Source organism: Schistocerca piceifrons, chromosome 8 (assembly GCF_021461385.2).
Source record: "Schistocerca piceifrons isolate TAMUIC-IGC-003096 chromosome 8, iqSchPice1.1, whole genome shotgun sequence".
In the NCBI taxonomy this organism is placed as follows: Eukaryota; Metazoa; Arthropoda; class Insecta; order Orthoptera; family Acrididae; genus Schistocerca; species Schistocerca piceifrons.
The window spans coordinates 217322052-217394140 of record NC_060145.1 but is presented as its reverse complement, the minus strand read 5'-3'; the positions used below and the strand labels follow the sequence as shown (position 1 = coordinate 217394140).

At 42.3% G+C, this 72089-nt stretch overlaps 1 pseudogene; it reads right to left on the bottom strand.

Annotated features, from left to right (window-relative positions):
* Window positions 1-32211: 32211 nt before the first annotated feature.
* LOC124712838 lies at window positions 32212-32329 on the bottom strand (annotated as a pseudogene).
* Window positions 32330-72089: the final 39760 nt, after the last annotated feature.

Genomic DNA, 72089 nt, shown 5'->3' with positions numbered 1-72089 from the left:
AAATGTCATATTAAAGCAACTTAATTTCACGATTGATTGCTGCTCTATCTAACCCAATATAACCACAGTCGTTGCGTGCGCCCACCCCATGGAGGGCAACCTGATAATATAATGTTGATAACAACAATATTTGTAATATTGTGATTGCATACTACCAAATGTAAAATGCATCAAAATGTAGAATTCATTAATACAAACAAATCTTTAGTTTGTAATTTATAAACTGACGTATTCAGAAGAATAATCTGTATGATGTCCTGAAACTGTATTATTTATAGGGATTGTATTTGATTATTCGATGTTGAATAAATATTATTATTATTATTATGTCGCAAAATAATGGAAGGCAGGGGGAGAAAGAGATGCGAATTGAGTCCTGCAGATGAATGTAAAAACTGAAACGATTCTGCTAATAAAACTAAAAGAAAATCGAATACGCCAATTTAAGTGGAAAGGAGACATTTATTATCACTGTGACAGGTTTTTTATTTCTTTTCTTTTTTTTTTAGTTGCTCACATATAGGAGGTGTGTTGACGTTAAATAAAGTTCTCCATTGCCGAATGGATAGCATGCGGGGCTATGCAGGCTCCGTGTGTGGTCGCCCAAGGTAACTGTAGGCCTGTTGCGGGGGGGAGGGGGGGGCTCCATTTTAAACAAACAAGTTGCACTCAGGGAGGTTGTCATTTATCTCACTTTGTTAGGACGGCGTTATGGCCTTTTGTGCATATGCCTGCATTTTTAGTGCATAGCCAGCACATGGACCGTACTATTGCCATCACCCTAAGTCGACTGTGGCAACTGGCTGGGTGCACACAGATAGCACAAACTCGTCTGCTGGTGGGAGGCTGGTAACCACAAACCAGGGCATGTCACATGTAAGCAGTAGCAACCGGCCATTTGTAGAAACCTGTATCTCCACCTATGGTGGGGAAAGTGAGGGAGAGGAAGGGATGAGAGGAGATAACAGTGGCTCTAATTCAGCAGTTCGTGACTGTACATTGACGAGAACATACATGCTGTTGCCAACCCTCTCTCTGGTGCAATCTTTTGTGATGACGATTTTCCCTAGTCCCCAGTACATGGGGTGCATTATGACCCATTGATTATGAGTGCTGGATTTTTGTCGTGATATTTTAGATGTGTAATTAGAACAGTGAAGCATCTTCCATCAGTTGTTGTAGCATGTATTGGCTTCCCTGAATTTCGATTGCCTGGGCTGCAGTATGATTGTCGAACAATGCAGGGAGAGGCATCTGTAGCAAACCCTGACGTCAAACAAAGATAGACACAATCCTTGGCTGTATGCATATAGGTAATACACTTAACAAATTCCTCGCTGTCCAGCGTGAGCATCTCATCAGTTGAACATATTTCTTGCCAAAAAATAAAAATAGTACCTTCAATTCTAGTCTTTTTCCCATCAGCTTGTAATTGAAGGGTAGAGTGTGGGTACATCTGCCATTAATTTCGAGTGCCACTGTGTAATTTTTTCCCAGCAGGGTAACGCCAGTTGTATGGCAACGTCAATTTTTGAGCCATATTGATATTTTATCGTTATCAGGAGAAAGAAAACTGGCGTTCTACGGATCAGAGCTTGGAATGTCAGATCCCTTAATCGGGCAGGTATGTTAGAAAATTTAAAAAGGGAAATGGATAGGTTCAAGTTAAATATAGTGGGGAATTAGTGAAGTTCGGTGGCAGGAGGAACAAAACTTTTGGTCAGGTGAATACAGGGTAATAAATAAAAAATCAAATAGGGGTAATGCAGGAGTAGGTTTAATAATGAATAAAAAAATAGGAGTGCGGGTAAGCTACTACAAACAGCATAGTGGACGCATTATTGTGGCCAAGATAGACACAAAGCCCACGCCTACTACAGTAGTACAAGTTTATATGCCATCTAGCTCTGCAGATGAAGAAGAAATTAATGCAATATATGAGGAGATAAAAGGAATTATTCAGGTAGTGAAGGGAGGCGAAAATTTAATAGTCATGGGTGACTGGAATTCGATAGTAGGAAAAGTAAGAGAAGGGAACATAGAAGGTGAATATGGATTGGGGTTAAGAAATGAAAGAGGAAGCAGCATGGAAGAATTTTGCACAGAGCACAACTTAACCATAGCTAACACTTGGTTCAAAAATCTTGAAAGAAGGTTGTATACATGGAAGAACCCTTGAGATACTAGAAGGTATCAGATAGATTACATAATGGTAAGACAGAGATTTAGGAACCAGGTTTTAAATTGTAAGACATTTCCAGGGGCAGATGTGGATTCTGACCACAATCTATTGGTTATGAACTGCAGATTGAAACTGAAGAAACTGCAAAAAGGTGGGAATTTAAGGAGATGGGACCTGGATAAACGGACTAAAACAGAGGTTGTACAGAGTTTCAGGAAGAGCATTATGGAACAATTGACAGGAATGGGGGAAAGAAACACAGTAGAAGAAGAATGGGTAGTTTTGAGGGATGAAGTACTGAGGGCAGCAGAGGATAAAGTAGGCAAAAAGACGAAGGCTAGTAGAAATCCTTGGGTAACAGAAGAAATATTAAACTTAAAATGATGAAAGGAGAACATACAAAAATGCAGTAAATGAAGCAGGCAAAAAGGAATACAAACGTCTCAAATATGAGATCGACAGGAAGTGCAAAATGGGTAAGCAGGGATGGCTAGAGGACAAATGTAGGGATGTAGAGGCTTTTCTCACTAGGGGTAAGATCGATACTGCCTACAGGAAAATTAAAGAGACCTTTGGAGAAAAGAGAACCACTTGTATGAATATCAAGAGCTCAGATGCAAACCCAGTTCTAAGCAAAGAAGAGAAAGCAGAAAGGTGGAAGGAGTATATAGAGGGTTTATACAAGGACGATGTACTTGAGGACAATATTATGGAAATGGAACAGGATGTAGATGAAGATGAAATGGGAGATACGATACTGCGTGAAGAGTTTGACAGAGCACTGAAAGACCTGAGTCGAAAGAAGGCCCCGGGAGTAGACAACATTCCATTAGAACTACTGACAGCCTTGGAAGAGCCAGTCGTGACAAAACTCTACCATCTGGTGAGCAACATGTATGAGACAGGCGAAATACCCTCAGACTTCAAGAAGAATATAATAATTCCAATCCCAAAGAATGCAGGTGTTTACAGATGTGAAAATTACCGAACTATCAGTTTAATAAGTCTCACCTTAAAAGTACTAACGCGAATTCTTTACCAACGAATGGAAAAACTGGTAGAAGCCGACCTCGGGGAAGATCAGTTTGGATTCAGAAGAAATATTGGAACACGTGAGGCAATACTGACCCTACGACTTATCTTAGAAGGTAGATTAAGGAAAGGCAAACCTACGTTTCTAGCATTTGTAGACTTAGAGAAAGCTTTTGAAAGTGTTGAATGGAATAGTCTCTTTCAAATTCTAAAGGTGTCAGGGGTAAAATACAGGGAGCGAAAGGCTATTTACAATTTGTGCAGAAACCAGATGGCAGTTATAAGAGTCGAGGGGCATGAAAGAGAAGGGAGTGAGACAGGGTTGTAGCCTCTCTCCGATGTTATTCAATCTGTATATTGAACAAGCAGTAAAGGAAACAAAAGAAAAATTCGGAGTAGGAATGAAAATCCATGGAGAAGAAATAAAAACTTTGAGGTTCGCCGATGACATTGTAATTCTGTCAGAGACAGCAAAGGACTTGGAAGAGCAGTTGAACGGAATGGACAGTCCTTGGAAGGAGGATATAAGATGAACATCAACAAAAGCAAAACGAGGATAATGGAATGCAGTCGAATTAATTCGGGTGATGCTGAGGGAAATAGATTAGGAAATGAGACACTGAAAGTAGTAAAGGAGTTTTGCTATTTGGGGAGCAAAATAACTGATGAGGGGATATAAAATGTAGACTGGCAGTGGCAAGGATAGCGTTTCTGAAGAAGAGAAATTTGTTAACATCGAGTACAGATTTAAGTGTCAGCAAGTCGATTCTGAAGGTATTTGTATGGAGTGTAGCCATGTATGGAAGTGAAACATGGACGATAAATAGTTTGGACAAGAAGAGAATAGAAGCTTTCGAAATGTTGTGCTACAGAAGAATGCTGAAGATTAAATGGGTAGATCACGTAACTAATGAGGAGATATTGAATAGAATTGGGGAGAAGAGACGTTTGTGGCATAACTTGACTATAAGAAGGGATCGATTGGTAGGACATGTTCTGAGGCATCAAGGGATCACCAATTTAGTACTGGAGAGCAGCGTGGAGCGTAAAAATCTTAGAGGGAGACCAAGAGATGAATACACTAAGCAGATTCAGAAGGATGTAGGTTGCAGTAGGTACTGGGAGATGAAGCTTGCACAGGATAGAATTGCATGGAGAGCTGCATCAAACCATTCTCAGGACTGAAGCCCACAGCAACAACAACATTGATATTTTAGGCGCTTCTTGTGTAGCGGTGTGCATATAGTGTAATTAGAACTGACATTTAAGATTAATTACGTAATTAGGACCGATACTTACTTCAGTTTTCCAACCAAAACAAATAAAGCGCACTAACCTAACATTCCTCTCCTGCATCTGGACAGTTTCCATGTGTTAGGTGTTGCACTTGGGCTTTCCATCCAGAACGACTGGGGTTTGAGTCCCAGAAAGCGCACTGCCATTTTGAATTTTCGATCAGCTGCTGGGTGGTGGTGTAGTTGGACGTCAGTACAGCCCTGGGACACAGAAATTCCCGCCAAAATTCGAAACTGCCACCAAACTTCGAAATTCCTGTCAAATTCGGAATTCCAACCAGTAGGAAAGGTGTGGGTGGGGAAGGGGGAAGAGGAGGGGTGTGGAGGGGCGCGGACCCACGTGTGGCCTGTGGAAAACACACGAAATCTGAGGGTGGAGGTAATTAATTGACCAATTTAATTAATTTGCGTATCAATTGGATGTCAAAATTGCGCTCGGAACCGCATCTCTCTACTACTGACAGATGCACAAGTTCAAAGACAACTTACACCAAAGATACATATTTGGCCTTTTTCATCGAAAAAAGTATTCCTCGTGTTTTTCGATTCTGTCGACAAGTATTTATGCAGTAATTTGTTTGATTTGGTTAATTTTAATTTGCAAAATATGTCACTTCACCGAATGTTCTCAAAAACATTAAAAACAATAAAGAAATAGTAATAACGGATAAATGCATTAAATATCGAGCCTCCCCTCAAGAAAAAACGAACCGTACAAATACAAACAAAATTGTGCCGAACAGTTTGTAAATGGTGAGTTCGGCATCGATCGATTTAATTTGGAAAAGAGCCAATTAACCTTGGCTCTTTACTCAATTTCGTATTCACAATTGTCATTATCACAAGTGGTTGAATTACAACAGTTTACAGGATTTCACCCTTATAAGTCAATATTAGAAGCAGTATCTTCTTATAATAGCAAGATATGGAACAGTCACCTAATATCGATCTAGGAGACGTGACGCCGCTAGACACTTGAGTTAATGGAAGTGATCAATAAGGGCGTTAGTTGACGGTTCCACGAGCTACTTTTATGAAAAGATACCGGTTCTGATAATGACTCATAAGAGTGGAAACAGGTAAATGCTCAGAACAAGATTTTCGAAAGTTGCTCATGAGCATGCAGCATCTCGAAAATGTAGTGGTGTGTCAACCACTGTATTCGTCAAGTTTAGCACGCCGTCTACAGCACATGTGTAGAAAATAAAGTTGTTGAAAACGTAGAAACAACCAGTGGCGAATTTATAGATTGCCGACTTACGAGTGGGAGTTGTAACGACAACACATACTCTTAATCCTTATTTTCCATACAGCTGCAGCGCACTGTTTATTTTGATATTTACTTCGCGTGGAATAGATTGCAAAATAATCACAATACCAGGTTCATATCAAATATCAAAAATAGGTTACCACAAAAATTTGTCCAGAATAGTATGACGCAGTAACACAACCAGTCAGTTGTCGTAACAAATGTGTCATATGTTTTGCGCATAAGCAAAAGTCTATGTGATCAAAAGTATCCGGACACCTGGCTGAAAATTACTTACAAGTACGTGGCCCCTTCCATCGGTAATGTTGGAATTCAGTATGGTGTTGGCCCAAACTTAGCGTTGATGACAGCTTACTCTAGCAGGCATACGTTCAGTTAGGCACTGGGAGGTTTCTTGGCGAATGGCAGCCCATGATTCACCGAGTGCTACACTGAGGAGAGGTACCGATGTCGGTCGGTGAGGCCTGCCACGATGTCGGCGTTCCAAAACACCCCAGAGGTGTTCTGTACGATTCAGGTCAGTACTCTATGCAGGCCAGTCCATTAGAGGGATGCTACTATCGTGTAACCACTCCGCCATACGTGGGCATGAGTCCCAGAAAGTGAACAGGTGCTCGATTGTGTTGAAAGATACAATCAAAATTCCCGAATCGCTCTTCAACAGTGGGAAGCAAGAAGGTGCTTATAACAATGTAGGCCTGTGCTGTGATAGTGCCACGCAAAACAAGAATGGGTGCACGCCCCCTCCATGAAAAACGCGACCACACCATAACACCACCGCCTCCGAATTTTACTGTTGGCACTAGACACGCTGGCAGATGACGTTCACCGGGAATTCGCCATACCCACATCCTGCCATCGGATCGTCGCAATGTGTACCGTGATTCGTCACTCCACACAACGTTTTTTCACTGCTCAATCTTCCAATGTTTACGCTCCTTATACCAAGCGAGGCGTCGTTTGGCATTTACCGGCGTGATGTGCGGCTTATGAGCAGCCGCTCGATCATGATGTCCAAGTTTTTTAACTTCCCACCTAACTGCCATAGTACTTTCAGTGGATCCTGATGCAGTTTGGAATTTCTGTGTAATGGTCTGTATATTACGTATTACGACTGTCTTCACCTGTCGGCGCTCTCTGTCAGTCAACAGGCGAGATCGGTCTGTACGCTTTTCTACGGTACGTGTCCTTTCACGTTTCCACTTCACTATCACATCGGAAACAGTGGACCTAGTGATTTTTAGGAGTGTGGAAATCTCGCTTACAGACGTATGACACAAGTTACACCGAATTGGCTGACCACGTTCGAAGTCCGTCAGTTCCACGGAGCACCCCATTCTGCTCTCTCACGATGTGTAATGACTACTGAAGTCGCTGATATGGAGTACTTGGCAGTATGTGGCAGCACAATGCACCTAATATGAAAAACATGTTTTTGGAGGTGTCCGGATACTTTTGATCATATAGTGTCTTTTAGAGCTTGTCGCTACAAACCGGCCTGATCTTAATGACAGTGTCAGTGTAACAACTGGGACTACTGATCATAATGTCATCATAGCGGCAACGATTTGTAAAGTTAATAAATCCGTCAAGAAGGCCAGGAGAGTGTGCTAGAAAAAGTAGATAAGCAGTTGTTAGCAGCCCGCTTACACAATGAATGGACATCATTTAGCTCCAGTGTGACGGACGTCCAGGGATTATGGGCAGAATTTAAAATGATTGTAAATCGCGCTCTGGAGATGTATGTGCCAAGTAAGTGGATTAAGGGTGGAAAAGGCCCTCCGTTGATTAATCATGAAATTTGGAAATTGTGAAAAAAATGGTTCAAACGGCTCTGAGCACTATGGGACTTAACTTCTGAGGTCATCAGTCCTCCTAGAACTTAGAACTACTTAAACCTAACCAACCTAAGGACATCACACACATCCATGCCTGAGGCAGGATTCGAACCTGCGTCTGTAGCGGTCGCGTGGTTCCAGACTGTAGCGCCTAGAACCACTCGGCCACTCCGGCCGGCGAAATTATGAAGAAACAGAGATTGTTGCACTCTAGGTTCAAAAAGAGAGCGTAAATGTCGACAGGTAAAACGTCGTAGAATTTCGTGCAGCCATAAGAAGACCAATGCTCGAAGCATACAACAAGTCCTATTGTTATTGAAAGCTCTAGACAAGAGCCCGAGAAAATTGTGTACATACGTAAAATCAGTAAGTGGGTCGAAAGCCTTTATCCAGTCTCTCGTCGACCGGTCGGGGATGGCAGTAGAAGACAGCAAAAGAAAGGTGAAGTTTTAAATTTCACGTTTAGGAAATCATTTACGCAAGGGGATCGGACAGTCATACCATCGTTTGAATATAGTGCAGACTCCAGCATGGATGACATGTAAAGTGGCACCTCTGGCGTAGAGGAAGGAGTGAAAGATTTGGAAACAAATAATCCACGAGGTCTAGATGGAATACCAGTTCGGTTTTACAGGGAGAACTGTGAGGAAACGGCTCCTTCCTTAGCCTGCATAACCCGCGAATCCTTTGCCAAACGAAATGTCCCAAGCGAATCGAAAAAAGCGCAGGTGACTCCTGTATGTAAGATAGGTAAAAGAACTGAACCGCATAATTGCAGACCAATATCTTTAGCATCGATTTGCTGCAGAATCCTTGAACACCGTCTGAATCCTAATACTATAAATTTCATTGAGAGAGAGAAGATTTTGTACACAAATCAGCACAGATTTAGAAAGCATCGCTCGTACAAAACTCAGCTTGCCTTTTCTCAAATGATATCCTACAAACCATCGATGGAGGGCAACAGACAGATTCCATATTCCATATTCCTAGATTTCCTGAAAGCATTTGACACGGTGCAACACTGCAGACTATTGACAAAGGTCCGCGGATACTGTTTACATTCCCATATATATGAGTTTCGCGAACACTTTTCAAGCAATAGAACACAGTTAGTGGCCCTTGACGGCGATGTGTTCATCAAAGAAGAGGGTATCGCCAGGAGTGCCCTAAGGAAGTGTTTATTCTTTATGTAAATAAGTGACCTCACTATGAACTTTGGACCTTGCCGTTGGTGGGGAGGCTTGCGTGTCTCAGCGATGCAGATAGCCGTGGTGCAACCACAATGGTGAGGCCAGACAAACGTGTGGTTCCTGAAGAAGGGCGCCAGCGTTTTCAGTAGTTGCAGGGGCAATAAATAGTCTGGATGATTGACTGATCTGGCCTTGTATCATCAACCAAAACGACATACCTGTACAGGTACTGCGAACGGCTGAAACCAAGGGGAAACTACAGCCGTAATTTTTCCCAAGGGCATGCAGCTTTACTGTATGATTAAATGATGATGGGGTAGAGTAGCATAGAGAGCTGCATCAAACCAGTCTTTTGACTAAAGACCACAACTGCAACACAAATAAGTGATTTCGCGGACAGGGTGAGCAGCAAGTTATTGCCGTTTGCTGATGGCGCGCCGGCCGCGGTGGTCTAGCGGTTCTAGGCGCGCAGTCCGGAACCGCGCGACTGCTACGGTCGCAGGTTCGAATCCTGCCTCGGGCATGGATGTGTGTGCTGTCTTTAGATTAGTTAGGTTTAAGTAGTTCTAAGTTCTAGGGGACTGATGACCACAGATGTTAAGTCCCATAGTGCTCAGAACCATTTGAACCATTTTTTTGCTGATGGCGCTCTAGTGTACGGGAAGCTGTCGTCGTTGAGTGACTGAGGTAATATACAAGATACACAAAATTTCCAGTTCGTGGCATGAATCACTTCTTACTCTAAATCTGGAAAAACGTAAGTTAATGCGGATGAATAGGAAAAACAGTTAGAATACAGCATTACGTCTGCAGCTTAAGACAGTCACATAGATTAAATATCTAGGCGTATCGTTGCAAAGCGGTATGAAATGGAATGAGCACGTCAGGTTTGTTGTAGGGAAGGCGAATAATCGATTTCGTTTTATTGGGAGAATTTGAGGAACGTGTTGCTCATCCATAAAGGAGATGGCGTGTAGAATGCTAGTGCGACCCATTTCCCGTTCTTGAGTACTGTTCGAGTGTTTGGGATCCCCACCAGGTCGGATTAAAGGAAGACATCGAAGCATTTCAGAGGCATGTACGCAAGTATTTCGGAGATGTTTCATAACCTTAAATGGGTATCGCTGACAGAAAGACGATGCTCTTTCCGCAAGGCACGTTAGCGCACATTTAGAGGACCAGTATTTGAGACCGACTGCAGAACGATTCTACTGCCGCCAACGTACATTTCACATAATGACCATGAAGATAAGATGTGAGAAATTAGGTCTGGTAGGGAGGCTTTTAGACAGTCACATTTTCCTCGCTCTGTATGCGAGGGGAACAGAAAAGGAAGTGACCGGTAGTGATACAAGGTACCCTCTGGCATACATCGTGATGTCGTTTGCGGAGTAAAATGGTTCAAATGGTTCTGGGCACTATGGGACTTAACATCTGAGGTCATCAGTCCCCTAGAACTTAGAAATACTTAAACCTAACCTAAGGACATCACACATATCCATGCCCGAGGCAGGATTCGAACCTGTGACCGTAGCGGTCGAGCGGTTCCAGACTGAAGCGCCTAGAACCGCCCGGCCACACCGGCCGGAGTTTGCGGAGTATCTGTGTAGATGAAGATGCAGAGGGCCGTGAGTGACGGTCGATATCCGACAGCTGGGATGATTCCAGATCGCTGTCGGAATCGTTTGTAGCCTAATTGCATGGTGAATAATGTGCAAAGTTTGTACCTCCAGCACATTTGTATTACCTCATTCATTCTGAAGTCAGTGGAAGCTAGTAATCCCACATTCGCCACTATCTCGCATCCGGATCCTTTGAGGATCCATGTTTACTGGAACGTTGTTATCACGCAGCCTCCAGTTCAGCTGACCTCTGATCAGAGTACAACTTCACTTACTAAGATGATTTCAGATCTGAGTCATCAAGCAGCGAACTTAGAAACAAACTACAAGCAAAGCTTACAAGAAAAGATTTGACGAATTACCAGTGTCTCAAGAAAGTAGGCATTTGATATGTTGAACTAAAACGCCATAAATAAGAAGAAGACGGGAGTAGGTTTAAAAAAAAAGAAAAAGAAAAAGAAAAGGAAACTAGCCGCGCTGATTTTGATCATGTCTGGTATGGTGTACACCAAAATCCTTTTACAATGTGTTGGCGTTGTTATTATTCACGTATGTGTCTCGTATTGATCTTTTCTTTTCATCACTTGCGTCAAATCGTTATTAAACCACAAACAATGAAGCAGCAAACACTGTAATCGAAACTCGTGGTAGGGTGATGTAGCTCAGTAGTGCCTATTGGAAAGAACCGTTGGTGCTCCCATTTTGACTCTTGTTTCTTTTAGACATCTTTGCACTTTAGTTCAAAATCGGGTGTACTTCACCTGTTGACCTACATGTTCATCTACATGGATACTCTGCAAATCACATTTAAGGGCCTGGCAGAGGGTTCATTGAACCACCTTCACAATTCTCTAATATTCCAATCTCGTATAGCGCGCGGAAAGGATGAACTCCTATATCTTTCCGTACGAGCTCTGATTTCTCTTATTTTATCGTGGTGATCGTTCCTCCCTATGTAGGTCGGTGCCAACAATATATTTTCGCATTCGGAGGAGAAAGTTGGTAATTGGAATTTCGTGAGAAGATTCCGTCGCAACGAAAAACACCTTTCTTTTAATGATTTCCAACCCAAATCCTGTATCAATTCTGTGACACTCTCTACCATATTTCACGATAATACAAAACGTGCTGCCTTTCTTTGAACTTTTTCGATGTACTCCGGCAGTCCTATCTGGTAAGGATCCCACACCGCGCTGCAGTATTCTAAAAGAGGACGGACAAGAGTAGTGTAGGCAGTCTCCTTAGTAGATCTGTACATTTTCTAAGTGTCCCGCCAATAAAACGCAGTCTTTGGTTAGCCTTCCCCACAACATTTTCTGTGTGTTCCTTCCAATTTAAGTTGTTCTTAATTGTAATACCTAGGTATTTAGTTGACTTTACGGCTTTTAAATTAGACTAATTTATCGTGTAACTGAAGTTTAACGAGTTTCTTTTAGCACTCATGTGGATGACCTCACACTTTTCGTTATTTAGGGTCAACTGCCACTTTCGCACCATTCAGATATTTTTCCTAAATTGTTTTGCAGTTCGTTTTGATCTTCTGATGACTTTATTAGTCGGCAAACGACAGCGCCATCTGCAAACAGCCGAAGATTGTCTCCCAATTCGTTTATATAAATAAGGAGCAGCAAAGGGCCTATAACACTACCTTGGGGAACGCCAGAAATCACTTCTGTTTTACTCGATGACTTTCCGTCAGTTACCACCAACTGTGACCTCTCTGACAGGAAATCACAAATCCAGTCACATAACTGAGACGATACTCCATAAGCACGCAATTTCACTACGAGCCGCTTGTGTGGTACAGTGTCAAAAGCCTTCCGGAAATCCAGAAATACGGAATCGATTTGATATCCCTTGTCAATAGCACTCAACACTTCATGTGAATAAAGAGCTAGTTGTGTTTCCCAGGAACGATGTTTTCCAAACCCATTTTGACCGTGTGTCAATAGACAGTTTACTTTGAGATAATTCATAATGTTTGAACACAATATATGTTCCAACATCCTGCTGGGTATCGACGTTAACGATATGGGCCTGTAATTTAGTAGATTACTCCTACTACCTTTCTTGAATATTGGTGTGACCTGTGCAACTTTCGAGTCTTTGGGTACGGATATTTCGTCGAGTGAACGATTGTATATGGTTGTTAAGTATGGAGCAAATGCATCGGCATACTCCGAAAGGAACCCAATTGGTATACAGTCTGGACCAGAAGACTTGCATTTATTAAGTGATTTAAGCTGCTTCACTACTCTGAGGATATTTACTTCTAACTTACTCATGTTGGCAGCTGTTCTTGATTCGAATTCTGTAATATTTACTTCGTCTTCTTTTGTGGAGGCATTTCGGAAGGCTTTGTTTAGTAACTCTACTTTGGCAGCACTGTCTTCGATAGTATCTCCATTGCTATCGCGCAGAGAAGGCATTGATTGTTTCTTACGGCTAACATACTTCACATACGACCACAATCTCTTTGGATGTTCTGCCAGGTTTCGAGACAAAGTTTCGTTGTGAAAACTGTTGTAGGCATCTCGCATTGAAGTCCGCGCTAAATTTCGAGCTTCTGTAAAAGATCGCCGATCTTGGGGATTTTGCGTGTGTTTAAATGTGGCATGTTTGTTTTGGTGTTTCTGCAACAGTGTTCTAACCCGTTTTGTGTGCCAAGGAGGATCAATTCCGTCGTTTGTTAATTTATTTGGTATAAATCTCCCAATTTCTGCCAATCTATTTCTTTGAATTTAAGCCACATCTGGTCTACACTTATATTATTAATTTGGAATGAGTGGAGATTGTCTCTCAGGAAGGCGTCAAGTGAATTTTTATCTGCTTTTTTGAATAGGTATATTTTCGCTTACTTTTCGAGGATTTGGGGATTAGAACATTCAATCTCGCTACGACAACCCTGTGTTCACTACTCCCTGAATCGGTTTTGATGATCGTTATTAACTCAGGATAATTTGTTGCTAAGAGGTCAAGTGTGTTTTCACAACCGTTTACTACTCACGTGGGCTCATGAACTAACTGCTCGAAATAATTTTCAGAGAATGTGTTTAGCACAATTTCGGGTGATATTTTACGCGTACCTCCGGAATTAAACATGTATTTTCGCCAACATATCGAGGGTAAATTAAAGTCACCACCAACTATTATCGTATGAGTCAGTCCTTTGAACCTTCCAGCAATTGTAACATCTGAATTGGGAGGTCGCTGAAAGGATCCAATTATTATTTTATTCCGGTGGCGAACAATAACCTCTGCCCATACTGGCTCACAGGAAGTATCTACTTCAATTTCGCGACAAGTTAAACTACTTCTAACTGCAACAAACACGTCACCGCCAACCGTGTTTAGCCTATCCTTCTACATCTACATCTACATCCATACTCCGCAAGCCACCTGACGGTGTGTGGAGGAGGATAGCCTGAGTACCTCTATCGGTTCTCCCTTCTATTCCAGTCTCGTATTGTTCGTGGAAAGAAGGATTGTCAGTATGCTTCTGTGTGGGCTCTAATCTCTCTGATTTTATCCTCATGGTCTCTTCCCGCGATATACGTAGGAGGGAGCAATATACTGCTTGACTCTTCGGTGAAGGTATGTTCTCGAAACTTTAACAAAAGCCCGTACCGAGCTACTGAGCGTCTCTCCTGCAGAGTCTTCCACTGGAGTTTATCTGTCATCTACGTAACGCTTTCGCGATTACTAAATGATCCTGTAACGAAGCGCGCTGCTCTCCGTTGGATCTTCTCCATCTCTTCTATCAACCCTATCTGGTACGGATCCTACACTGCTGCGCAGTATTCAAGCAGTGGGCGAACAAGCGTACTGTAACCTACTTCCTTTGTTTTCGGATTGCATTTCCTTAGGATTCTTCCAATGAATCTCAGTCTGGCATCTGCTTTACCGACGATCAACTTTATATGATCATTCCAATTTAAATCACTCCTAACGCGTACTCCCAGATAACTTAAGGAATTAACTGCTTCCAGTTGCTGACGTGCTATTTTGTAGCTAAATGATAAGGGATCTATCTTTCTATGTATTCGCAGCACATTACACTTGTCTACATTGAGATTGAATTGCCAATCCCTGCACCATGCGTCAATTCGCTGCAGATCCTCCTGCATTTCAGTACAATTTTCCATTGTTACAACCTCTCGATACACCACAGCATCATCTGGAAAAAGCCTCAGTGAACTTCCGATGTCATCCACAAGGTCATTTATGTATATTGTGAATAGCAACGGTCCTATGACACTCCCCTGCGGCACACCTGAAATCACTCTTACTTCGGATGACTTCTCTCCATTGAGAATGACATGCTGCGTTCTGTTATCTAGGAACTCTTCAATCCAATCACACAATTGGCCTGACAGTCCATATGCTCTTACTTTATTCATTAAACGACTGTGGGGAACTGTATCGAACGCCTTGCGGAAGTCAAGAAACACGGCATCTACCTCTGAACCCGTGTCTATGGCTCTCTGAGTCTCGTGGACGAATAGCGCGAGCTGGGTTTCACACGACTGTCTTTTTCGAAACCCATGCCGATTCCTACAGAGTAAATTTCTAGTCTCCAGAAAAGTCATTGCATTCGAACATAATACGTGTTCAAAATTCCACAACTGATCGACGTTAAAGATATAGGTTTGTAGTTCTGCACATCTGTTCGACGTCCCTTCTTGAAAACGGGGATGACCTGTGCCCTTTTCCAATCCTTTGGTACGCTACGCTCTTCTAGAGACCTACGGTACACCGCTGCAAGAATGGGGGCAAGTTCCTTTCGGAACAACGTTAGGTTTTTCGCAAAAATTTCGGCTGAGCTTATCTCGGGCTTTAGCCAGCTATCAGTGCCTATAGCGATATAAGCATCAGTGCTTTCTATTAGAGCTTGGAGCTCTGTTACTTTCCCAACACAGCTATGACAATTGACAACTGTTATTCCGATGTTTCCTGTATCTAAGTTCTTCCTGCGTTCAGCTTGCACCCTTTGTGACTGAAGCCCTTCTTGTGTTTTCTCGAGACCCTCTAACCTAAAAAACCACCCAGTCCACGCCACACAGCCCCTGCTACTCGTGTAGCCGCCTCCTGCGTATAGTGGACTCCTGACCTATTCAGGGGAACCCGAAACCCAACAACCTTTTGGCGCAAGTCGAGGAATCTGCAGCCTACACGGTCGCAGAACCGTCTGAGCCTCTGATTCAGACCCTCCACTCGGCTCTGTACCAGAGGTCCTCAATCGGTCCTGTTGACTATGCTGCAAATGGTCAGCTCTGCTTTCATCTTGCAAGTAAGCCTTTACCACTTCTGTTAGCCGCTCGAAACCAGAGAGAATCTGTTCTGATCCAAAGTGACACACATCATTGGTACCGATGTGAGCAACCACCTGCAGTTGGCTCTTCATGGCATCCGGGAGGATCTTTCCACATCTGGAATGATTCCACCCGGTATGCACACGGAGTGCACATTGGTTTTCTTACCCTTCTTGTCAGCCAAGTCCCTAAGGGGCCCAATACCGCGCCTAACGTTGGAGCTTCCAACTACCAACAATCCCACCCTCTGCGACAGTGTCAGCAACAGACGGCACCTGGAACTTGTTTGTCAGCCAAACTGGAAAGGCCTTACGTGCGGCCGCCTGGGAAGTCTTTCGCCGTCTGCTTCGCTCCGGGGCGACCTTTCACTCGACCACAGATGAGGGGTCAGCCTCAGTGCGAGCAGTAACTGGGTTGGCCATCGGTGAGGACCGATCGGAGGACTCTGACGTGCTGGACGTCCGTTGGATCTCCACGGCTGGCCCACAACAGTGGTGCCCATCCAGTGCAGCCTCAGGCTGTGTAACCGAAGCCATCACAGCCTGAAGCTGAGAGCGAAGTGTCACCAACTCAGCTAGCATCCGCACACAACAATCGCAGTCCCCGTCCATACTAAAGACCGTGGAAAACTAAACTATGCAGATAAATGGACTATTGGCACGTGCTGCGCAACTCTACTGTAGACCCTGACGAAAACTCACGAACTGTGTCTAGTAATACGCAGATATTCAAAAACCTAACTACCGAAGCACTCAGGTGAAACTAAATAATTTGCCCCTGATTAGGTTCAAAAATGGTTCAAATGGCTCTGAGCACTATCGGACTTAACATCTATGGTCATCAGTCCCCTAGAACTTAGAACTACTTAAACCTAACTAACCTAAGGACAACACACAATACCCAGTCATCACGAGGCAGAGAAAATCCCTGACCCCGCCGGGAATCGAACCCGGGAACCCGGGCGTGGGAAGCGAGAACGCTACCGCACAACCACGAGCTGCGGACCCCTGATTAGGAACTTGTAATATTTCACAAAATCGGTTTACTTTCGGACGCAAACGAAAACGCGAGAACTGTGGCTTTTAGACATTACATTTACACGCAGAAATTAAAGAAACTGAACTATTAAACACACAGATGTTGTTTATTTGCAGTCAACATCACTTCGAAGTTCAAGGCTTTGCACAGCCTTTGTTCTTCTTTGTTAAATTATAAAATTTGTAAATCTACACTCCTGGAAATGGAAAAAAGAACACATTGACACCGGTGTGTCAGACCCACCATACTTGCTCCGGACACTGCGAGAGGGCTGTACAAGCAATGATCACACGCACGGCACAGCGGACACACCAGGAACCGCGGTGTTGGCCGTCGAATGGCGCTAGCTGCGCAGCATTTGTGCACCGCCGCCGTCAGTGTCAGCCAGTTTGCCGTGGCATACGGAGCTCCATCGCAGTCTTTAACACTGGTAGCATGCCGCGACAGCGTGGACGTGAACCGTATGTGCAGTTGACGGACTTTGAGCGAGGGCGTATAGTGGGCATGCGGGAGGCCGGGTGGACGTACCGCCGAATTGCTCAACACGTGGGGCGTGAGGTCTCCACAGTACATCGATGTTGTCGCCAGTGGTCGGCGGAAGGTGCACGTGCCCGTCGACCTGGGACCGGACGGCAGCGACGCACGGATGCACGCTAAGACCGTAGGATCCTACGCAGTGCCGTAGGGGACCGCACCGCCACTTCCCACCACTTCCCAGCAAATTAGGGACACTGTTGCTCCTGGGGTATCGGCGAGGACCATTCGCAACCGTCTCCATGAAGCTGGGCTACGGTCCCGCACACCGTTAGGCCGTCTTCTGCTCACGCCCCAACATCGTGCAACCCCCCTACAGTGGTGTCGCGACAGGCGTGAATGGAGGGACGAATGGAGACGTGTCGTCTTCAGCGATGAGAGTCGCTTCTGCCTTGGTGCCAATGATGGTCGTATGCATGTTTGGCGCCGTGCAGGTGAGCGCCACAATCAGGACTGCATACGACCGAGGCACACAGGGCCAACACCCGGCATCATCGTGTGGGGAGCGATCTCCTACACTAGCCGTACACCACTGGTGATCGTCGAGGGGACACTGAATAGTGCACGGTACATCCAAACCGTCATCGAACCCATCGTTCTACCATTCCTAGACCGGCAAGGGAACTTGCTGTTCCAACAGGACAATGCACGTCCGCATGTATCCCGTGCCACCCAACGTGCTCTAGAAGGTGTAAGTCAACTACCCTGGCCAGCAAGATCTCCGGATCTGTCCCCCATTGAGCATGTTTGGGACTGGATGAAGCGTCGTCTCACGCGGTCTGCACGTCCAGCACGAACGCTGGTCCAACTGAGGCGCCAGGTGGAAATGGCATGGCAAGCCGTTCCACAGGACTACATCCAGCATCTCTACGATCGTCTCCATGGGAGAATAGCAGCCTGCATTGCTGCGAAAGGTGGATATACACTGTACTAGTGCCGACATTGTGCATGCTCTGTTGCCTGTGTCTATGTGCCTGTGGTTCTGTCAGTGTGATCATGTGATGTATCTGACCCCAGGAATGTGTCAATAAAGTTTCCCCTTCCTGGGACAATGAATTCACGGTGTTCTTATTTCAATTTCCAGGAGTGTATTTTGTCAGCAGATGTGATTCCCTGTGATTCTTGGTTGTGTGATGATATACATTTTATAACCATTAAATCATAACATGGTTTTGTAACATTTTATTACGTCTGGTAATTAGATTTTGTTCACTGGGCCTACGAGACGGCTGCATCGCATTAACGAACTACTGATCTGGTACTGGGTACTTATAATACCATGATACTCTATAGTGCAAAACAGTTTTCAGTTAAGCTCAATGGACAACATATTACCCATCTCCTATATAAAGTATACGGGTACCAGGTGGTCCTGTGATCCCTACTTCCGACGTAAGAAGTAGTGGTGAATTGGTGTAAGGAATAAGAGCAATAATATGAAATGATGTGAAGACGTGACTAAGTTTAACAGTTGTATGTTTGTCTACTGGCTTAGTGATCATTACATTAATTTGTAGTAAAGAACCCAGCAATTCCTCCCAGTAGCTGAATGTTATGTTGATGCATATTTTCGTAGCGTTTATCCATACGTTTAATAAACACAGCAGATACGCATAACAGTGACTTTAGTCATCAACAAAATATTCTCCTTCACTGTTTACAACAGTCTGCCAAAGTTGGGGTATTTTTTCCAGTCTCCATTTCATGACCGTAGGAATCAGGTGTTTTGAGGCAAAGAACTCGTCGAACTACGTTCGGAGCGCATTTTCATCCTGAAAGGAAGTTACTTGAAGATTGTTCGATAGAGAGCGGAAAAGGTGAAAATCTGAGAGCGCGAGATTTAGTGAATAAGGTGGGTGCTGGATGATTCCCCGATCCAGTTGCCTTATAGTATTTTTTGTCAGACTAGCAGAATGCAGCCGGTCGTTATCGTGGAGTAGCATCACTTCACGCAATCTTTCTGGTCGTTGGTCTTGCAAGGTGTCTCAGTTGTTGACAATACGTGTCAGCAGTTGTGGTTACACCTCGGGGAAGCAATTCGTAGTTCACCGCACCGTCGCTGTCCCACCAGATGCATAACATTATCTTTTGTGGATGCCCGTAGGTCTTTATAATTTACTGCTTTCTTTGGGCTCAGCCTTTCCTTTCTTTTCCTTTTGTTAGCATAAAGATACTATTTATCGTCACCAGTAATGATACGGGATACGAATGGTTGGTGTTCTTCACGATCCAGTTAATGACGAGCAAGCAGAGATACACGTGAGCCCACACCCTGATTTTGGCTTAGAGCATGCGGTACCCATACACCGATTTTTTAACATTGTCCATTGCTTGAAAATTTCGTACGACGGTTGAAATGATCAAAGTTCATCACATTAGTCAGTTCTCGACTGCACTGACGTGGATCATTTGGGATTAATGCGTTTAAAACGAAATTCTTCAAATCCCGAAAGTCTTCCTAAACATGGAGAGTCAATAATGGCAAAACGATCTTTCTTAAAACGAGAAAACGATTTTCTTAGTGTGTTCTGTCCAATGGCGTTGTCTCCATACACGGCGCAGACGCTTACATCTACATCTACATTTGTACTCCGCAAGCCACCCAACGGTGTGTGGCGGAGGGCACTTTACGTGCCACTGTCATTACCTCCCTTTCCTGTTCCAGTCGCGTATGGTTCGCGGGAAGAACGACTGCCGGAAAGCCTCCGTGCGCGCTCGAATCTCTCTAATTTTACATTCGTGATCTCCTCTGGAGGTATAAGTAGGGGGAAGCAATATATTCGATACCTCGCCCAGAAACGCACCCTCTCGAAACCTGGACAGCAAGCTACACCGCGATGCAGAGCGCCCTTCTTGCAGAGTCTGCCACTTGAGTTTGCTAAACATCTCCGTAACGCTATCACGCTTACCAAATAACCCTGTGACGAAACGCGCCGCTCTTCTTTGGATCTTCTCTGTATCCTCTGTCAACCCGACCTGGTACGAATCCGACACTGATGAGCAATACTCAAGTATAGGTCGAACGAGTGTTTTGTAAGCCACCTCCTTTGTTGATGGATTGCATTTTCTAAGGTCTCTCCCAATGAATCTCAACCTGGCACCCGCCTTACCAACAATTGCTTTTATATGATCATTCCACTTCAAATCGTTCCGTACGCATACTTCCAGATATTTTACTGAAGTAACTGCTACCATTGTTTGTTCCGCTGTCATATAATCATACAATAAAGGATCCTTCTATCTATGTATTCGCAATACATTACATTTGTCTATATTAAGGGTCAGTTGCTAGTCCCTGCACCAAGTGCCTATCCGCTGCAGATCTTCCTGCATTTCGCTATAATTTTCTAATGCTGCAACTTCTCTGTATACTACAGCATCATCCGCGAAAAGCCGCATGGAACTTCCGACACTACCTACTAGGTCATTTATACACACTGTGAAAGCAATGGTCCCATAACACTCCACTGTGGCACGCCAGAGGTTACTTTAACGCCTGCAGGCGTCTGGCTGCCTCCGCTGCTGTCACCCCTCTGTTGAACGCAAAGAGAATAATACTTCGGAAATGTTCCGATTTCTCCACTTGGCACTCCACTTTCTAGAGACCACAGCTGCTCTCTTTATCTCCAATGAGAATGTGTAAACTCAACTAGCAACAGTGAACTACAAACAAAAAAAAAGACCGAAATACCAGCATGCAAAACAACCATATACGAGTAAGAATTGGATACACATAAAAAATCCCCCCCCCCCCCCCATCTGTCTCTCTCTTTCTTCGTCCATCTCCTCCCCTCGAGGAGTTTAATGTGCATGATGGGCTTTACATATGTGGAAGCAGGTGGGTAGTTCTTCATGTGCAAACTCAAGAGTGTGTTCACAAAAATTCACTTCCCTTCATAACTAACCACTGCCACTCACTCGCGATGGTTTTGCTGATCTGTGTTGCGATGTATCCCACTTTCCAGTAATGCATTATTCAGACAAGTAAGCAGAATCGTACCCCTGCTACGATAGCTGTCTTCTCTGATCGGAGAACCGTACAGGAAAGTACTACACGATCATGAGAATTCGTCTGTTGCTCAGAAGCAGGTCAGGTAACTTCCGTAGCCACGTAAGCACCGCAAGTGTCTCTAACGTCTCTAAAAATATTCTGAGACTGTTCGAGAGCGATGGGATGGTACTTGTCTTGCTGTGACTAGAGACCACGTGCCGAGATAGAAGGCGAACAGTGTGGTAGCAGATATCTCTTGGTCTCCTAACGATAACATGGTGTGGCAGTGGTGGTTTCTCGTGGGCGGGAAATGCAATCTATCTTTTTCCAACTGATGATCTTTCAAAATCTTCGAGTGACGGCTGGCCGCTGTGGTCGAGCCGCTCTAGGCGCTTGAGTCCGGAACCACGCGGCTGCTACAGTCGCAGGTTTGACTCCTGGATATGTGTGATGTCCGTAAGTTAGTTATGTTTAAGTAGTTCTAAGTCCAGGGGACTGATAACCTCAGATGTTAAGTCCCATAGTGCTTAGAGCCATTTCAACCATCTTCGAGTGACGAAGTGTAGCGGTGAGTGTAGCAGAATTTATGCCAGCCTGTAAATTTTTAGGAATGTTTTGGAACTGGAAATTATAGATGCTGTGTTCTACAAATGCGATCTTCGAAGGCGTACAAGATAAAAGTTGGCGTGCATACGTCTGTGATTTAGCAGTGAATAAAGAAGGAAGTAGGTAAAATGCCGAAACGTCAGAGGGTATTAACACAATCTCAAGCTGATCATAGATATACTGACATTCGCGGAAACGCTTCGCAATTGCTAAATATATATGGGAATTGTATATACGTCTTAATTTCCTTCTCTCCACTCTGTCTGTCCATCATCTCCCTCTCCCCCCCCCCCCCCCCCCCCCCCACCATGGTCTTTATGTCCATCCCGTCGCCCTCTGCTTCCTCTGCTCGTTTATTGTTATGGCGAACGAAACCTTGATTGGGAACTAAATTTGCTTAAAAGAAATGGGTAAAGTGATTGGGGTCATTGGTATACAGGGTATGAGAGAGATCAGTCCAGCTATTGGCTCTGTGAGGACAGTACTTCGATACCAGGCTTTCGAATAGTTTTAATCTGCGAATGAGTAGGATTACAAAACAACGTTAAAGAATACCTTGTCTTTATATAGTACTGGAGATAACTTGACAACCTACCTCTTTTTAAATAACACAACATTTAAATGTCACAAATCGGTTAACGCTTTCATCAGTTTTGGTGATTCAGAGTGCACTAATCATACATACTTGTGACAATTCTCATGGGTAAGGGTCGTCTCCACTCACGAAGGGCGATAACAACATTGAGTAAAACGAACAGTGGGGACACGTAGCTTACATTCTAACGTACAAAACGTATAGATGTGTTAAATTTACAAGGTGTACAACTTTGCTTCCGCCGTTTTTTCCCCAACATTTCAGGCTTTAATGAAACAAATTGGTTACACATGTAGCATTCAAAGTATTTTCCATCGCTAGCTTCTACTTTCTCCCATCTTTCGGGCAGTGTACGAATCCCGCATCGAAAAAAATGTTCATTTCTTGAAGCGATCCACAAATTGATCCATTTTGTGATTTCTTCATGAGATCGGAAGTGTTGGTCAGCCAGGCCATGAGCCATTGATCTCAACAGGTGATAGTCAGAGGGAGCAATCTCTGGAGAATACGGCATGGGGGGTAGGACTTCCCATTTTAACGTTTCCAAGTACGATTTGACCTCTTTTGCAACGTGGGGTCGAGCGTTGTCGTGCTGAAAAATCACTTTTCGTGCCACTCGTGTGTCTTTTAATGCTCTTCTCAAACTCATTAACTGCGTTCGATAACGAGCACCTGTGATTGTTTCACGTGGTTTTAACACCTCATAGTACACGACGCCGAGCTGGTCCCACCAAATGCAGAGCATGATCTCGGAGCCGTGAATATTCGGTTTGGCCGTTGACGTGGAAGCATGGTCGGGATATCCCCATCATTTTTTTGCCTTTAGGGTTATCATAATGAACCGATTTTTTGTCCCCGGTCACAATGCGATGCAGAAATCCCTTCCGGTTTTACCTCTGAAGCAACTGTTCACAAACACCGTTCAACGTCTCTTGGTTTCAGCTCACACGGGACCCAAGTTCCTTCTTTCGGAATCATGCCCATTGTCTTGAGGCGTTTTGAAATGGATTGCTGTGTCACTCCCAGTAATCATGCCAATTCTTCTTGAGTCTGACGCGAGTCTTCACTCAGCAATATCTCCAGTTCTGCATCTTCGAAAACATTGTCTCTTCCACCACTACGCAGGTGTACGACGTTAAAATCACCGTTCTTGAAGCGTTGAAACCACTCACGACACGTTCTTTCACCAATAGCGTCCTTACCATACGTACTTGAGAGCATTCGATGAGACTCAGCCGTTGTTTTCACATACTTGAATAAAACAGCAACACCTCCCGCAAATGACGCGAATTAGGCTCGAAAATGACCTTTTCAATCAAGAACAACTTTATGAGGCAGACACAAATCGACTAATATTTGAATGAGGTTATGATGACCGAGGTCCAAGCTAAGTGCCTGACGTCTGCGATCTGTTTCTTTTAATCGCTACTTACCGTTGTCGCCACCTATCGGGAAACGGCGGAGCAAAGTTGTACACCTTCTATATGTCTATAGTTTGCTAAAAAAGGCCGTACAAACAAGATAACTTTTATAACTCAAACGTATCAGTGATACTTGCTGCAGAGTGAGGTTTTAAGGCTTCAAAAATGATGGGAGCTTCGAAAAGGAATTAGCAGGTAAGTTGTAAAAATGTGTGTACATTGTTCACTGCCTACCGTTTTCTAAAGCTGCCGTTAAATTGATGAACGCCTTGGTAGCAAAGCGATTCACAACGATGCATCAAGAACCTTAGCCCGGCAGATTAGAGTCTGAATTAAAAGCACTTAACAGTGACGCGGAAGAGTTACGACCTGGGAGCAGGTATTCCGGAGACATCTTTCGTTCACTAAGGCTGTGTTCCTCGTTTTTTGCCTTCTTCCTTTTCTTTTTTCCTTAGAAGACTATGAGAATTGCCGGGCGTGTCCCGGCTTTAAATGGTACAGTAAAATTTATGGGCGTGCTATTGCCAACTTCAGTACGTGCAAGGCCGGTCGTGGAGTGGACCGCTCTTTCAGAAACAGGCGCTCTGGGCGCCGGTGTTGAAAAGTGGTCGCAATAGTGGCGAAGCACCACTGTCTCGAGAAAACTCTTCCCCAATAACATGCCGTCTTCGGTCCTGTTGGAAATAAATCGTATGCAAGTTGTAGGAAAATATTTTATTTAAAGCAACCTTTCTGACTAAACTTGCCGTTTTGGTATTAGAGATACGATTACGTCTCAGAAATCAACTTCATCTTTGTACATGTTATCTCTATGAAATAGAATTTCGATATTTTTTTGTAAAAAAAAAATAGAATTATCATTCCTTTTTCTTCTTCTTTGAGCCTCGCTGCTATAAATAAACATAAATGTCGTGTGACTAGGGCCTCCCGACGCGTAGACCTTTCGCCGGGTGCAAGTCTTTCGATTTGACGCCACTGCGGCGACTTGTGCGTCGACTCGCTGCTATAAGGTTGTACCATTTTTGTAACTTGTAATTTATACTAAATGATAATGGTGTTTAAGTTGTCCTATCTTGATTTGGTACACATTTCGAAACCACAAATTTTCATGTAAATGAAGTATGTTTTGTGTAACTGTGGCCTGTAAATTATTTGCGAGTAGCCATTTTGGTGACACAACGACCACTCGCCGTGAGCGCGCTACCGTTATCCCGTTCAAACACGTGTAAACTGAACTTACAGTCTATGTTTTTAACGAAGTCCGACTGTGATTATTATTACGTAAACTATTTATCTCTATTGACAGTTATCTATAACACAGTTTCGCTTTACCAAACTCGGTGTTTACCAATGACGTCTTCTGGGCCTGAAGCTATCATCTTCATGAGGAAAAAAGTTAACTTCTGAGAATAGAAATCATTTTATGCGAAGAGGAAAGATAACGACGCGAATACCTTCTTGCTAGTTTTACCACTACAAGTTTCCTTCTCTTATCCGAAATGTGAGGTACCCTTTCTTCGATAATATTACTATTCTCATGAACAAAGGCCGGCCGCTGTGGCCGAGCGGTTCTAGGAGCTTTAGTCCGGAACCACGCGACTGCTATGGTCGCAGGTTCGAATCCTGCCTCGGGCATGGATGTGTGTGATGTCCTTAGGTTAGTTAGGTTAAGTAGTTCTAAGTCTAGGAGACTGAAGACCTCGTTAAGTACCATAGTGCTTAGAGCCATTTGAACCATCATGAACAAATTTAAAATCACCAAGTCCATACTGGGAAAGAGAATGATAAATTGAAAACAATAAATTCTTCTCGTGCTCTATATCTGTGCCGTTCTACGATCACTAAGTTAAATGGTATTTTTTTATGATATAGGCACGTTTATTAAGTACTGAATGCAAGCGCTGTCTACAAGAGGCTTTCAGACGTCTTCGTAGGTGTCACAAGATCTTTTTGGTGTCAGAGCGTCGGCGAGTCGTCAACGAGTTTATTCATATTAATCATACTTCTTAATTCTTGGCTTCAGGGTCATCAAATAAGATTGTATCGTGAAAGAGACCTTCAGATACCGGAAAGTTTCAGAGTGACGGAACGAGATTTTAAATTTTAAGACATTTCCAGTGGCAGATGTGGACTCCGACAGTAATTTATTTGTTATGAACAGTAGATTAAAACTAGTTGCAAAAAGATAGGAAATTAAGGGGATGAAACCTGGATAAATTGAAAGAACCATAGGTTGTTGATAGTTTCAGAGGAAGCATTAGATAACCATTCACTAGAACGGGGGAAAGGAATATAGTAGAAGGCGAATGAGTAGCTGTGAAACACACAATAGTGAAGGCAACAGATGATAAAATTTGTAAAAAGACAGGGCCTGATAAAAATCCTTGGATAACACAGGAGGTACTGAATTTAATAGATGAAACTAGAAAAAATAAGAATACAGCAAATAAACTAGGCGAAAGGGAATACAAACGTCTAAAAATGAGATTGATAGGAAGTGCAAAATGGCTAAGCAGGAATAGCTAAATGTAAGAATTTAGAAGAATATTTCGCTTGGTGAAAGATAGATACCGCTCACAGGAAAATTAAAGAGACTTTTGAAGGAAAGAGAGGCAGCTGTATGAATATTAAGAGCTAATCAAAGAATGGAAAGCTGAAAGGTGGAAGGAGTATACAGTGGGTCTATACAAGGGAGATGAACTTTAAAGCAGTATTACAGAAATGGAAGAGGACATAGAAGAAGATGAGATGAGAGATACGATACTGCGAGAATGACAGAGCACTGAAAGACGTACGTCGAAACAAGGCTGACATTCCGTCAGAAACACTGATAACCTCGCGAGAACGAGCCATGACAGAACTATTCGATCTTGTAGGCAAGATGTATGAGACAGGCGAAATATCCTCACACTTCATGATGAATGTAATAAGAAGGTATTAACAAGTGTGAAAACTACTAGTTTCACAAATCATGGTTTGCAAAATACTGACACAAATTATTTAGAGAAGAATAGAAAAACAGGTAGAAGCCGACCTCGGGCCAGATCAGTTTGGATCCCAGAGAAATGCAGGAATGCACAAGGCAATACTGACTCTGCGGATAATCTTAGAAATAGGTTAAGGAAAGGCGAACCTACGTTTACAGCATTTGTAGACTTGAAGAAACCTTTTGACGAGCCAATACTGACCCTACGACTTATCTTAGAAGATATCTTATGGAAAGGCGAACCTACGTTTACAGCATTTATAAACTTACGGATAGCTTTTGACAATGTTGACTAGAACACTCTCTTTGAAATTCTGAAGGTGACAGGGGTAAAATAAGAGAGCAAAATGCTATTTACAACTTGTGCAGAAAGCAGACGACAGTTACAAGAGTCGAGGGGCATGAAAGGGATGCGGGGGCTGAAAAGGGGGTGCGATAGTGTTGCAGCCTATCCCCGATGTCGTTCAGTCAGTTTCTTGAGCAAGTAGTAATGGAAACGAAAGAAATATTTAGAGTAGGAATTAAAATTCAGGAATAGAAATAAAAATTTTAGGTTTGACAATGACATTGTAATTCTGTCAGAGATAACAAGTACTTGAAAGAACAGTTTAAGGGAATGACTGTGTCTTGAAAGGAGAATATGAGAAGAACATCAACCAAGGCAAAACCAGGATAATGTAATGTAGACGATTTGAATCAGATGACGCTGAAGAAATTAGATTAGGAAACGAGACGTTTGAAGCAGTAGATGAGTCTTGTTATTTGGGAAGCAGAGTAACTGATTATGGCCGAAGCAGAAAGGACATAAGCAGTAGGCTGGCAATGGCAAAAAAATCTTTCTCAAGAAGAGAAATTTGTTAACACTGAATGTAGACGTAAGCATTAAGAACTCTTTTCTGAAGGTATTTGTCTGGAGTGTAGCCATGAATGGAAGTGAAACACGAACGATAAACAGTTTAGACAAGAAGAGAATAGAACCCTTTGAAATGTGGTGCTACAGAAGAATGCTGAAGATAAGATTGGTAGATCACGAAACTAGTGAGGAGGTACTGAGTGGAATTGGAGAGAAAAGAAATCTGTGGCAAAACTTGACTAGAAGAAGGGATTGATAGGACACATTTGAGACACCAAGTATTGCAGGGAAATGCGTGTGTGTGTGTGTGGAGTGGAATGGTGGGAGGGGGGGGGGGAAGCGGGCAGTTAAAATCGTGCTGTAAATACAACGATAACTGATCCTAACGTTCTCGTACTATAGACAGCTGAGTAATTTAAACAATTTGAAAAAATGCAGATAATTTTTTATACAGTGTTATGTAATCATAACAAATATCGGTCATCCAAATTTTTTACTTCTTCTTCGGTTTCTGTTTTACTTGTTTTGAATGATCCATAACAAGGCATCATAGTTTGAAAACCCAATGTAATTACGTTGTACGAAAAGTGCGCTTCAGCTTTTCCCATTATCCCCTCTGTTCCGTATGTCACCTGCATACCACTGCCACCAGCTTCCGTAAGCAATCTTCATTCACTTTCTTGTTTCATTCTACACTCACCATAGCACGCGCAGAATTTGTAATCCCACTGCACCCAGTCAGTACCACCAGCTTAGTAAAATACTGTTGCATTTCCTCGAAGCTCAGAACAAAATCAGAGAAATTTCCTTATCTAACCCTTAGCATCAGCTGCTCTTTATTCAGCGCCTTTCAGTCGCCGCACAAGCGTCGCAAATCTCTGTAGCGTTCCCGAAAAAATCTTGAGACTACTCGAGAGCGGTGGGATGGTACTTCATCTTGCTGAGATTACAAGTCAGCTGTGGAGCTAGATAGCGAACAAACGAATGCCCATGATCGAATAGTAGTTTCCTGTATCGCTGTCCGATCAGAGACGATGGCTAACTTAGCAGGGGTACCATTCTGTTCCCTTGTCTGAATGGTGCATTTGATAAGAAGTGGGATACGTCGCCTTAAATGGCCTTCGATGCAGTCTTACTATAAAATCACCGTTTACCAACGTGTACTACGACCAATTGGTCCGTAGATTAAGAAAGGAGATGAATTAGACTATTTGGGAAACAAAATGACTGAATCTGCATGTAAAATGCAGACTGACAAAAGCTAGAAACGCGTTCCTAAAAAGAGAAAGAAAATATCGAATATAAATTTGCGTATTTGAAAGTGTTTTCTGATGATATTTGTGTGACGTGTAGCCTTGTACGGAAGTGAAATGTGGACGATTAAAAAGTTCAGACATGAAGAGAACCGAAGCGTTTTAAATGTGGCACCACAGGAGAAATCTGAAGATTAGATCGGTAGATGGGATAACGGATGAGAGGTACTGATTCGAACTGCGGAGAAAAGAAATTTATGGCACAAACTGACTAAAACTAGGTATCGATGAATAGGACATATAATGATGAGACAAGGAAGTGTCGACTTAGTAACGAATGGAAATGTGGTGTGGGGTGGTGGTGGGTGTTGAGGTGAAAGGGTGGTGGACTGTAGAGGCAGTCTAAGGGTTAACTAAATAAAACAGACTCAAATGATGAAGACTGCAGTTGTTATCTAGAAATGAAGGGGTTAATACAGGACAGACTAGCTTGGAGAGTTGCAGCAAACTAGTTTTCGGACAAAAGGCCACAACAACAACAGTGCGATTGAATTCTCGTCAACCAGCCTGGAAAACCGACATGAACCTGTTAACCAGAGATTTAAGTTGTTTGACTACCTGGATAGTGGCCGTCTTCACCACAATAAGGCTTCTTGTGAATGGGAACCCAGTAATCATGCCTAAGAGTTTCAGTCTTCCTCGCATCACCTGGCGCAAACTGAATCAAATAAGATGTGGGGCAGGGAGAATTGCTGCTAACTGTCTATAGCTGGGTTTGACGAGACTCATCAAGCTGTAACTGGAGCTAGATGAAGCAGACGGCGCCACATGTCGTTCAGGACAGCTTCTTACGTACTTTCGCCGGTTTCCTGGAAGAACTGCATCAAGCAGCTTCTATAGGAATTGGGTGGTTAGAAAACCTGGACTCTGATCTCTTATATTTGCCTTTATTTATTTAACTTGTTGTTTATTATTTCTCTCTTTTGTTAATGTGCATGTGATTGTCCAATGGCATCAGATGCCAAATAAATAGTCCAGTTGAAGTTTTTCCATGCTTAGAGAGACGAATGGCGATGTTCTTTCGAGGATGATCATCTCTGTGCGGTGAGCGGAGATTCAAATAGTGAAATGGTGGTAAGGAGCCACTTTAATGCCTAGGGTGACGATGTTTCTGGATGATATGGCTACTTACTGGTTTGCTGGTGTCCAGAATTTCACCATCGAGTGATTTTCTGCACTGTGGTCAGTCGATCCATTGCCAGAATCAATGACAGTCAACGTATGTAATCATGAAGTTATTATGGACTGCAGTTAACTCTAGAGATAACAATTTTTCCCGAATTGAGCTACAACGCTACATCCCTGAAAGTGACAATACCAATGGCTTCACGAACTCGGAGATCGAGCATCCCATTTGTGGTAACAGAAGTCGCAAAAGAAGGTGATGTCTCTTGTGGCAGGCATTCATTCTACATAATGTCTAAGGTTGATGATTGTATTACCAGTGCTTTCGATAACTTGTGGTGCCAGCTGCTCTATTCTCATTTTAGTGAGCTGGGTGCTGTAGAACTTCCTGAGAGAATATTAGCGAGGGAGACAAACAATTTTTAAAGTTTTGCGCCACGAATAAGTACAGGCGTGGATTTTGAGAATTCTTGTAAATTTCTCCCAGGTATGGCTGGAAGTTAGTAAATAAGAAACAGATTTGCTCCTCAGATGGCAGGTGCGGACGATGTTGATATTTTGCAAACGATTCTGCGAGGCAGGTTTACGACACTGCTCGCAGGCTAGAAGGCATGGTGCGGCGGGCACTGTATACAAATTTGAAGTAATCAGGGCAGCACAGAGCACCGACGTGCTGTGGAGAACCCGTACGTTGAAAGCTGCCGCTTTAATTATCAGAGAGCACTCGACTTGTCGCCTCCAGAGGAACTACGTCAGAGACATAGGAAAAAGACAGACAAATAAGTGAGCCCGGAGGCTCAAAACACGCAGTCATACATCATTTTGTCCGCGTCTAGAACCGGATAGAAAAACGCCTGTTTAACTAGCAGGTCAACTGCGACGACTTTTTAGTGATGGATACCGGTGGTCAACCGGCCCGGTGAAGTTACCTCCAGCCTCTGCTACACGGACGCATTGCTGTGGCGGGGTGCGTCGCACCTTGAAGCTAAGCCGGCGCGAGGAACGGGAGGGCTGCTGACCTCCATTCTTTGGGTGACGTCATCTGGCTGACTGCAAGCTGCCGCCTGCAGGGCTGGTGCCAGGGCGCGAACTCACGGCGTCCCAGGCACAGAGCTATTCGCAGGCACTGAACGAGCTGCTAAGGCCCACTACAACGATGGCGGTCGGCTGCTTCTTTGCGGCGCTCTACATGGGGTTCACGGGTCACGCTTGAGGGGGCAGTCATCCGTGTTCCGGGCGACGGGCATAGTAAAGCACGCGTGAGCCACTCAGCCGTGGCGTGAATAGGAGCGCTATATCCGCAAGATTGGGCGATCGGGTGCCTCCGCTGCAGATTCCGTCATTGGCAAGCTGCGCGGCGCCGTCGCTGAGTTCCACACAAGCCCCGCTGTGTATCTTCGATGTAATAAAGTCAATGGCCCACTTGCCTGTGTTTCTCTGCACGCTTGGGTGTGAGTCATCCCTCTCTCCCAAAACATACCTCTTGGTCTTTCTGACATGATACAAGCCCTGAGTTCGGGTAATTGTAACAACGTGATCTGGGCAAAAATTGTCAAAATTATTTCGAAAATCTGTCGCTGGTATTGGTGTGTGGTCCATGGTTAACAGATATAGAATTTGGGTCCATTCGAAAGATTTTACAATGTAGCACTACCTTAAGGGGACTTCTAGCCTAGGAGATGTGTTGTTCATCGTAAGCGACGACTCGAGAGGAATTTTAGAAGGCAGTGTAAAGTTCTGCACTCCATGAACTCGAAGAATGGTTTCAAAGTGTGAAATTGTCTCTAAAAAACTAAACTCTGCCCGAACATGCCATGAGGGCCCAACCGTACCGACCGGCCGCCGTGTCGTCCTCAGCCCACAGGCGTCATTGGATGCGGATATGGAGGAGCCTGTGGTCAGCACACCACTCTCCCGGCCGTGTGTCAGTTTACGAGACCGGAGCCGCTACTCCTCGATGAAGTAGCTCCTCAGTTTGCCTCACAAGGGCTGAGTGCACTCCGCTTACCAACAGCGCTCGGCAGACCAGATGGTCACCCATCCAAGAGCTGGCCTAGCCCGACAGCGCTTAACTTCGGTGATCTGACGGGAACCGATGTTAGCACTGCGGTGAGGCCGTTGGCCAAATTATCACTAGCATCTCAAAAAACTACACATATCCTAGTGAAGCGTAACCTAGCAGGCGGTCCCGAAATAAAATTGAATGATATGACGATTGAAAGAAGCGTGGTAACGAGATATCTAGGGATATTCCTGGATGAATGTTCTGCACTGTCCAGTCACATTAATATAACTATCATGGTTTTAGAAATCATAGCTCGTGCGACACTCAGCTTGTCCATTTGTCACATTATGTACTGCGAGCTATAGATGAAGGGCAACAGGCAGATTCCACATTTATGGATTTCCGGAAAGCATACGATACGGTGTCCCGTTCCAGACTCTTAACGAAGGTACAAGCATGTGGAATAGCGTTCCAGATATGAGAGTGGCTCGAAGACTTGTTAAGTAGTAGAACACAGCATGTTGTCCTCGAGTGTTCATCAGATACAAGGGTATCGTCAGAATGCCCCAGGGAAGTGTGATAGGACCGTAGTTATTTACTATATACAGAAATAATTTAGCACACAGAGTGGGCAGGGCTAGGTTGATACTGCGGTGTTCGGGAAGGTGTCGTTTAGTGACTGTAGTAGGATACAACATGACTTAGACAAAATTTCTAGTTTGTGTGGTGAATGGCAACTATATCTAAATTTAGAAAAATGTAAGTTAACCAGGATGAGTAGGAAAAACAAACTTGTAATGTTCTAATGCGGCATTAGTAGTATCCTGCTTGGCATATAACGTCGTTCAAATATATGGACGAAACATGGCAAAGCAATGTGAAATGAAACTACCATGTGAGGATTGTGATAGGGAATATGAATGGTCGACTTTGATTTATTGGGAGAGTTTTGGTAAAATGTTGTTAACAGGTCGGATTAAAGAAACACAGCGAAGAAACTCAGGGGCACACTGCTAGATTTGTGGCCGACAAGTTAGATCAACACGCAAGTGTTACGGAAATGCTACGGGAAGTCAAATGGGAATCCTGGAGAGAAGGAGTAGTTCGTTTTGAGGGACACTGTTGAGAAAATTTAGTATGTAGCATTTGAAGCGGACTGCAGAAACATTCTGCTGCCACCAATATACATTTCGCGGAAGGAGTACGAAAAAGAGATGCGAGAAATTAGGAGGAAATTAGGAGGTACAGATAGGCAGACAGTAGTTTTTCCGTCGCTCTGCTTGCGAGGAACAAGAAAGGAAATGATTAGTTGTGGTACACGATGGCCTACGCCAAGCATCGTACGGTGCCTTTCGGAGTAGACCTCGCTGTCGACGCGACGTTACACCCCAGTCTTCCTTCCTTCTTATTGTCTGAATCGTTTATCACCCAAGTTTTACTTCCGTAGAAGAACACACTTCACACAAATACCTTCCTATAAGAATTCCTAATATTTAAATTTATATTCGGTATTAACAGATCTCATCTTTTAAGAGAAACTTCTTTTTTTTTGCTATTGCCAGTCAACGTACTACGTCCTCTTTACTACGGCCATCGGCATTTAGTTAGCTGCTCAATTAATAAAACTCAAGGAATATTTTCAGTGTCTCATTCCTAATCTAATTCCCTTAGATTTATTTGATTGGATTCGACTACATTCCGTTGTCTTGGGTTTACTTTTGCTGATGTTCGTCTTATAAACTGTTTTCAAGACGCTGTCCAAGTTCTTTCCCAACTGCGACAGAATTACAATATTATCGGCAACCCTCAAAATTTTGTTCCTTCTCCATAAACTTTAATTCCCTTTCCAAATTTCTTGTTAGCTTCCTTTACAGTTTTCTTAGCATATAGACTGAATAATATTAGTGTAGGCTACAAGCCTGTCCCACTCTCCTCTCAACCACGGCTTCCCTTTCATGTCGTTCGATTCTTAAAACTGCAGCCTGGTTTCTGTACGAACAATGTACAGCTTTTTGCTCCCTCTCTTTTACCCCTTCTGCCTTCAGAATTTCAAAGAGTACATCCCAGTCAACACTGTCGAAAGATTTCTGTACATATACAAATGCTATAAATGTAGATTTGCCTCCGACTGTCTTCTAAGATTAGTCTTAGGGTAAGTATTGTCTGTGTGTTCCTACTTTCCTCCAGATCCAGACTACTTCTACCAGCTTTTCCATTCTTTTATAAATAATCCGAGTCAATATTTTTCACTTATGCTTTATTAAACTGAAAGTTTGGCAGTATTCGCAGTTGTCAGCAACTGGCTTCTTCGGAACTGGAACTCTTACATTCTTCTTGAAGTACAAAGGTATTTCACCTGTCTCATATATTAGGTGGAATATTTTTGTCTCCGCCTGCTCTCCCAGTTATTTCAATAATTCTGAAGGAATGTTCGTTTGTGCCTTGTTTCGACTTAGGCCCATTAAATTCTTATCACAGTACCTATCTCCAATATCATATTCATTTACTTCCTGTTCCTATATAATTGTTTTCAAACTCGTTTTGTCGTGACAGTCTTTCTATAGATTCCTTCATTCCTCCAGCTTATCCATCTTTTCTGAATTCGGGCGCGCCATGTGAACTCTTGATGTTCATACAGCTACATCTGTTGCCTCTAATTGTCGCTTTAATTTTCCTGTTGCCAGCGTCTATCTACCGCATGGTCATGCATGCTTTGAATTTCTTCTCTAAACATTCCCGCTTTACCATTTTGAAATTTCTCTTTTCTTAGACGTCTGCAATCATTTTTGCCTATTTCACTTGTTGTAGTTTTACATTTCCTTCTCTTGTCAGTTAAATTCTGTGCCTTTTTGTTTTATGCAATGATTTCTACTGGGCTACCCACAGGTAATTAATTCTTGGAACATCATTAATAGTAAATGCATCAGGAGTTGTCAACAGATTTTCTGTAAACACATCAAGATTCACCAGTAGATTTTCTGAAGCATATCCCTAGGAATAAGGTCTTCATATTTTATTGCAAACCGATGAGCACTTCAGTACTAGCAATTATATTTATAGCTACATCCACCGTCTCACCACTTTGCTAATACTGACATAAAAACGTTTTATGTCCGTGTAATTACAGTCGTTTGCCTGCCTCTAGGACTCTTAAATATAGTATACGAACGCCAGAGAATTAAAAATTCATATTCTGGCCGTTCAATAACGCCTAACTCTCTCTCTGTCTTTCTCTCCCCTTGTCACACACACACACACACACACACACACACACACACACACACACACACACACATGCATTTGAAAGAGCGCCACAATCTGCGAGACCGCTTACTTATACGACTTATGAAAACGTGCGCCGTATCTTTGAAAGAGGTGATACAGGCAAAAGCTATTGGATTATTCCGATTACCTACTTATTTAATACAGCTGATATGTGAGACAGTGGTTTTTGTACTTGAAAGCAGGCTAACGATAAAATCCACAGTTTATCGCAGTCATTATGCCAAGAACGTAAAGGGTAGTTCCGTATTACGAGTTAGCTAGCGTACATTCGCTAGAAGTAACGACCCTGATCCTGCAAGCTTAGATGTCAAACATGCTCTCAAGCGACTATCGCTACCAGAGAGATGATACTGACGTAATTATTTGTCCGTCATTGTGGAAAAGAATTCCGCGCTCTTGTGACAGAACAAAAACTCTGCAAATCCTCAACCAACAAAACCCCTGTTCTAGTGTATGTAGCATTCATACACCCAAAGAAGCGTGTAAAAAGTACGAGGATGTTTAACGCTGAAACACATTAGAATACGCAGACGTCGGTGACGTACAGAATAGTTACTAGTGCAAAGCAAGTAATCAAGAATCACTCGAACGCTAGTACGACAAAATACTGAACGTGGCAGCTGTGTTTAAAGTATAACTGCAACGGGTCGGAGGGACGAGTAATAAATGGTGAATTGATGTCCCGATCTCGTCAATTTCTGTCTGATCTTGTTTAGCGTGATTTCCTGAATTTTCGTCGCATTAGTTTGGTTCAAAACTTTAGTGCTGTTTTTAACGCTCACGCCAATGAACCGGTATCGCGACGTCCACATGAGTAACATTTTCAGGGACCTGTAGCACTAACCAACAACAAACGTAGAGTTCGTGTCACAGACAACTGCGGTTCTGGGAACAAGTTGCTGCAGAAGACATTCTAACATGTCTCCAAGTAACGGAAAGAAGTATAGATGATATTTTTTTGGGATTCGTTCAAGTACAGGAAGACTTCGACAATGTAAAGTAGAAAGATATGTACGAAATCTTGAAACGAACTGGGATAAAGTATGAATCTTTTAGTGTTTTTATCTTTGCACTGACCAACTAGGGTCACGTAACAACTCCATTCCCTATTCTTTGTTTCATTGTTGTTACCTATTTTTGCAGTAGTATTTCATCTTTTCCCGCCGTTATCTTTTTCTTTTTTCTGTTCATGTTGTTCCCAATTTGTTGTTTATTCTGTCTAGAAGATCTTCTAAATTTAGTATTTTATACTTCGAAGGTTTCTTTAAGTTATTTCCAGTTCCTTGATTTGTTTCTTCCTCTTTGTCTTCTTATTTCTATAATCCCTGCTATTGTCGATTTATTTCTCCAGAAATTACGAATATTTCCTTCATTAGCCTGTTGTCGTTCATTCAGTAGAGGTGTCCACAGAAGATAAATCTTCGCTTTGCCATTATTACTTCTGATTATTTCTCTCCTCGTTACCTCTCATTTTGTAACCATCTGTAGTTTGAAGTACATCTGTTCTGTCGAGCTTATATTTCATCGTTAAGTATTCACATGCATATAAAAATTCTGGTCTTGTCACTGTGGTGTAGTGTCTTAGTTTTGTTTTTGTAGATATGTTTTTTGTTGTTGTTGTAAATACACTGACGGCAAAAAGATCGCAGCAGCAAGAAGGAGTTGTGGGACATAAACTAAAGTTGGTAGGCGTGTTTCTACATCTGAAAGATGATGTCTATGCAGATTTCACACCAGTCGCGTAACAGTAGCACTATGAGGACGCAAATCAGATTTGCTTTAAATAAGCGCTGTAATGGTCGTGAGTGTTAGTTACCTCTAATATTGACGTGGCGAGTTGATGTCAGTCAAGAATGCCTTAAATGCACAACACCTCACCGTGTTTGAACGAGATTGTGTAATTGGGCTGCGACAAACTCGATATTCCTTCTGCGATATTGCAGAAACATTTGGCAGGAACGTAGCCACTGAACATGGCTGCTGTCAGCGGTGTCCACGAGAATGTACGGTCGCAAGAAGACCGGGCTCCGGAATGTGTGTGTCTCTGGCGGTTCGCACTGCAACTGCAGCAAGAATTTGAGCCGCAGTTTTTTGGCACCACAATGACACCACGGTTACAAATCGGTTATTTCAGGCACAATTCCGAGGCAGATGCCCTGTAGCGTGCATTCCTCCGACCCCAAACCACCGTCATTTGGGACTTCAGTGATGCCAAGCGAGAGGCAGGGTAGAGATCTATGTGCTATCTGATGAAAGTTGATTCTGCCTCTGTGCCAGTGATGGCTGTGTGTTGGTTAGAAGGATGCCAGTTGAGCGCCTGCAAGCGACCTGTCTGTATGCTAGACACATTGGATCCACACCTGGAGTTATGGTCAGGGGTGCGATTTCGTATGAAAGCAGGAGCGTTCTCGTGGTTTTCTCACGCACCCTGGCTCAAAATTTTTACGTCACTCTGGTGATTCAACCTGTTGTGCTGCCATTCATGAACAGCATTCCAGCGGGTTTCGGCAGACAACACTATATCCCAGGGCTCTCAAATGCCTCAAAGGACATCCTGGAGAAGTATCAAGTATTGTTCGCGGAAGACCCATTCAGCGACGAAACCATCACCTGCGGCACAGCTTTAATGTCAGCCCTCAGCGAAGAACGCGAGAAGAAGTGGATAGCAACCCTAGAAAGAATGGATATGTCCCACAGTAGCAAAATAGCCTGGAACCTGATTAAGAAACTGGATGGTGACCTAAGGCTAAGCAAGGCCCCGGCCAACGTAACTCCAAACCAGGTGACCAACCAATTCCTTCTAAACGGCAAGTTCAACTCCAAACGTCAGAAAACTAAAATCATACGCCTACTACCAACGGAAAACACCAACTTCCAGAAACCATTTACCATGACAGAGTTGAACAAGGGCATAAATACCATGAAGAATGGGAAAGCCGCTGGGTTTGATGATATTTGTGTGGAACACATTAAAAACTTCGGCCTTGGCGCCAGGGACTGGATACTTGGACTTTTTAACGTGTGCCGTGAAACCTTTCAAATCCCGAAACTGTGGAGGAAGTCAAAAGTGGTGGCTCTCCTTAAACCCGGGAAGGACCAGAGTCTGCGAAGAGTTATCGACCCATAACCCTTCTCTGCCACCTGTTTGAACTCCGTGAAAGATTGATCCTCAACAGAATAGAGAAGATCGTTGACTCAAAGCTAATTCCACACCAAGCAGGTTTTAGACCTGGAAAGTCCTGTACCAGTCAAATTCTGGCATTGATGGAACATATCGAGGATGGGTTTGAGAATAAACTAATCACCGGTCTGGCACTAGTCGACTTAAGTTCCGCCTATGATACAGTAGATCACCGGACACTACTGTATAAAACCTAAGAGACCCTGAAAGACTACCACCTAGTCAAGATAATCGAATCCCTGCTCCAAAATAGACAGTTCTTCGTAATGCTTGAGGGGAAGAGGAGTCGATGGCGGAATCAGAAAAATGGGCTCGCCCAAGGGAGCATGTTGGCGCCAATCCTATTCAACATATATACAAATGACCAACCAACTCCGGACAAAACCAGAACTTTTGTATATGCAGACGACCTGAAAATAACAGTTCAAGGCAACAGGTTTGAAGACATCGAGGAGAAACTAGACACCGCCCTTTCTATAATGTCAACCTGCTACAAAAAGAGTTCTCTAAAACCCAATCCCTCCAAAACTCAAGTGAGTGCATTCCATCTGAACCCGAGGCAGGCAAAGTACAGGCTCAATGTTACCTGAGATGGGACATTACTAGAACACACAGATACTCCCACCTACCTTGGCGTCGTGCTGGACAGAACATTGACATACAAATATCATTGCGAAAAAACACGCAAAAAAGTAGAAGCACGAAATTCCCTAATAAGAAAGCTGTCCAATAGCACATGGGATGCCAAACCTACCGTGGTCAGAACTTCAGCCCAAGCTTTGTGCTTCTCAACTGCCGAATATGCCTGCCCGGTATGGTGCAGATCCGCCCACGCAAAAAAGGTAGATATTAGCTTGAATGAAACATGCAGGATAGTGACAGGTTGCATGAAACCTACCCCCATAGAAAATCTTCACAGGGCCGCAGGTTTCACAAACCCTGACTCACGTAGGAAAGCCCGTGAACATACCGAGAAGCTAAAACAAACCTTTGATGCCCGTCACTCAATATTTGGCCTAGAGTGTGGCCCCAGCAGACTCAAATCCAGATGCTGTTTCCTAAGTTGCGCCTTAGATGAGCCCCCCATCTACTATCCACTAAGAAAGGACCCACCAAGCGGCGTTTCTGGTGATTGGAAAACCTGGAGAATGCTTAACCGCATCAGAACTGGGGAGGCTCCTGTGAAATCTAATCTGATCAAATGGGGTTTGTTGGACGAAAATGACGACAAATGCGACTGCGGCACTCGACAGGACATGGAACATCTTCTACAATGCCCTGCCTGCCTCCACAGATTCCCTCTCGACGATCTATGGCTGGCTAAAGAAGAAGCATTAGACATTGCCCAATACTGGCCAAACAAATTGTAGTTTCCGGACACGAAAAAGTAAAGTAAGTTCGGCAGGATACCTCTCTCCCACATAATGCTGTTGTAACCCCACATACCGCTGTTGTAACCGGACAGGCTCTAGAAAGAGTCGGCATGTTACCTTGGCCTGCTCTATCACCAAATCTGTCTCCAGTCGAGCACATATTTGACGTCATAGGAGGACAACTCCAGCGTCATTCACAAACAGCATTACGGGTCGCTTTATAGACATATCATCCACCTCCGTGGCGCAGCGGTAGCGTTACCGCCTACCACGCAAGGGGGCCCGGGTTCGATTCCCGACTGGGTGTTGTGGGTGCTTCATCATCATTGACATGCAAGTCGCCGAAGTGGCGTCAACTAAAAATACTTGCAATACGGCGGCTGAATCCTGAATGGGATATCCCGGCCAATAAACGCCGTACGATCAATTCATTTTTACAGACAGATCAAGTGCAACAGGTATGGAACAACACGCCACAAATTGACAGCGGCTCCTGTAAAACACAATGCTTGCACATTTGCATGCTGGCATTCACATTCTGGCGGCTACACCGGTTATTAATGTACCAGTATTTCACATTTTCTGGCGGCTACACCGGTTATTAATGTACCAGTATTTCACATTTGCAATGGCTTATCTCGCTCTTACTTTAATCTGTGACCTAGCAATGTTAATAACTTAACTACGTTACCTAGACAAATGTATTCTCGAAATTTCATTACTCTACATTAATATTTTTTGTTGTTACGGTTTTTTACAGTCGGTGTATTTTTTGTTAACTCATATGTTCTTTACTTTTTATTAACTATGTTGGCAAATTTTTCTAGTCGCTTCCGCAATATACATTACTGGCAATTAGATTTGCTACACCACGAAGATGACGTGCTACAGTCACGAAATTTAACCGACAGGAAGAAGATGCTGTGATATGCAAATGATTAGTTTTTCAGAGCATTCACACAAGGTCGGCGCCGGTGGCGACACCTACAACGTGCTAACATGAGGAAAGTTTCCAAGCGATTTCTCATACACAAACAGCAGTTGACCGACGTTGAGTGATGAAACATTGTTGTGATGCCTCGTGTATGGAGGAGAAATGCGTACCATCACGTTTCCGACTCTGATAAAGGTCGGATTGTAGCCTATCGCGATTGCGGTTTATCGTGTCGCGACATCGCTGCTCGCGATGGTCGAGGTCCAGTGACTGTTAGCAGAATATGGAATCGGTGGGTTCAGTAGGGTAATACGGAACGCCGTGCTGGAGCCCAACGGCCTCGTATTACTAGCAGTCGAGATGACAGGCATCTTATCTGCATGGCTGTAACGGATCGTGCAGCCACGTCTCGATCCCTGAGTCAACAGATGGGGACATTTGCAAGACAACCATCTGCACGAACAGTTCGACGACGTTTGCAGCAGCATGGACTATCAGCTCGGAGACTATGGCTGCGCTTACCCTTGACGCTGCATCACAGAAAGGAGCGCCTGCGATGGTGTACTCAACGACGAACCTGGGTGCACGAATGGCAAAACGTCATTTTTTCGGATGAATCCAGGTTCTGTTTACAGCATCATGATGGTCGCATCCGTGTTTGGCGACATCGTGGTGAACGCACATTGGAAGCGTGTATTCGTCATCGCCATACTGGCGTATCACCCGGCGTGATGGAATGGGGTGCCATTGAATACACGTCTCGGTCACCTCTTGTTCGCATTGACGGCACTTTGAACAGTGGACGTTACATTTCAGATGTGTTACGATCCGTGGCTCTACCCTTCATTCGATCCCTGCGAAACCCTACATTTCAGCAGGATAATGCACGACAGCATACTGCAGGTCCTGTACGGGGCTTTGTGGATACAGAAAATGTTCTACTGCTGCCCTGGGCAGCACAAACTCCAGATCTCTCACCCATTGAAAAAGTCTGGTCAATGGTGGCCGAGCAACTGGCTCGTTACAATACGCCAGTCACTACTCTTGATGAACTGTGGTATCGTGTTGAAGCTGCATGGGCAGCACGCCATCCAAGCTCTGTTTGACTCAATGCCCAGGCGTATCAAAGGCCGTTATTACGGCCAGAGGTGGTTATTCTGGGTGCTGATTTCTCCGTAGCTATGCACCCAAATTGCGTGAAAATGTAATCACATGTCAGTTGTAGTATAATATATTTGTCCAATGAATACTCGTTTATCATCTGCATTTCTTCTTGGTGTAGCAATTTTAACGGACAGTAGTGCAGTTTCTCCAAAACATTTAAATTTACTATCATGCACTTTCTTACCTTTTTGTCTATGTATTTTGATGCATTCTTTTATGTCACGAATTTTGTTTTTGAGCTGAAATTTTGAGACCAGATCTATTCACTACTGTTTCCTGGCCAGTTATTTGACTAAATATGTCTGTCACATTTTATAAAAGAATTCCCAAATCATCTGTAGAGCACAGTCAGTTTACTTTAATTCCATTCGTTTTCCTTCCCAGAATTACTGGTTCAGTTTTGTAATGTTTTAGCTTTGACTTCCAGAGTTTTGGAATTTTTTTCTAAAATGTGGGTAAACAGTAAAGATGATAAACACTCCACTTGTCTAGGACCAATTATTATTATAAATTAGCAACATACATCTTGCATTAGTATGACTTTAGACATTGTATTTGTTAGAGTTTCACGAAATATGCTTGCTTATTTTGCTTTAACACAAAATTCTCTAATTATATTATCTATTGTTTCTCTGCCTACCGAATAAAATATTTTTAATCAAATGTTGATAGTACTGATTGTAAATTAAAATTTTTTCTATATGAGATCTTTCCTTTCGAAAACCATCCTAGAATTCTCCCAGCCGTTTGCCTAAAGTTTCTTTAACATTGTTCAGCAGCATTTTTCGTAATATTTTGGCACACGGAACGTAGTCCATGGATTAATGCTGTTCCTACTCCTCTGGAAGCTTTTCTGTTTTCCAAAAATTCTCAAAATAGCAGCTACAGATCACTTATAATCTTGGTTATGACCATTTCAATATTACAGCTGTAATGCGGTCTTCATTACTTGATTCTTTGTTTTTTAGTGTTTTGATGGCTTCATAAATTTCTAGTGCTGTTGGTGGGAAATCTTCCTCAAGATTTTCTGGTATTGATGGAAATTCTAATTTAATTTTTGAAACTGGACACTTTTGTAGCCTATGATATGTCTTCACTGATATTCTTCATTGAAACAAATACTTGGTGGTTAATGCCCTCTAAGTTTGTGCTTAAAGGTACAGTAAAAATTTCCAGTATTCTTCTTTCTTCGATTTCGGTCATTTGTGGACAACGTGAAATAGTTTCCACATGATTGTCTTCTTTCCTCATTGTCGATATTTCCATTGTTGCTTCATTCATTCATTCATTGTATTCTTTTCTTCTTTGATCTGTTGTAACATTGATGTGCTTTGTTAGTTTTGCCTGAAAACCCCTGCACTTGCTACTCTTGTTCACAAAATTAGGCCGGCCTAGTATTATGCTTGGTGAAATCTCCTCGTATTTCTACAACCTGTGACTATTTGGAGGCTCTTTTGATTTTCTGGATTAATTTTTGTGTTTACTTTCTCTGAATTGTTCTAGTTCTTCTTTCTCCAAATATATCCATTTTGTGCAATCTTATTTTTATTATTTATTTATAGCTTGTTGACATGGGAGTCTGCTGCATGGAAAGTAAAGCAGACTATAACCTTTTATCGTGTATAATAACTATCGCTCTCTGATTCCATTTGCTAACTATTTGAATAAGGTAACAGTTTTGATGTAGCTCGTTGATTACAATAACAATACTTCAGTTGTCTGGAGACAACTGTTCCAGTGGCTGGGGTAAGCTCCCGAGCAAGGCTACCTGCGGTACACCGTGGCCGTCTGCGGGCACTGATGGTGAGATATCGGTCATCTTGTGGTGTTTTGCACTGTGGACGTCCCTTACTGTAGCGCCTGGACACGTTTCCTCTCTGCTGGAATCGTTGCCATAATCTTGAGAGCACACTTTGTGGCACACGGAGGGCCCGTGCTACGACCTGCTGTGCTTGACCAGCCTCCAGCCGCTCTAGTATTCTACCGCTCATAACGTCATCAATATGTGTTCTTTGAGCCATTTTCAACACACAGTCATCATTAGCACGTCTGAAAACGTCTGCACACTTACTCGCTGCACCGTACTCTGACATGCACCAACACACCTCTGCGTAAGTGGACTGCTGCCAGCGCCACCGTGCGACGACTGCGGGTCAAATACTCCGCATGATCATACCCCGAGGTGATTTAAGCCCGAAAATCACCCACCAGAGCGTTATTTCACCATGTATCAGCATTATCTTTAATTTATGAGCATGAGTGTATAATGCATTAGGAACAAGTAGTAGGCAGTTCACCATGAGCTCCAGAGACGACGACGAGGTGCTGCATATGTGAAACGAAGTGGTTAACAGCAATTTCTGTGGAACCTGAGCAACATGTTCCTGTACACTGGTCTTCAGGCCACGTAGAGACCGAACATGTCCCTGGTAAACGCGGTCTTTTGGATATCCCCAGAGCCAAAAGTGGCATGGACTCAGGTCAGATGATTTTGCAGGCCATACATCTGGAAAACCTCTGTAGATAACACTGTCGTAGGAGGTTTCGTTAAGTAGATCTTTCGCTGGGTGAGCGACATGAGGTGTTGTACATCTTGCATGAAAACGGCAGTTTCTGTGCAGCTGCGCTCTTTCAAAGCAGGATTCACATGCTGTACAGGGAGGTGTCATTAACACTCAGACGTCACGGGACACCTGACAGATCCCTTGGGTGTATCCTCTTCAAAGAAGAACTGACTGGGATTAAAGTTTATTACGAATCCACAGCACACATACGGCGAGTGCACTGGGTCTTCGCGCACAAAACGCCGTTTGACAGGAACCCAAATTCGGTAGATCAGTGTATTCACTGTAAGGTGAAAACGTGTCTTATCATTCCACAGGGTATTTCCCGACCACATGCCACCAACTTCGATCTGTGCCAGAAACCAAAGAGCAAATTCAGAACGTTGTTGCGGGCCCTGAAGTTTCAGTTGTTGCGCCATCTGGATCTTGTAAAATAGTATAAAATATGCCGCAAAACTTTCCGTACTGTTGACCATTGGATGGACAATTCTCGTGAGACTCCACGAGCTCTAGCACTACCCAAGACACGTGCTGCACGGTCAGTTACAGTGACAGCGACCTCGTCAACAACTCACACCGAGATAGGACACCTTTCTGTTCCAGGTGCCAAACCAAGTTCACCCGCGTTTTCGAATTTCATTATCATCTTCTTTAAACAATTTAATTTATATCGGTCCTCTCCTCCGACCTTTGAGTCGACGATACTATCTTAGCTCAGGACTGTAATTGCCGTCATTTACATAAAACAGTTTCACTAGTAGCGCAGGGTCTCTCTTTTCGATAGTCCGAATTAAATCGGGTGATGCTGAGGGAATTAGATTAGAAAATGAGACGCTTAAAGTAGTAAATGAGTTAAGCTATTTGGGGAGCAAAATAACTGATTATGGTCGAAGTAGAGAGGATATAAAATGTAGACAGGCAACGGCAAGGAAAGCGTTTCTGAAGAAGAGAAATTTGTTAAAATCGATTCTAGGCGCTCAGTCCGGAACTGCGCGACTGCTACGGTCGCAGGTTCGAATCCTGCCTCGGGCATGGATGTGTGTCATGTCCTTAGGTTAGTTAGGTTTAAGTAGTTCTAAGTTCTAGGGGACTGATGACCACAGATGTTAAGTCCCATAGTGCTCAGAGCCATTTGAACCATTTTTGTTAAAATCGAGTACAGATTTAAGTGTCAGCAAGTCGTATCTGAAAATGTTTGTATGGAGTGTAGCCATGTATGGAAGTGAAACGTGGACGATAAATAGTTTAGACAAGAAGAGAATAGAAGCTTTCGAAATGTGGTGCTACAGAAGAATGCTGAAGATTAGAGGGGTAGATCACATAACTAAGGAGGAGGTATTGAATAGAATTGGGGAGAAGAGAAATATGTGGCACAGCTTGACTAGAAGAAGGGATCGCTTGGTAGGACATGTTCTGAGGCATCAAGGGATCACCAATTTCGTACTAGAGGGCAGGGTGGAGGGTAAAAATCGTAGAGGGAGACCAAGAGATGAATACACTAAGCAGATTCAGAAGGATGTAGGTTGCAGTAGGTACTGGGAGATGAAGAAGGTTGCACAGGATAGAGTAGCATGGAGAGCTGCATCAAACCAGTCTCTGGACTGAAGATCAGAACAAGAACTGTTTACTGACGTTATGGCTTGTCAAACCAAAGAGTTTATGTCATACCGTCGTATAAATAGTGTACAGTGCCAGACTGGCACTTTTTGGTCAAAATTGGAACAATTTTTTGAAGCTCGTAGTGGTTCCACATGGACACGTTAGCGTATCGACCAAGTTTCGCTGGCATACGATGATTACAATCCATACCGGATATCCGTGAATAGCCTCACTTTAGTTATAGCCAGCCACCATTTGGAGTAAGGTCCATGTAGTGAAGAAGTGGGCTGTACTCCTCGAGGATAGAACGTACTGCATTTGAAGTTTTCCCACAGCTCTTTATTTTCTGTCAAAATTATCCATGTATTTGTACATCATTCTAAGAGAGAGAGAGAGAGAGAGAGAGAGAGAGAGAGGAAATAAAAAGAAAAAAAGCACCACGAAGGGGCTATGCAAACTGGTCACAAATACAAATTGATATTCATATAGGTATCAGTGGAAAATGCAAAACTGTACATTTTTGCGACCGATGGATGAATGTGTGACTCTGCGGCGCGGTTTCACATCGTAGCTGGCAAAGACAGTATCTGGGGACATACCGATACCTGGGCACAAAATCTTTGCGGATTTCATTCTGTGCACTCAGTTGGACAGTAACTATACATCCCAGACAGGCTCGTGAACAATATACGCAGATGTCAGCATTTGAGGGAGGACGTGAAGTGGAGCTGGAAGAAGCCAGATGGAGTAATCAGCGACTCGCTCGACATTTGAACAGGAGCGACCCCACTATTCGACGATGATGGCAGGAATGGGTGAACCGTGGCCGAACACAGCGCTAAGAAGAAAGTGATCGACAGAACGAGACGACAGAACGTCAGGACGGAGCAGTCGTGAGAGAAGCACTCAGAGCCCAGGACTCATTACTGTCATCTATCAGACGTCCAACTGGTGCTTCAGTGACCACAAGAACCATTACTAGGGGAGTCACACAAAGGGGGTAGAGCTCATGGCGCCCTCTGTGCCACCTGTCATAGTCCTTTCTACACCAACGAACCTATTTGCAGTTGTGTCGGACACATTCTGTCTGGAATCTGATTGACTTACTTATTTATTTTCTTTTAGTCTGTTATCTATACAAAAGAACAGAACGAGTATTGCACATGAATTGATATGAATAAAGCACATAATATTTTTAATAATTTCAAATGTGTTAGTAATAACTAAGCACTATGCTATTTAAGAGGGAAAATCTACATAGAGTAACTACATTAAAGAAAATAATAATAATAATAATTACTTTAAAAGATCAGCATACTGTCATGTGACCATCTCAAGCACAGATATCTTTTCATTCGGAATCCAGAAGGAAACGCTATCGGAATCCAGAAGGAAACGCTAATGGTCTATTACACTACACAGCATTGGTAGATTACGAATTTTGTAATTTATAATTATGGACTACTACAACACTTTACTACACAGCACTACGCTTCATAACACTGCACTACTGTACTTGCTATTAGAACCAAGCTGGATTTCTCATTTGCCAGGATGGTTAGCCCCTGGCGCGCGGAGGTGCAACTCGGGATTAACATAGGCTGTGCTGCCGTGCCACCCAAGGTGTACAGATTGGAAGACGGCTGTTAGCGTCTCAGAAAATCTAGTCTTCCCAGAGTCTCGTCTCTTCAGTGCTTCCAGAAGGTTGTTGTAGGTCGATTTTCTATCATGGCACGTCTCGTTATCGTGATGTAAGGCCTCTTCTTGGTTCTTCTTAGCCTCAGGCTTGCAGTTCGTAAGCTGACATCTTAACTGTAAATGGGTTCAGCTTATGCCACAGCTCCTCATTCCTTATTGTGTTATAAAACCGGTGCGTTTCCAAATGCGTTCCTATACTGGTGTGTAACACCTTGTGTAACGGCGCTCTCCCAGACGGTGTGATCCGGGGTACCAATTGCTCCACATTTATAAGTGTGTGTGGTGTCCTGTCGTGTTTTTAGTAAGTAGTTGGAATACGGACCACGTTCCGACAGGTGGTAAATCTCATTGGCTAGAATACAATTGTTATCTGTCATGAGTCCCGCTTTGAATTGAGTCCCGATGATTAGGAAAAGGGGTCTGTGGAGACGCACCGGACGCCGTGAGATAGCAACCTGACTGTCACTCGTCACATGAACCGACAACCAGGAGCGACGGTCTGGGGTGCAGTTTCATTTCATAGAAGAACCCCTGTCATCCGCCGTATCTTTGTAGCGCAGCGGTACGTGGACAATTTTCCGTAATGTCGCCTTGCGCTTGACGTCACCTAGGATAAAGCAAAATAGGGGAATTTCGTCAGAGGCATTCTCTGAATTACGGGTGGTGGTTGGTTGCCATCTGCATTCAGCTCGTTACGTTATTAAGACTGTAACCGGAATAAGAGAAGGTTTTTCTCGTTATTTTTAATGGCCGGCTCCCAGCCGCTCACAGGGGGCCTCACGAAATGCACGGCAGGGCGTGACGGCGCGGGACTAAAGTAGCGATTCGTATGCGGGTGGACGGGGGCCGGAGCCGCCATAGCCGACCTCCGGCGCCTCTGCTCACGCTGCCGCTGCCTGTGGACAAGCGGGACACGTAGCGTTGGTTGCTAAGCTGTCTGTTCCCTCAAACGTCTACAGACAGCGTCACTATAGTCGAAACGGCTTAAGAAGTTCCCTGACAGCTCTCAGCGCTGATGCCAGCTTTCGACTGCAAGGCGCAAACTGCAGCAGGCGAAAAAAGAAACAGCCGCCTATAGAGCTGCGACAGCACAACTGTCCAACAGCCAGCGATAGCAGCGCCCCAAGCAGCCAGCAAACGACCCTGCTGAATACAATATCTCTTGGCTGCTTGATTTGAAGGAAGGAGATGAAACAACGAGGTTATGGGTTCAGACGGCTGCTGTGACCGAGCGGTTCTAGGCGCTTCAGTCCGGAACCGCGCTGCTGCTACGGTCGCAAGTTCGAATCCTGCCTCGGGCATGGATGTGTCTGATGTCCTTTGGTTAGTTACGTTTAAGTAATTGTAAGTCTAGTGGACTGATGACCTCAGATGTTAAGTTGTAAGTAGGATGTTTAGATTTTTATGTTGGTAACGCCACGTAGCGCTCTATATGAAAATCACTGCTGTGTGAAGGCTGTGGTTGGTTTGCATTGTTGGAATTTGCTATTGTAGTGTTGGGCAGTTGGCTGTTAACAGCGCGTAGCGTTGCGCAGTTGGAGGTGAGCCGCCAGCAGTGGTGGACGTGGGGAGAGAGATGGCGGAGTTTTGAGAGCGGATGATCTGGATGTGTGTCCATCAGGAAGAGTAAATTTGTAAGACTGGATGTCATGAACTGATATATATATATATATATTATTACTTTTGAACACTATTAAGGTAAATACATTAAATCTTTCATTTGCTAACTATGCCTATCAGTAGTTAGTGACTTCAGTAATTAGAATCTTTTATTTAGCTGGCAGTATTGGCGCTCGCTGTATTACAGTAGTCCGAGTAATGAAGATTTTTGTGAGGTAAGTGATTCATGAAAGGTATAGGCTAATGTTATTCAGGGCAATTCTTTTGTAGGGATTATTGAAACTCAGATTGCGTTGCGCTAAAAATATTGTGTGTCAGTTTAGTGATGATCAGAATAAGTAAAGAGAGTAATGTCTGAGTATGTTCAGTTTTGCTAGGCTGTTTGAAAAGCAAACAACGTAAGAGGCTTTCCAGCACAGTAATTCATAAATTTTTTTAAGGGGACGTTTCAAAGTCCCATAGTGCTTAGAGCCATTTGAACCATTTGTTATGACCGAGCGAGGTGGCGCAGTGGTTAGCACACTGGACTCGCATTCGGGAGGACGACGGTTCAATCCCGCGTTCGGCCATCTTGATTTAGGTTTTCCGTGATTTCCCTAAATCGCTCCAGGCAAATGCCGGGATGGTTCCTTTGAAGGGGCACGACCGACTTCCATCCCCGTCCTTCCATAATCCGATGAGACCGATGACCTCGCTGTCTGGTCTCCTCCCCCACAACCGCCCAACCATTTGTTATGGGTTCCATCGGATTAGGGAAGGATGAGGAAGGAAATCGGCCGTGCCCTTTCAAAGGAACCTTCGTGGCATTTGACTGAAACGATTTAGGGAAATCACGGAAACCTTAAAAATGGCTCTGAGCACTATGGGACTTAACTTCTGAGGTCATGAGTCCCCTAGAACTTAGAACTACTTAAACCTAACTAATCTAAGTACATCACACACATCCATGCCCGAGGCAGGATTCGAACCTGCGACCGTAGTGGTCGCGCGGTTCCAAACTGTAGCGCCGGAAAACCTAAATCACGATGGCCGGACGCGGGTCTGAGCCGCAGTTCTCCCGACTGACAGTCCAGCGTGTTAACCACTGCGCCACCTCGCTACATAATACCATGTCGAGTGAGTGTGAATACTAAACTTTGTACTGATTTTTAACAGATTTTACAATAACGAATGTATGTACTGCAATGAAAATCAACAATAACTAAAAAATTACACCACATTTGTGACTATTTAGTTTCCTATGGACCCTGCGAGATACGAAACTATGCACTACAGGACCGTTTATGTACGATTCTCTTCAAATTTACACACATTTACTGAATAATGTCGTTTTCCTTTAACAACAAAAAACTGCTACACTGGAAGACCTGACCTTTTACAGAAAGACGTCGTATACCTATCCAACAAAGCAGAGTTTTGTTCGCTACACGTTCAGCCAATCCGTGAATGTGGAACGTAGGAAACCTGTATGGTATTTAATACCTATATTATTTAACGCACCAAATAAGCAACCACAACTGCAGCTTAAGGGAAAAGCACAAAGACGTGGTAATACATCGTCAAAAGCAATGAAATTGTTTCCCAACCCAAGAGAAATCAATTCCACAATTGTTGCTAAATATGAACCACAAACCGCAAGAATCTTCAACACATCCGCTTTTGAAGCAAATTTACAAAAATATTCGTGTTACAAAGTCAAATGGAGTGTGAGAAAGGGTGAATCATTGGGACCCATAAGAGAAGCAAGGGTCAAGAAAAGTGCCTTTGATAATAATAACAGACATCACCAGAAATATACGCTTCTCATGCAAGAAATACGTTTACATTCACTTGCTTTCAGCGGAATAAGCTGTAAATACAGACACATTCGAAAATATTTATTCATGATGAGTTATGTCATTGAATCAGTGTGATTCAACTGTTTTTACATATATTTTACGACATTTAATGTTTCTTGGTAACTTACTAAAGCGTGCAACGCAAAAATATAACTATTCCAATAATTAAATAAAAAATAATTAAATACAAACATTATCCTTACGACGCACTTGACTGACTGCTTCTTCAGCTCTTGGAGTGCTAGTGTCGCCCCATCTGTCAAACGGTAACAATTTTCGCATCAGCGAGTGTCGTGACTGTATTAATTAGACTGTGACAGCACTGAGGCGTTGCCATAGAGACGTTTACAAAATCACCATGCGCGATTGGTTGAGCTTACTGCAGCTGTAAGGGCTCAATAAACGCCAACTCAGCTACAGCACAATCTAATACAACTGTCGCGACACTCCGTCTCGTTTTTGTGACTCATCGAAACAACAATGCACGAAGCGGCCAGCGAGTGAAACTTCTGAGTCGATATTAGATGAGTGCGAATCTATCGTTTATATTGATATATAACATAATTTTTACGATAGGGAGCATATGTAATACAATAAAAATCGACAATAATTAAAAAATGATACCAAATTTCCCATTGTTTTGTTTGATAAGGACCATAGGAGGTATGATACAGAAGATTACGAGACAGTTCTTGTACGATTCTTTTGTATCGAACAGACACTACTGAAGACTGCCATTTTCCTTTAATAACAAAAAATAGAAAGTAAGCATCGAAGACTTGACCCAATGCAGAAGGAGATCCTAAATCTAGCCTACATCGCAAAGTTTTGTTTGGAACATTTCCAGCCAATTGAGCGAATGTGGAACAGAGGAAACCTGTATGGAAAGTAATAACTACGTTATTTAGCATACCAAATGAGCCACCGCACCTGCAGCTGACGGAAAAACCGCACAGACGTCATAGTAAAACATCAAAAAGCCATAAAACTATCCCAACAGAGAAGAAAACAATTACACTACATTGTTGCTATATCCGAGACACAAACAACAAGAATTTTCAACATGTTCACTTTTGAAGCAAAAGTTATTATATTTACAAAAATGTTCATGTATCAGAATCGAGCGAAGAGTAAGAATGAGTGAATCAATAGATTCCAAAAGAATAGATAGGTTTTTACGTGTCAAGGAACGTGCCTATCATAATAAGAATAGACGACAATAGAAATATGTGCTTCTCATGCATGAAATACGTATTAATTTCTCTTGCAGTCAGTGCAGTAAGCTACAATTATGTACATATTCGGAAGGATTTCTTCATGAGTAAGTTGTAGCTTCTGTCAGTGAATCAGTGAAATTCGGCTGAATTACATTTATTTCACTATAATGCATGTCTCTTGGTAATTTACTAAGGATTGGAAGACAAAAATATAACTATTATTTTGTTAATTAATCAGTCTAGCGGTTACAACTTTCATACCAAAGCGTGTCGCGATTCTAGTACTATCGTTCGCGGGAAACGTACCAGCATGAACGAAACCTAGTCAAAATGTAGTTACAGTCTGCAAGGGCAGCGACTTTTATACATAACGTTTCTATGTGATATTATTTATCTTTCGAATTTATTACAAATCATTCTTTCATATGGAGTCCCGCCAGTTATCGACGGTAGATAGGCGATGTTGTTGTTGTGGTCTTCAGTCCGAAGGCTCTCCGTTTTAGTCCGTTCTGTGCAAACGTCTTCACAACGACTGCAACCTACATTGATGTGAACCTGATATCTTTTGCCATCAGTCTTCTGGTTCGTATGATGCAGCCCGCCACGAATTCATCTCCAACCTTGTAACAGAAAAAAATGCAGATAAAATAGCTTGTGCACCAACCAAAGGCTTCGCCGTTTAATATTCGTTGATAACTTGCACTGTACTTTTGATTCTGAAGCCGTAAGCTGTATCACAGAAACTATGTTTAATACGTAATCGATATATTAGTGTATTTATTTTGATTTTATGGAACCTTATATAAATGCATCGATAGCAACGACGAAATGGTAGTAGCTGTTCCGTTGTTTACCTCTGGGTATGGAGAGTCTCTGTTGCGTTGCGAGCAGCGAGGAGGCAGGGCAGCTTAAGTTACGAAAGAGTGTGTAAGTGTTTGTTGGGCGCTCCCACTGACGCTGTGTGCAGCTATGCTCGCGCCGGTGCAGGCGCGCCTGTTTCGTTAACCTGCGAGCATTGAGAGAACGGCACGAGTGGACAGGCGAAGAAAGCTGCAATTTCAACTATTGCCTGCCCCATAATTATCTGTGGCTCTGGAGACGACTTGAGGTTCTTCTCATCGAGTAGCAGAGGCAGCAGCAATAATGGCACCTCAGCATCGTCGTCGGCTACATTTTTTGTCGTCCGCACAGCTACAGCATCGTAAGTTTGTTAATTGACAAACATAGTAACGTAGAAGCTTCGCCCAGCAACATTTCTTTCACAAAGTATGAATAACTTGAATAATAACTTGCAATAGTTAAAACTTGTGAGGCACCTGTGTTGTCATTGTCCTCAGACATTATTACCAGTCAGGGTCCGTATCCTTTCCATGCAATCGCGGAGTGTCGTAAGAATATTAAAATTGATTAAATATTTAATGCCAGCTTGTATTTGGTACTGAAAGTATCATTCTACATTTTCTGCCCCAGTAACTGTTTATTATTGTATTGCATGACAGAGGCTACTTAAAGTGAAGTAAAATTTCACTGGTAAAACTAATAACTAAAGATACGGCACAAATTAAGGGTGCGCAATTTAATTTATTCTGTATCTAGCTTAGCGAGTGACTTCTGCTAGCTTAGTATGCGTTTTATTATTGTTATTTTAAAAGTAAAATCAATTGTTTTGCTTGCCTTTTTGTAAATTTTGCATTACGTTACACTGAAGTTACTGAAAGTTATTTTTCTACATAACAAAGTTCAAGTTAAGCCATTCTTTATTTAACCAGCAATTTCATTTAACGTTACTTTCAGAATTTAGTATTTCAGAATAAGTAACTGCAAACTCAGTGTTTTCTGATTCATTTATTTTCTCGTGATCTGTTGTGCGGTGGAAAAGCGTGATAACCTTCTGTTGCCATGCCAGTTGATTATTTGCTTAAATTTCTTTGCCATTACCTTTCTCAGGATCTGGAGATTCGTTGACTAGCGGGCTGGCAACGTTTGATTATCCCTTTTTTAGCTAATCACTGTTCCCTTTGTGTTGGCAGTGATTTTTGTAGTAAATACTACGTGGTACAGCTTTTTCCCCCCTTTACGGTTCGTGAGCGATTGCACTATCTTCCATCCATTTCAAAATTATCATCAGTATTTAGCTTACGTTCAGAATAGATTCTTCCTTCAGAAGAGTCTGTTGTACACTTTCCTACAGCTAACTGGCGTTATTTTCCTTCGGTAACGACAGCCTTACTAACTGCAGAATTTCATTAGGGATATGCCATCATGGCCAGTTGTATCGCAGTCCAATAGGGCGATTAGGAATGTGGAGGTTACAGCCTCTTCATCTGAGAACAGCTCTTGCACACAACGTCTTCAATTATTTATTGTATTTATTCCCATGCTTGTCTCCTTTTATAGTTTTACTTTGTACAGCCGCCTCTAATACAACGGAAGTCGCTCCTTGATGTCTAAATACGTATTATATCATCTTCTTGTCAATTTTTCTGACGTGTTCCTCTTGTGAAGATATTGCTAATTACGAGAGATAGTCTTTCCTCTTTCTTTTCTTTTGTTTCCTTTTACTGTGTACATAAATCTTTGATGGTCTAAAACATTTTTTATTTTGTTCTATATAATGTGACTATGTTTTGTTTTATTAATATTACTACACGAATCTCTTAGTAATTGTGTATGCAAAATATCAAAATAAGTTTGATCTTCTTTGTAATGGTTTTATGAAATATGCTGTGCAAAACTAAATGTACTATGAAAATCTGTTGTATGAACAGTGGCGCGAGAGAGAGATATCAGTAGTTGTGGTCGAACAGACCGTCAGTTGTGTGGGTGTGCAGTGGTGTGGACGCCCGTGGGTTGTGCAATCGTGCTAGACAAAAATGCACGCAAATTTTATGTCTGTTTTCTTCTGTTTTGTGCACGTATTGGACTAAAATTAATGTAAAGCTTATGAAATAAAAGGTTAGACTGCGTGAATACTGTGAGCTTCGTGGAGAACTATAAACAGCAGTGGCAATGTGTGCGCCGGTGGACAGTGATTGCGTTGTGAGAATTGAACTTGTTGCAGTCATTTGAGTTGCACGATCTAATGTACCTTAAAATACTTATCTTGTTCTCAAATTCAAGAGGTGCCGCGCCCGTTAAAACATTAACTGTCGCCTTGGAGACTTTCAAACTGTTTATGACGTGTGGTACTATTGTCGCCAGAACTGTGAATTCGAGACCGTGATTGCCAAAAGCGGATGGATTTAATTTCGCAATCGGTGAGTCAAAGTGAATGTAATATAACTTTAAAACTGTTTACGGGTCATTGATAACAGAATCGTGTGCATAAGGAACGTCATAATCGCACACATACAAACTTGTATCTGTACAGCAAGAACTACGCTCTACCGGCCTGTGACTAAGGAAATGTTACGGAGGATGATATTATCGTCCAAGGAATCTTATACTAAACCAGAGGATGTTTCCATGGCAATTTCAAGGCTGAGGAGCTACAGCAATTACGCCGTTGGCATTAACGAACCGCCATCGACGTCACAACGCAACGACCACGCACACAGATAAGCTGAAACGCCCAGCGCTCTCCCTCTGTAAAAACTTACGGCATTTCCTATACTTTCAATTGTAATTTGTTTCTCTTTTGCGACAAACTTTTCTAAATATTTGCTTTCCCTAGAAATAGATGTAATTTTAATGAGACGCATTAACCATCAATGTTTACATTGTAGATCCATCATTAATATTAATCATTCATTTACTACCGCTATCTTCCTCGTTTCCTAAATGTAGCTGTTATAGCACATGTTTTAACGTAAATTATGGAGGGATGTGATTTTAAGAATGTGTGCAATGTTTATCAGAGAATATGTGTTTTATTGTGGTACTTGACGTTCCGCTCAAGTAGTAGCGTCCGTCACTAGATTCCAAGACTGCTTGTACGCTACTGATGCAAGGCTCGCTAACAATGCGAAATTTGAATCTGGCTGCTGTCAGCTAAGTAAACTGTCTTTATATTCAGTAGGACGTCATTCAACGAAAGACTGCTAGTCTGTTTGGTTATTCATTTATAATTGAACCAAATTATAGCCTGTTTCATCATCTTTTCCGAAATTATTTACGGATTTTTGTGTGTGTTTATTATTCTTTCTAAATTTGTTATCAAACTCTGACGTGGTTACTTTAGTCAGCTATGGAATAAAACGGGTTCTTTCGAGTTTAAATAATCAAAACACACGGTAAAAATTACGCAAAGTCGATCTCTTGTATCGGCATTTTTTCACACTCTCCTCTCTAGTTATGCAGAGAATCTACTCATTTCTTATCTTATCAGTCCACCTAATTTTAATGCTCGTTGCCGTGCTCAAGCCTTACAATTAGTCTCCCTCTATAATTTTGACCCCTCCCGCCCACTTTCATCCATTATCTAATTTATTATTCCTTGATGCCTCACGACTTCTCCTATGAATGGATTCTTTCTTTTAGTAAAGTTGCACCATAGAATTCTTTTCTCACAAGTTAGATTACGTACCGCCACATCTAGTCTTTTGCATTTTGGCGGGTTAAAAAAGAAATAGTTCTTGAAAGAAGAAACATGTTATGCGATAGTCAGTACTTATTATTTCATGATTTTTGTTAAACTGTAAGGTTAACGTTGAAGAATCAGGGTTGTACAGGGTGACAATTATTGAACTATATGAAAAAAACGTAAATTAGTTACAAACTACGGTGTGCACACATTTTATTCAACATGGAAACGTTGCGGCTATTTCTGTACACTTCGTCTTTAATATAGCCCCACAAAAAACAGTCGTATGTGTTCAGATCCGGAGAATATGGAGGTCAATCGAGGCCCATGCCAGTGGCCTCTGGGTAATCCAGAGCCAGAATACGGTCCCCAAGGAGCTCGTCCAGGACATCAAACACTCTCCTGCTTCGATGGGGTCGAGCTACGTCTTGCATGAACCACATCTTGTCGAAATCAGGGTCACTCAGGATAATGGGGATGAAATCATCTCCCGAAAGCTTCACATACTGTTCAGTAGTCACAGTGCCATAAAGGAATATCGTGACTGGACACTGCACGCCACACAGTCACCCGTTGAGAATGAAGAGACTTCTCGATCGCGAAAAGCGGATTCTCAGTTCCCAAAATGCGTCAATTTTGCTTAATGACGCACCCATCGAAACGAAAAGTGGGTTTCGTCGCTAAACCGAACCGTACAAATTCCCATCATGACCCGCAGCCAACCGTGCAGTTTGAAAGTCGTAACGCAAGCCGTCCAAAAGTTGCGACGATTTTATTATATATATAATTCAATAATTGTCATCCTGTACTTTCTTAGTTGCACACATTGCTTGACTGACTACAGTATACATTATGTGATCAAAAGTATCCGGATACCTGGCTGAAAATGACTTACAAGTTCGTGGCGCTCTCCATCGGTAATCCTCAACTAAAATATGGTGTTGGCCCACCTTTAGCCTTGATGACAGCTTCCACTCTCGCAGGCATACCTTAAATCAGATGCTGGAAGTTTTCTTGGGAAATGGCAGCCCAATCCACACGGAGTGCTGCACTGAGGAGAGGTATCGATGTCGGTCGGTGAGGCCTGGCACGAGTCGCCGTTCCAAAACATCCCAAAGGTGTTCTATAGGATTCAGATCAGGACTCTGTGCAGGCCAATCCATTACAGGGATGTTATTGTCGTGTAACCACTCCGCCACAGGCCGTCCATTATGAACAGGTGCTCGATCGTGTTGAAAGATGCAATTGCCATCCGCGAATTGCTCTTCAACAGTTGAAAGCAAGAAGGTGCTTCAAACATCAAAGTAGGCCTGTGCTGTGATAGTGCCAAGAAAAACAAGAAGGGGTGGAAGCCCACGCCATGAAAAACATGAACACACCATAACACCACCACCTCCGAATTTTACTGTTGGCACTACACACGCTGGCAGATGACCTTCACCGGGCATTCGCCATATCCACATGCTGCCATCGGATCGCCACATTATGTACCATGATTCGTCACTCCACACAACGTTTTTCCACTTTTCACTCCAATGTTAACGCTCCTTACACCAAGAGAGACGTCGTTTGGCATTTACCGCCGTGATGTGCGGCTTATGAGCAGCCGCTCCAGCATGAAATCAAAGTTTTCTGACCTCCCGCCTGTCATAGTACTTGCACTGGATCCTGATGCAGTTTGGAATTCCTGTGTGATGGTCTGGATAGATGTCTGCCTATTACACGTTACGACCGTCTTCAACTGTCGGCGGTGTCTGTCAGTCAACAGACGAGGTCGGCCTGTACGCATTTGTGCTGTACGTGTCCCTTCACGTTTCCACTTCACTATCACATCGGAAACAGTGGGCCAATGGATGTTTAGGAGTGTGGAAATCTCACGTACAGACGTATGACAAAAGTGACACCCAATCACCTGACCACGTTCGAAGTCTGTGAGTTCCACGGAGCGGCCCATTCTTCTCTCTCAAGATGTCTGATGACTGCTGGGGTCACTGGTTTGGAGTACCTGGCAGTAGGTGGCAGCACAATGCACATAATATGAAAAACGCATGTTTTGGGGTGTCCGGATACTTTTGATCACATAGTGTATTTATATGCATTGATGCAAACAGTGATTCATAAAGTTGATAGTAGCAGGTCTTCATTACTAATTTTTGATACATGACAAAAAGTGATTCAATTACTTAAATATTGGTATTTTGTGGTTATCACTGAATTTATGCTGTATTGTTATGACACATATTTTGTACATTCACATTCTGTAAGTGCATAGCTTTGAGTTCGCAAACTTAAATAAAAACGGTACATTTTGCTATATCATCTCTATGTTTAAATTGTAACATTTCTATAAATGTAGAGGCTGGAGTAATAAATTAAAGTTTGGACGATGACCGACACTTCAACCTAGATCTCCTGCTTAGTGGGCACATGTGCTAAACACTACACCACAGTGGAATTATTGCTCACACTGCTGCGCGAGCTACTCTAGTTCTAATGCTTCTGATGTCTCTGAGCACTATGGGACTTAACTTCTGAGGTCATCAGTCTCCTAAAACTTAGAACTACTTAAACCTAACTAACTTAAGGACATCATACACATCCATGCTCGAGGCAGGATTCGAACCTGCGACCGTAGCGGTCGCGCAGTTCCAGACTGTAGCGCCTAGAACCGGCCGGCCACCCCGGCCGGCTACTCTAGTTCAGCGCCCTCCATAACACAAACCTGAGTTCACACCTACAGCCCATTGAGGTTTGTGTTAGGTAGGGAATTGGCCTAGCGTAGCTGCTGCTGCTGTCTGAGCCTCAATGCCCTAATTCCGTAACATTTCTGTCTTATGTTCTCGATGCGTCGTTTTTTCTTTAGTGGAAAATATCGTGATTTCACTCTTAAACCTCAGGTCACCCTCGACATCCGGCTTAGAAGTTACTTTCATGTAGGTTGTATTCTTACACATTACCTTTGTATGTCGTGTTATTTATTTTTTGCTTTTGTTATCATATATTCTTTCACAAGGCGCCTGGCTGTCTATCGACACCAGGTACGTGACGCTAGTTCAAATAATATCCATATAAATATAGAAATCTGCAACCGAAATTTTCTAGATATTTTAATGTAGTAGCACAAATTAAGCTCATCCGTAAACGGATGTTCTAGCATGGCGGTTCCTAACCTGGAGGTAATTACCCCTGAGGGATAAAATGAAATTTCCTGATGGGTAGAAACTAAAAAATTCGATTAAATTTCAGAAACGAAACTAAATTATTTTTTACAAAAGATCCTTTCTATTATCACAATTTTGAAAAACTCTAATAACACGCCAAAGAAACTGGTATAGGCATGCGTATTCAAATACAGAGCATAAACAGGCAGAATACGGCGCTGCGGTCGGCAACGCCTATATTAGACAACAAGTGTGTGTCGGGGTTGTCAGATCGTTTTATCAAGATTTAAGTGAGTTTGAACGTGGTGTTATAGTCGGCACACGAGCGATGGGACACAGCTTCTCTGGGGTAGCGATGAAGTGGAGATATTCCTGTACGGCCATTTCACGAGTGTACCGTGAATATCAGGATGTAAAGGTGAGATTGCAAGGAGTTTTTCCAATCACCACATTATTTAATTAAATCACCTAAATCTGAACCTGGGAAATTTTTATTCATTCATTCAGATCCAAATGAAAGAATACTGAAGCGAGAGCAGGATCATCACAAGACAGATGAAGAGTGGCTTTCAGGAAAGGTAACGAAAAGCTTGACCTACCTGTGGAAAATGTACTAATAAATGAATCATTACCTTTCTTCATGTTATCAGGGAAAATAACTCCAAAAATTCAAACAAGTGTGAAGACTGATACTACTACAGTTATTAGTTCCTTACACAGTTCAGTCAAATAAACCTGTGTGGAAGTAATCTCATAGCTTGTTCTCATACGTCTGATTCTAATTTTAATCTGTTCGTTTTTGTGTTTAGAAAATCTTAGTGTACCACAAAACGAATAAAAATTTACTTAGTTGGAAGCTCTGTCCACATTGCGGATTTTTCCATAAATTCTGCATGATACTTGATAAGTGTACAATGTTTGGTTTTCGTGTATCATAAATTTCGTGATTTGTTAAAATTCCATTCTTGCCCTTTTAAGGGGAACGGTATTACTGATTTGTTCTTAGGCGCGTGTGTTAATCGTAGCGTTGAGTTTATGTATAAAAATATGACACGTCCTGTCACATACGGTACTTGATTCGTGCATTGTGCACAACGTTACGTTTTCCTGTTTCGTAATTTTCCGCACTTGTCAAAATTATTTTTGTGAACATTTAAATGGGTATACATCAATTAGTCATACTTGTGTGCATGCGTTAATAGCTTAATTGCATGCGTGCTGTGAAGCATGGCCTGTTGACAACAGGCGTCACATCGTTTTCAGCGATGAAATTCAGTCTTGCTCTGTCTCGGCCGTCCATCTTCTGCGAGTATGACGACACAGAGGGGAGGATACGTTCTGTCGGCGCTTGAAGAGACATGCTGGTGTAGTACCTAACAACATCGTATAAGGTGGCTTGTGCAAGGAATTCATATCATCAACGGCAGAGATTCAGGGACACTGACGACGCAGCAATACGTCACAGACACCCTGAGTCTTAGGTGTTACCTCTCAAGACACGGTCCCATGGTACTGTCTCTCAGGAAAACGTTTATCAAATGACGGCATGTGTCTCTAGGAACTGCATATATTGTGGTAAGGTACCTTGGCCAGCAAGATTCCCCCCATCCCATTCCCCTTTCCCGCTCCCCAATCTGCCCCTAATGGAACAGACGTGGACTCAGGTCGGACGTCAGATCCACCGCTTTGCCAGTATCAAGGATATCGACGGTCCATTACAACAGCTGTTACATCAGTAATGGAGAGAAGGATTCATGACACACTTCCCAATCTTAAGTAGTGATTGTATTCGTGGTCAGGTAGGTGCAACATTCTACTGACATGGAAGCACACTACTTGTTGCATATCGGTACTACCTTGCACCCATCTGATCATAAATGCAAGTACTACTTAACGCTGGGAAGCGTGTCTTCAAACCGTTATAGTGTGCTCGTACTGTCAACTTCTTGTTCAGTTAACTTTATTTCTTTATCAGTGAGGTAAAAAGACATTGCCTTTCAACGCGTGTTTTCAATTCACTTCATCTTCTTTTTCTATGCGATTTACTTGCTTTTAAAGGCTCCGAGAGTAGACAACATTCCATTAGAAATACTGACAGCCAAGGAGAGTCAGTCCTGGCAAAACTCTACCATCTGGCCGGCCGCGGTGGTCTAGCGGCTCTAGGCGCTCAGTCCGGAACCGCGCGACTGCTACGGTCGCAGGTTCGAATCCTGCCTTGGGCATGGATGTGTGTGATGTCCTTAGGTTAGTTAGGTTTAACTAGTTCTAAGTTCTAGGGGACTGATGACCACAGATGTTAAGTCCCATAGTGCTCAGAGCCATTTTTTTTCTACCATCTGGTGAGCAAGATGTATGAGACAGGCGAAATACCCTCAGACTTCAAGAAGAATATAATAATTCCAAACCCAAAGAACTCAGGTGTTGACAGATGTGAAAATTACCGAAATATCAGTTTAATAACTCACAGCTGCAAAATACTAACGCGAATTCTTTACAGACGAATGCAAAAACTGATAGAAGCCCACCTCGGGGAAGATCAATTTGGATTCCGCAGAAATATTGGAACACGTGAGGCAATACTGACCCTATGACTTATCTTAGAAGATAGATTAAGGAAAGGCAAACCTACGTTTCTAGCATTTGTAGACTTAGAGAAAGCTTTTGACAATGTTGACTGGAATACTATCTTTCAAATTCTGAAGGTGGCAGGGGTAAAATACAGGAAGCGAAAGGCTATTTACAATTTGAACAGACACCAGATGGCAGTTATAAGAGTCAAGGGACATGAAAGGCAGGCAGTGGTTGGGAAGGGAGTGAGACAGGGTTGTAGCCTCTCCTCGATGTTATTCAATCTGTATATTGAGCAAGCAGTAAAGAAAACAAAAGAAAAATTAGAAGTAGGTATTAAAATCCATGGAGAAGAAATAAAAACTTTGAGGTTCGCCGATGACATTGTAATTCTGTCAGAGACAGCAAAGGACTTGGAAGAGCAGTTGAGCGGAAGGGACAGTGTCTTGAAAGGAGGGTATGAGATAAACACCAACAAACGAGGATAATGTAGTCGAATTAAATCAGGTGATGCTGAGGGAATTAGATTAGGAAATGAGACACTTAAAGTAGTAAAGGAGTTTTGATATTTGGGGAGCAAAATAACTGATGACGGTCGAATTAGAGAGGATATAAAATGTAGACTGGCAATGACAAGGAAAGTGTTTCTGAAAAAGAGAAATTTGTTTACATCGAGTATAGATTTAAGTGTCAGGAAGTCGTTTCTCAAAGTGTAGCCATGTATGGAAGTGAAACATGGACGATAAATAGTTTGGACAAGAAGAGAATAGAAGCTTTTGAAATGTGGTGCTACAGAAGAATGCTGAAGACTAGATGGGTAGATCACATAACTAATGAGGAGGTATTGAATAGAATTGGGGAAAAGAGAAATTTGTGGCACAACTTGACTAGAAGAAGGGATCGGTTGTTAGGACATGTTATGAGGCATCAAGGGATCACCAGTTTAGTATTGGAGGGCAGGGTGGAGGGTAAAAATGGCAGAGGGAGACCAAGAGATGAATACACTAAACAGATTCAGAAGGATGTAGGTTGCAGTAGGTACTGGGAGATGAAGAAGCTTTCACAGGATAGAGTAGCATGGAGAGCTGCATCAAACCAGTCTATGGACTGAAGACCACAACAACAACAACAAAGTGAGTTTAAATTAACGATATCTCTTTGACTTTGGTTAATATACCCATATCTCTTTTGTTTGTGAATGTTACCAGAACACATGAAAAAAAAAAATCCTTTCCTGAAATAACTGACGTTCAGGGTGCAGAAAAGACAAGGGAAATGATATGCTGTCACTGGATTTTGCAACGTAAAATTTAGATTTTTGACGTGCATCAAATAATATAATCAAGGAATGAAACATGAAATTGACAAATGATTCCTTCATATCGGTGGTTCTTGTATTACTGACCGAATTTCGAGTAAGATGAAGCTAAAATTGAACATACACGTTGAACCATACAAACACAGCGGTCATTGAGACCACTGCTACAGCTATTCCACCTACTATCCAAAATGTATTTGCTGAGTCTGTTGAGACGTCTTCTCTAGTGGGAGGCGAAGTAGCCTGTTTTCCTCTCATAGACTCTACAAGCTTTTTCTTAGGATGTGTAAACTTAGTATTTGTGTGAAGGTCGGCTGTAAACTATTCACCACCGTATCTCTTACGCATTTGTCTCATAATTTTGAAATGTGTGTGCAGATGTTGTCATGAAGGAGGATAATTCCACTTGATGGCACTCCAGGGCGTTTCCACATCAACATCCGCCACACAACTCAGGTAAACGCCTCAGTCGATGCCGAGATTAAGCACAATATCTCCAGTAATCTCATGTGACAGTTGATACGTTTTCGGTTGACACACTATGTTTATACTAGCCATAATTTCTGTGCCGACCACTTTCAAAGTTTTAGAAGTATATCGAGGCCAACAATCATAAATTTTTCATTCACTTCAGAACGGTGGGAGAAAATATTACAGCCTTATTCTTTGTACAATGTTTATGCTGGACGCTGTCTTCTTTACTGAAGGATCCTTTCATAAATCTTGACTGTCTGCATCATGACTTTTACTGCTTAACTTACAACGTCATAAATTTTAGTTATTGGTTTGTTTATGCCTCAATATCTTCCGTTCAAAATACTTCTGGATGTTCTGATCAGCCTCTAATATTTCTTGACACATCTTGTCTTGTTTTTTGTGCACAGGAGGTAGTAAAACCGATATAAAGATAATTTCGTTTTTTTTTCTTTTTATAAAGACTATCCAAAATAAATTCAGCGCCGCGGTCCAATCAGATAAAAATACTTGTTTATTCAGATGGTAATGGCTATGAAAAGCAATTGTTGACAGAAATGATAGAGAATACCTTCATGATCTCAGGTGCCCGCTATTATTACAAACACGTAAACCAGCAAATTCCTTAAATGTCACCTCTTTGGCATTGTAATTCAACACGTTTTAATGGAGGAGACGATCGCATGCTTTATTATTTATCGTCTAGAGTAGAGGCATTCAACCTGTTTTCTCCGCATACCCCCCAAAAACAGTTTTCCATTTCAGCTGTATTCGTAGGTCTAGCCCAAGCGTCATCCTTTTATTCAAATGATACATAGTCATGTCTAAAATAGATTACAAAATTTACAAATTATTATATACCGCAAAAAGGAGGATTATGCTATAAATGTATGAAATAAATACAGGAACTACATTTAGATAGCGCACGTACAAAATAAATTATATGAACATCTATATGTTTGAGCTGTTAATGATATGATGCTGCATGTTTTATTGACGCCGAATCCGCTATTCGTGGCAATCGTTAATGCGAGTATCAATGGTGAGTCTGGGTTCAAGTGATTTCTTTGTTTCGTTACGACTGCTGTAAGTGTGTAGAACTGATCACTCACATAACTGGAGGGGAACGAAATAGAGTGTAATGGCAACGTCACTAAGTTCAGTGTACTCTTTGTGTGCATAAGACGAAAAATCTGAAAGTGACATTTTTCGATTTTTGTTTTCAGTGAATCGTCAACGGACATTTCCAAAATGCATTCTTTCAATTTTGCAGGAAGATGTGAGGAATCAATGGTGGTTCTGGAAAGTGTTTCAAAAATTGTCGCCTGAGTTTTTGTAGGAGGAATTTGGTTATTTTCAAAGGTCTGTAAGCATTACTAACTTCATTTTGTCCACTATTTCCAACAAGCTGGAAGAATTGCAACGCTCTCCTTATTAGCACAATCAATCCAAACTAAAACTTTCTTATTAAACCCATTTTTTTTCTTACGAGCATTTAAAATATCTATGTCAAAATCATTACGGATGAGGACTGAACTCTTCAAATTTGTTGAATATAGCCATCAAATTAACTCACTGGCAGATCCTCTTTTCATCTTCAAAATGCTGCACCAGATTGGATTTCCGTTTTGCAAGGAAACATTTTCCCTAATGTTTCAGTTAAAAAAGATGAGTCACTACAAGTTCTCGTGATAACCAACACACCTCCGTGCGCAAAAAGTAATTGAATGTGTGTAGCTCACATCTCCTCGCACATATTGTTGAAAAGACGAGAGTTCAGTACACATGATTTTATTAAATTGAATACTTTTGTAGCAGTGTTTAATGTTTCGTGTAAATAAGGAGTAATTTTTTTCGCTACAAAATTTTCTCTGTTTGTAATGCAAAGATGCCACGTTATTTTGGGGTTGATTTCGAGTAAACGAGCAATATAACAGCACCATCTGTGGAGGAACTTACATACAAGTTCAACGAAAAATTTAATTTAAATCTTATAAAATTATCAAGAATTTTGAGAATATCCTCTCCCGTTGGATGTTCTGGTAACGGTTTACATCCTAGAATTTCATCAGCAGTAGCACCCTCTTTAACGCCGAAATACTTAACATATACAAGTAGCTCAGAATCATCAGACACAACCCACGATTCATCGATTTTAATCGCAAATCTTTTTTCCATTTTAATATTTTCTAAAATTTGATCAACAATGTCTCGTGCCATATCGTGAATTCTACGACCTATGTTTCTGCCTGAATTCGGAATTGTTTAGATTACTTAAGCAGAATTTTTGTATAACATTTTATGTGCTATAATCAAAGAATCAGGAATAATAAGAGATTCAGCTATGGTATAGGTGATTTATTTGTGCAACTAGCAACGCAAACTCATGCGATGTCTCCCGTGGCGTCTTTGTTGCTCCGGTAAACTAGTGTATTACGCTCGAAGTTTTATCTACATTTTCTGCTTTGCTCCAGAAAAATTCGACTGATTTTATATTTATAATCGCCGTGATTGGTTACGAAGTGTCTGTGTAGTAGGGTTGGTTACATATAATTATTTCGCAGTTTTGTTGCAAATAACGCAGAGAGGAAGAAGTGGATCACACGTTTTTTATACTAATCCATATTTAGTCTAAAGTAGACTGAAACAGCTGTATTTCACATTTCTCAGGTTTTTTTCACTTGCTTGTAGATGGTCAATTTTCAACACTGTTTTAATCTTAAGTCCCATGGTTCACATGTTGTCGCGCTTTTCACTGACGGCGGTTCAACACTGCAGCCGCAATCTCTTGTTTTATTGGTTCTACGTTTTCCTCTTATAACGAATTTATTCATCTTACAACAATACTACCAGAATCATAAATAGAAATCCAGCGGTTATAATCCGAAAATCAGTTCATAATTAAACAGAATTGGATGTAAGGATTTGAGTAAGGAAAACGAATTTGCACATGTCACGAAAATAAACTTTATACTGAAAGATTATAAATTAGTCGGTAGCGTTCATTCGCAGACACTGTTATTGTCGGCGGCTTCTAAAACAAACAATACAAGCGCTTAGCGATGTCAGCTGTAACATTTCATTAATAGGTAGACTGGTAGTGTAAGCAAGTTGGATTTTTTGATTGAGGTCACATATTACACTGATTGTATGCATACTTTAAATTTCACTGTATTTCGTTATCTGTGATTATCCAGGAAGCATATTACGCCGACTGTATGTGTACCCCCTGAGAAGTCTTCGTGTACCCCTGACGGTATGTGTACCCCAAGATGAATATCGCTGATCTGCAAGATAGGTTTCCAACTGACTGCGGAAGACAGTCACCTTAATGCAAAGAATTCACTTCTGCCACTGTGGAGAAAGGTAGAGATTTCTCAGGAGCAACCGGAACAGTAGTTCGCTATGTTATGGTGAATGATAAAATGCGAGGTTTACTTATGGATGCTGACATCGTCCAACAGAATAGTCTAGGCATTAGATCAGTGTTTTTAAACCTTTTTGAAAATGCGCCCCCTTTCCAAATAAAAACCCCAAAGTGGTGATAAAACTCTTTCAGTGGTTTCAAAGGCAACGTATTTAATTTTATTTCTATTGATGCTACAGAGATGGAGAAATTAAGTGCAGTGGGCAAGATAGTCAAAGTGCTCTGCGGTAAGTGATAATTCTTTTCCTCAATGGGGAATTTGGGACGAGAAAGGGTCAGAGGTCACGTAAGCATACGTTTTCACTCGCTTCAGTCAGTAGTCCGAGTACGCCAGCGGGTGCGAAAGTGATATAGTATTTTTGCTCTTCGCTCCGGACGAGGATAAAATGGAGAAGTTTCTCAAAAGGTTTGCGCAGTCATACACGTCTGTTAAAAGTGGTAGTAGTGGAAGCGAATCAAAATCGTAAAAAAGAATTTTATGACGCGAATTAACTGAAATATGCTTTTATTGGCAACAATAACAAACCTCAACGTGTAAATTTACGGCGTAATATTGTCATGTAAGAGTATGAAACCATTAAAGCTCGTGCGTCGCCCCTTAAACAGCTATAGATAGGTAACAGGGCTATTACAGCTGTGTGTATATATTTTTAACTTCTCATAACGCTACTGGATTCATTAGAATCGGTTTTCCGATTCTTTCTTGTTACCAACCTATCCATAATTACAGACTATCCTAACAGCACACACCACTAACACAATAAACGGTAGCCCTTACATTAAATTCAACTGCAAGTAAGAACTGAAAAAAAATTACCTGAGGTCAAGTAAGGCCAATTATGTACAGTAGATGGTCTTGGCTAAAGCAGTGATGGGCTGTAGCCAACAGTGCTATCGACATGTGAATACTGTAAATCTGTCAGTGGACTTGTTGACAATTGATGGTGCGTATGCCATCTAACTCGTGTGATTGAAAATCAAAATATTTCTCAGTTATTCTACACAGCAACTACGTCGCGTGCAATTTCATTTAGGTGACAAGGGGGTCCGGATCCACGGTCCTTCTCCCCTTTTGCTAAGTCTTTACACAAGACGCTGCAGTAGCACCGCCTTTATCACTCGGACAGACGTAGGGTAAAATGCATTTTTGTACTTAAACATACATATGTATAAAAATCTTAAAGCTAAACAGTAAAACTTGAGACTATAATGTACACCGTAATGTTTGGTATGCTTGGCAATTTTTGTTTGAAAATGCCCATCGACATATATTTTATAAAGATTTGAATTTTTAATTACCATTGTTTCTACAACGTGAGTCACTAACTATTCCCACCATAATAACCTCAAAAGTATGATAGGAGTTGAAAAGTCTGTGGGACAAAAGTTGCATGGGACAACGGAGCCATAATATGACGTTGGTTTTTTGTTGCTAGGTGGGGTACCATCAAAGAGTTGAAAGTCAACTTTGTTTTTTTTTTTAAATGGAATGCTATAGTTTGGTATGTATTTTCTGATAGCGGCTATCTACGCGATTCTAGTGATGTGTAACAGTAAGGTCTTTGAAGGCCAATGAAGGTCACAAAGGTGGCATGAACGTCCGTTTATAGAAGGTGTTCGAAGTGATCATTGGTATCAATGCAGTGCTGCAATCTTCTTATCATGGACTGAGTGATATTCCTTATCACATCGGCACTTTTCGAACCACATGCTCTGCCAGTTCTCTCTCGCATTTGTTCAGGTGTAGTTGGAACGTCTTTATAAACAATGTCTTTTACGAATCCCCACAAGAAAAAATCCAAAGGCGTCAATCTGGCGAACGAGTGGCTTCCGCGTCCAATCCAACGATTTGGGAATTGTCTCTACAACTAATTTCTAGCCAGCGAAAAATTTGCCGGACACCCATCGTATTGATACCACATACTGTTCCTTGTTCCTAAAGGTATTTATTCCAATAACAGACCTAATGTTTCTTGCAAGAATGTGGTGCACTTCCTACCATTAAGATTTCCTTGGATGAAATAGGGACCTATAATTCCGTCCTCCAGAATCCCACACCATACATTTACCGACCACCGTTTTTGGTGTGCAACTTACTGCAGCCAACATGGATTTTCAGTTGTCCAATAAAGGATGTTACGCAAATTAACATTTCCATGGTTCGTGAGTGTAGCCTCTTCAGTAAATAAAATCAATAAATGTGTCATCCCTCTGAATCTGAAGTTGAGCCCATCGGCAGAGTTCAATGCGACGCATACAATCGGTACCAATTAATTCTTACTGGAGACTGATACGGCAAGGATGATATTTATTGCGATGAAGAATACAAACAACATTACTCTGGCTCGTGCAAGATTCCCTTGCGATTTGAAGCGAATTAACACAAGGATCTCGAACCACAGTCACAAGCGCACCAATTTCCATTTTTTCGTTAGTAACTTCCCTTTGACGGATATGTTTCCGATGTGTTAGAGATCCAGTTGTTTTCAATTTATCATACACATATTTAAATGTACGACGTGTAGGGCGAGTGCGTTGAAGATATATTTCAGCGTGTAAGTCTCTAGCTGTCACTGAATTTCGTTGGCATTCTCCGTAAATGAGAGGCACGTCGACTTGTTCTTCGAAGGAATACATCATTCACGTTCGCTTGATTCGACGATACTAGTATTTCCGTTCCTATTAGTGTTGTATTGCGAAACCGTCGAATGATGTTTACATGTCAATGGCACGTTAGATGGATACGCCGTATTCGGCGAATATTTACTATTTACACGATATACGAGATGTTTGTTTAATATACAGAGTTATTATCAGCTGTTAAATAATAACTTTATTCACCTTCTTCGTCATAGAATAAATTTCTGTAATGCTGTATCCATGTTTGCAATACCTTTCACTGCATAACTCACATGTTTAAAGTTTAAACGCTATATTTTATGTTCCATGAATGTCATGTTCAACATTATCGATGAATCTTTCCCAGGATTCAGTGGTGGTATCTTTCAATTAATTTTTGTTTTGTTTCTTTTCAGTTTATATATTTCCCACACTTCGTTCGTGCATATTTGAAACTAGGCATTATTAATATTTTGCCTTTCTTTAATATTGTTGGCTTTTTCTGCATTCCACATTTTCAGATGTCTTTTATGATACCTTACTTTTCTCTAGTGCCTTATTAACTATTTTTAACATAGCTGACTTTGATCTTTCCCATTCCTCTTCCACATTTTCTTTAGTTCCGGCCATTTGCAAGTCATGTATGTATCTTTGATGACATCAAGTCCTTATGCTTCCTGCCTACAGAACATAACTTTAAATTTCAAGTTCTGGGTTTTAGTTTTCTTTACATATTTTTGTTTCTTCCATATTGCCCATCAGAACATATATCATTACCTTTACTTGGATTCGAGAGCTGTTTATTAGCTGTTACATAATCCATTGTTGGGCAAAAAACTCCTTGTGTTCCAAGTCATTCATTTGTGTCTGTCTTACATGAAGAAGATATTTGAAATTTTTAACTGATTAAATATAGCAAAATCTCTTAATGTCTTTCATTTAAAGTTAAACTTAGTCCTGGTAATTTTCCTCTTCTTGCGTTTAAGTCTCCTAATATTAACAAATGATCAGTTTTATTGTATTTATTTACTAGTTCATGCAGTTCTTCATAAACGATTTCAGAATCTTCATGTTTCCTTCTTCAGGCGCATATATTCCTATGATGGATGATTATCCTCTGTCATTACTAAATCTGGAGAATACTATCCTTTCATTTACATAGCCATAAAAATCTACTTCTGTTTTCCGTGTATAAGAATACCTACTCATCTTGCTGCTAGTTGCATTTGTTCGACTCCACTGTAAATTAACGTGTAATTATGTAAATCTTTTTCTCTTAGTTTCTTCATTGTTTCTCTTGTTATGGCAATATTTAC